Source organism: Dipodomys merriami, unplaced genomic scaffold, assembly GCF_024711535.1.
Source record: "Dipodomys merriami isolate MVZ:Mamm:240054 unplaced genomic scaffold, mDipMer1.0.p SCAF_1, whole genome shotgun sequence".
NCBI lineage: Eukaryota > Metazoa > Chordata > Mammalia > Rodentia > Heteromyidae > Dipodomys > Dipodomys merriami.
The window spans coordinates 115,657,071-115,729,159 of record NW_027202270.1 but is presented as its reverse complement, the minus strand read 5'-3'; the positions used below and the strand labels follow the sequence as shown (position 1 = coordinate 115,729,159).

Below are 72,089 nucleotides of genomic sequence, written 5' to 3'. Positions count from 1 at the left end.
ACCTTGTTGGTGGCAGCTCACATAGCCATTCTCTTAGGCTGACTTTGAAATATTGCCTATAGCATTCCCCATAGTCATTACACACTGCTGGCATTTCTGCCTCTCTGGATTCTCCACTGCAGCTGTAGCTGCCCTCACTCCCACAACTCCACATAGGGTCCTGTCAGGATTGTTTGTCAGTGTCAACCCCATGGATTTCACTCATGACCCCATAACTCTTTCCTTATGCATGCCTGCAAAACTAGCATCATATACATAATACCATGCCTGCAGTTAGGATGAGCTATCCCTGGGTCTCTTCGAACTTTACTGCAGAAGTCTTTGAGTACTTTTCAAGCTGAGCATGGGAAAAGGAATCCAGGATAAATTATTCCCTAGGTAGTTCTGAGTGAGCAGATCTGGAGATTTTTTTTTTTTGGAGGAGGGGGGAGGGTCCGGTTGTGGGGCCTGAACTCTGGGCCTGGGCACTGTCCCTCAGCTCTTCAGCTCAAGGCTAATGCTCTACCACTTGAGCCACAGCGCCACTTCTGGCTTTTTTCTTTTTGCTTATGTGGTGCTGAGGAATCGAACCCAGGGCCTTATGCATGCAAGGCAAGCGCTCTACCACTGAGCCACCTTCCCAGCCCCTGGAGATCTTTCTATCCAAGGTTTTGCCCTGGGAAGTCTTTAGGAGGAAAACAATGTTCATTTCTATACCTTTAAGCCTATGTTGAGTAATGTGACCTTACAGAGTCCTCTGTAAATGTCTTTCCTGTTGTCCTGAGGGAAAGTAGGTTTCATTTTATCAGTGTTAACCATAGTACCCACCATGGCCACACCTTTACACAGGCTACAATTTTCTTGTTCTGATTCGCATAACAAATTTGACTAGAAGCAACTAGTAATACTTCATGCCACAGCCTGAATGCTTTGCTGCCTTGAAATCTCTATGAAAGATAATTCATTTCCTCTATTATCAGGGAGTGGACAAAATACATCCACATTCTTTGGCAGGTGTAACAATGATAGCCTTTAGTCCATCTCCCAATAGAGTTCTCATTTCCATCTACCACCTCAACAGTGATGCCTTTACAATAGTAATCCTATCAGCATTCTGGTCTTCAGAGATTATAGCAGAACTACCCATTACAACATTCTAGGCTTTCTCTGGTCCACTCTTGCAAATGCTTTCAAATTTCTCTCACAGATCAGTTCCAAAAGTGTCTCAGCATTGTCAAGTATATAGTAATAGCAAAAACAGTCCTGCTTCTTGGTATTGATTCTCTATGTTACTTTTCTGTCAACTATAACAAAATTCTCAAGATAATCAGCTTTAAATAAAGAAAGTTTATTTTGGCTTACAGTTCCATAGTTCCCAGTTTAGACATTCAAGTGAAGCTATTGTATGGCAGTTGAATAGACTGCACTACACTCAGCCCAGCAAAGTCAGAAAGGGACTCATCCACTTGGCACTGGTGGTATGCTGTGGAAGGCTTGATGGTATCTAAAGTGGCCATGGGCTCAAACATGGGATGGTGAGATGCAATATAGGACAAGAATGGGAACGCAAGCGTGGAGAATGAAACTCTAGCAAAAGTTCTTAAGAGCAAGAGGAAATTGGATCAAAACTCTAATGAATTTAGGAAATAATAATTCTTAACATCCTTTGATCCCACTCTAGCTTCCACAAGAATATGGAACTCGTTATACCCACTCCGTTTCTCTAAACCAGAGTTCAAAAAGTAATATTCCTGCACTTATTTCTGTATCATAGATTTAACTTCATTTTCAACTTTTACTAAAAGTTTCACCCCTCGCACAATGAATATTACTCAAAATTGAATGCCATTTTTTAGCACTTTAAATGTTGTACTCTCCATGAAATCTTGAGAGAAGAATGTCTGCCAAATATTAAACTGTGACAAGGTGCGCCCGTGTCCATGGCAAAATGAAAAAACCAGACCCATGGAACACAGATGTCAATAGAAGGTGGTCAAATATTTCCTACGAAAAAGGCTTCTATATTCTATCCTTTTAGTATTACTGTTTCCTTTCTCTTATGAAACAATAATGTATTAAAATTACACAACCTATCTGAAGCTGAGTATTGTAAGGGCTGCACAAGGACACCTCCCTACCTCTTGGCTAAGTTTCCACCCAGTATCTGTTACCTAGGTAACTGGCAGACCTGGAAGCAGTCACCTTCCCCTCCTGCTAGGTCACATCTGGGGCCACCTCTGGTACAAGCCTCGCATCTGACCTTAGGAGGGTCCCAGAGCCTGAGGTCATGTTGGGATCTAGTGTGGCCACACCTTTCCCCCACCTGGCCACACCTCTTCCTGTCCCTGGCCTAGATAAGTCCTGGCCCAGGGGGTGGGTCCAGTGGTTCCCCCTCCCCCCTTCCTTTTTTAGCCAAGCCTCTCCACCATGCATGGCGGGGAGGAGGCAGGCAGCCGTTCGGTAAATTAACTTCTTTTCCTGCCTGAATAGCACATGGTGTTCTCTTCATTGGCTACCTAATGAAACCTATTTAATACACCTTACAAGTATAAAGAAAAGAGATTTATTTGGCGCATAGCTTTGGCCCTGGTGAGCATCCCTCTAGCTGCATTGCCACATAATGATGGCATCACAAAGGAAGAAGAAAGAGTGGGAAGAGCCGGTAATGACATCCTGTGGGCCTTGCCTCTTAAAGGTCCCATCACTTTAACATTGTTATATGGGGACTGAGCTTTCAACAAATTTTCTGCAGACAAACTACATCCAAACAATAGGAAACCATAACACAAAAATATTTCTAACACCTTTACTAGGCAAGGTTTTTAAAATAAATCAATAACTATATGTAGGAATCATTTATTTTTATCTTATATCAGGTAACAAAGTCTAAAACCAGGGAGGAATAAGAGACCATATCACGTACAAGTCAAGTGCCAGCTTTTAGCTATATTCATCCTCTAGTTGAACAAAGATCTCCCAGCCTGGGGAGTGCCTAGGAGCCACATTTGTTCCTTAGCAAACGTTAGCTAAAGGCTAAGGACATTTGGAGTTATTTCCCTATGGTCAAAACTACAAATGTCAGAGTGTAGTTTATTGGCAAAGCTTAGTTATTGTACACAAGGCAAAGAAATTCCTGAATAGTAACAGGGCCCCATATAGCTAGTTTTTCTCTCATATGCCTCACCATGTTTAGATTTTTATTTGAACAAATCAACTATAAAAAGACTTTGTTGGCAGTTGGAGATATTTGAATATAATCTGGGTATGACTTGCTATAGGAAGATGTTCATTTTATTAGGCTATTAATGGCATTATATTAAGAAAATGTTGTGTCTTAAAAAGGCAGACTGATAGCTGGGCACCAATGAGCTCACATCTGTAATCCTAGCTACTCAGGAAGCTGAGATCTGAGAATTGTGGTTTGAAGCCAGTCGGGGAAGGAAAGTCCATGAGATTCTTATCTCCAATAAATTATGCACTTAAAAAAGCCAGAAGTAGAGCTGTGGCTCAAGTGGTAAAGCACTATCCTTGAGTGAAAGAAACTCAAGGACAGTATCCAGGCCCTGAGTTCAAGCCCCAGGACTAGAAAAAATGCAGACTGATGCATTTGAGATTAAATTGATACCTAACATTGCTTTAAAATGTTTTGACAGGGGCTGGGAATGTGGCTTAGTGATAGAGTGATTGCCTTGCATGCATGAAACCCTGGGTTTCATTCCTCAGTACCACATAAATAGAAAAAGCTGGAAGTGGTGCTGTGGTTCAGGTGGTAGAGTGCTAGCATTGAGCAAAAGAAGCTCAGGGACAGTGCCTAGGCCCTGATTTCAAGCCCCAGGACTGGCAAAAAAAATGCATTGACAAAAATAAGACACACAGAGCTCCCCTATGACCCAGCAATCCCACTTCTGGGCATTTACCCAAACGATCACAAACAAGGCCATACTAAAGCTACCAGCACAACTATGTAATCACAGCATTTATTCATCAAAACTAAGATATGGAACCAACCCAGATGCTCCTCAGTAGATGAATGGATCAAGAAAATGTGATAGATATATAAATATATATATATATATATATTGGAATTCTATGTTTCCATCAGAAAGAATGACACTGCACCATTTGTTAGGAAATGGAATGACTTGGAAAAAAAATCATATTAAATGAAGTAAGCCAGGCTCAAAGAAACATAGGTCCCATGGTTTCCCTAATTTTCAATAATTAGTATACGTTTAGGATAATTTTATCAGATGAGCAAAAATGCACAAAAACTATGTACATGGTCATATGTACTATGGTCATATGACAATATATAAAGATGATGCTAAGTGATCTTATATATACATTTTTTAATTTGAGGAGGAGAAGAGAAATAACAAAATGCTGAAACAAGGATACAGTTTGACCCATTGTAACAATGAGATGTACAAGACACTATGTTGAAAATGAACTTCGGGGGAGAGGGAGGGAGGAGTTGGGGAGGTGGGGAGGGAAGGGATAATAGGGAAAAAACAAAGGAGGGGATAACAATGCTCTATAGGTAATGTACTCATTACCTTACTCATGTAACTATAACCCCTCTGTACAGTATCTTTACAATAAAAAATACTTTAAAAAAAAATAGGATGCTAAGTGAAATGAATCCCAAGATATGGACACAAGAGGTCTTTCTTTGTTGTTGTTGTTTTTAAGGTACTATATGATTTTTTTGCTTCCTTTGTATGTTCTTCCCCCTATGGTATATCCCCTATTGTCACTGTACTTGATTTTGGTACCCTGCATCTTGTATATACATTTGTCCAGTTTGGGGAAGGAGAATAATAACAAAATGTTGAAACAAGGACACAGGATGACCCATTGTCACAACAATACCCACAAGACAGTATATGGAAATGAACTTTACAACTTTGCAGGGTAGAGGGGAGTGAGGGAGGTGGAGGGACTGGATAGTGGGAGAACAACAAGGGAAGGGGTAACAATGCTCAACAAGAAATGTGCTCATTGCCTTACTCGTGTAACTGTAATCACTCTGTACAGCATCTTTACAAGAAAATAAAATTAAAAAAATAAGACAAACACAGCAAGCTGGTGAGAATATTATATCTTGATAATGACAATGTCACTCTGTTTGTACTTTGATGCATGTTTGAAACTTTTCCCAGTAAGAAGCTGGGAGGGAAGAAGATGACTACTTTTAACCACTCATAATTTTATGACTTTAAAGGAAGGGCTGAAGGAAGAAAAGAAGAAAGAAAGGGAGGGAAATAAGGAAAGAGAAGTAAAGAAAGGGGAGAGGAATGGAGGGAAAGGGAAGAGAGGGGAGGGGAGGGATTAGAAGGGAACAATTTTTACTATTTGTGAATATTACTTTTGCTTAGCTCTTGATGTGGATACACAATAACACACAACACATCAGGCAGGTATTGGTACCAACATGGTCAGCGATGGAGAACTTTTTCTCTGCCAAGGGTTACTGGTATATTATAACTTCATTTGTGGGCCATTCAAAACTATTAATACAAGCATATGTGCTGTTTAGCTGATGAAAAGCATCCATATCTGTTCAATCATGTACCAGATGATTTTGTGGGCCTTCTCTGGTCCATGAGCCAGATATTCCTACCCCTTGTACATAAAGAAAATTAGGGGGGGAGTATAGTGTATTTAGGATTCTGTAACTATCTGTGGACTCAGGCATCTGTTGGGGGCAGTCTTGGGCTGTAGGCGGGGACTACCATATGTTCATATATGATAGCCACCTTTAAATCCCTTGACTCTGTCTCAGTCAAGACTGGAACAAGAAAACTTCTCAGCAGGACTTGTGAGGACTGGTGCTGGCAACAGGGCCAGCTGCCAGCCACTCTGACTCAGGTCCTTTTCCCTGGCAGTGAGATAAAAGAACTTGCAAGGAAAGACAGACCTTCTATCAACACACCCATGAAAGGATAGGCTGAACACCATGAATCTACCCAATAGACTCTCACACATGACCAACCATGGTCAAGAGCCACTGTCCATCCCTGATGCACTTCATGAAAGGCTGCACATTCAACTGCAGGCTCTGCAGAAAGTATAGCAGATTCTTTGGGCACTTGTCCTGTGTCTTTTATCTAGGCTTCTATCCCTTACATATCCCTTTCTTCAAAGTCCATTCCTGCTCCAAAGCAGTCAACAGCTTCTGCAGGTTTATGCTTCAGCACAGCACCGTGAGTCAAGGGCTGGCTCATAGCCAGACCACAAAGGGTCAAATCATTGCCTCTGAGGAGCTGTGTGGGTTGGGACTAGTTCTGTATCTTTATTTCCTCCTTTTTAGGAACAAAGATAATTAAGGGAATGTTGAGAGTAGAATGAGCAAGTTAAAGTAAAACAATGTTTTGTTTTGTTTTTTTTTTGGAAGGAGAGGGGCAGTGCTAGAGATCTAATCCAGAGTCTCCAGAAAATAACACTAAACTAGAACTTTACCACCATGGTCAAGAGCTACTCCCCAGGCTGCATTAGCATTATTATTCCCATTACCCACATTTTTATTTAGTTTCATCCTAAATAACCTATTTTATACTGATCACCAACACAGGCAGATCATCATATCCTTTAACATTTGCCTATCCTGAGTCTTTTCTGGCACATTCTTTCTCCTTTTTGTCTGTAAATCCTCCCCCCCTTTCAGGATTCCAATGAAGCCTTAACTTCCTCCCAAGATGTGACTTCAGAAGTCTCCTACATCTCTTCCTTCTAACTTCTACAGAAGGTGGGCCAGTGGTGTAATGGATAACACATCTGACTACAGATCATAAAATTCTAACTTCTACAGAACTTAACTGGATCTACAATCACCTAAACCTTTTCAAGAAATGAGTAAGTCAAAGTCTCATCAGGAAATAAGGCAGTAACACTTCAAAAAGAGATCTAAAGAAACTACTCATACAGAGGTCGGTAGAGTTAAGAGAACCAAATAGCCATGGCCAGGGACCCAGGAACTAGAAATGTATGTCACACCAGACTGAGGGAAAAGGTGAAAAAGCAGTCACTGGGAACCAGTGCAAGCTAGACGGAAGGTCACCCAAGTTGTGGCCTTAAAGTAGAGAAACATAACTACTGCCAGTGGAGATAGTGGGTGAATAAATATATTAATATTTATCTCTTTCATACTTTACAGTCTCTGGAGGGTAATATTCAGTGGCCAGACACAGTAAGTCTCCTGAGAGGTACAAAAAATGATGAGGAATGAATTTGGAAGAATGATGGAGATTAACCTTCATAACCAGGCTTGCAGAAAACTAACCATCACTCAACTGGGAGCTATTTTGTATTCATCCTACAGTCTCTCACATGAGGGGTTTCACAAGAGTCAACCTGGTGCAGGTGCGTGCACGTATACACACACACACACACACACACACACACACACACACACACACAAAAGGAAGAAAAAGAGCCAACATGGTGAAATGAAAGAAGCATGGGTTTTTTAACCAGAGGCCAGGGTTAGAATCTGTATGACCTTAAGAACATATAGTAGACACTTGGCATTGGTGTACCAATCTAAGATCCTCATATATGAAAAGCTCAGAATGCTCAGAATGCATAGAGTTCAATATTCTAACGCCAGACTGACTGAGGGTGACTCTGCATCAGCTGAGCTGCATAATATGTGCGTGGGAATTTTTGTGGGTTTTATTCCATGCTTGGTCAAAACCTCATGTGATAAATCCACAGATAATTTGGGTTTTCGGTACTTTTACCTCACTGTGTTTCTGATTCTCAGATTCTTTGTAAGATGAGAACAATCAGCACTGGCCTCCTAGAGTTGTCAGAAGAATCAAGTTAGAAAAGTCCTGTTCAGTTACTCTCTGCCCAACTATTTAATATCTCCTCAATCCTGTGGCTATAGCTCATATGCTGAATGTGTATATTGTCAATGGACCGGAAATTTCTGTGAAATCAAAGGCATTGTAGGCAACTTAAGAACTTTGTATGGCCTTTGCGTTAAGCCTTCTTGTCAACTAAGAATGCAGAAAGATGTCTAAGGCTCATTGGTTCTTCAAACCATACAAATCAAAAGTAGTCCAGCAGCTGGGAGCCTGTTATAACTACAGAATCCCAGGCTCTGTATCCATGCCCTCAGACGACCTTTTAAGATCTCCCAGTGATCTAATGCACATTAAAGTTCTAGAGTCCTGTTTTAGAACTAAAGGGAACCCCAGAGGTCATCTAGATTCTTGTTAGGTTGCCTTATTTTCTAGCTAAGGAAATTGGTATCCAAAACTCATAAATTCCAAGGACACTGTGGCAGACACTGCCCACTGACTACTTTCGACTTTACAAGGTAAGAAATTCAGTGTTTTCCCAATCTCCACCACAACTACAAGTGTCTGAATGGCAGCTCTGCACATGCTAGCATACTTTCTTAAAAATCTTTTTTTGCTAGACACCAGTGGCTTACACTTGTAATCCTACCTACTCAGGAGGCTGAGATCTGAGGGTCAAGATTCAAAGCTAGGCCCAGCAAGAAAGTCTATGAGGCCCTTATCTCTACTTAACTATCCAAAACTCAGACATGAAGCTGTGGCTCAAGTGGTAGAGTATGAGCTTTGAGAAAAATAGCTCAGGGATATCACCCAGACACTGAATTCAAGCCTGAGGACTGGCACACACACAATTTTTTTTTGCTTTCTTGGTAAAGTGCTATACACAAAGCTACTACATTTCTCTATTTGTCCTGCCTAAGAAGAGACAATGAAGTCTGGGGATTTATTGCCAGAACATACCACATGAATAGTAAAATTGCCACAGGCTAAGGGTGATGAAAGACACAGGGAACTTGGTCCTATAGCATCATTCAGCTATGGCTCAATCAATGTAACAACTCCTTATTTTCAGCTTTCTTGTTTAAACAGATACAGCCCACTGCAAGGAGACACTGGTAAAATTTTCCTATTATTTGTTCACAAATCCATCCCACATAATGTCACATAACTAACAAATGACTAAGCTAATATTAGTTCTCAGGGATGCAGATAATTCTTTGCCATATCTTTCCTTAATGAAGTTAGATAAATCTTCTAGGCTCAATTTTTCAAAAGATATTAAATGCAGAAGTATCAATGTGAGGATGTATCTGTACATGAGAAGACAGTATAATATAAACTCTTGCAATGCTAAAAATAGTATCTTGAAGACATACAGAGTTTAGTGTAGATAATCTGCATGTGAGGTTTATTGTTGTTGTTTGTTGGTCATAGGGCTTGAACTCTGGGCCTGGATGCTGTCTCTGAGCTCTTCAGCTCAAGGTGAGCACTCTGCCTACCACTTGAGCCACAGTACTACTATTGGTTTTCTAGTAGTTTATTGGAGATAAGAGTTTCATGGGAATCACAATCCTCAGATCTCAGCCTCCTGAGTAGCTAGGATTATAAGAGGAGTAAGCCACTGGTGCCTGGCTTTGCATGTGAGGTTTCACTCAACTTTTAGAAGAGAGACAATGAGAAGAGCAGAGCGGCTGGGAAGGTGGCTCAGTGGTAGAGTTCTTGTCTTGCATGCATGAGGCCTTAGGTTCCATTCCTCAGCACCACATAAGCAGAAAAAGCCGGAAGTAGCTCTGTGGCTCAAGTGGTACAGCATTAGCCTTGAGCTGAAGAGCTGAGAGACAGCACCCAAACCCAGAATTCAGGCCCCTTGACTGACAAAAAAAAAAATGAGAAGAGCAGAGGAAAGGAGGAAATGCATGCAGATTTTAGTTCACCAAAGAATCTCTTCTGGCCATTTATGAACCATGCAAAATGGACATATAAAATTTAAATGAATGTCAAGTACAATTCCTGTTTAGAGATGCTACCACCAAATACCATGTTGATTCATCAATGTCTACAGATTCTAATGATCTAGATTTAGTAAGTTATGAAGATACATGTTTATCTAAACAAGATCCCAAATGTACTTTTCCCAGAAAAAAAAAACAACAAAACAAATGGACTAGAATTAGAAAAATTGCAAAGAGTTAAAGAAAGAGATGGCACATCCAGGAACTAGAAAGACTGCACCTTCCCAGAAGCTGGACAGCCCACTGAAGGATACGTGCTTCCAGAAGCACAGAAGCCTCTGAAGAGGATGGCATGGGACCAGGAGCTCATGGAAATAGAACAGACAAGTCTCCCTGCCAGCACAGAAAGGCTTCTGAAGAGCTAAGGAAGGTCTTATCTAGGCTTCTGCCAATACCATTCCATCATTTTCAAGGGAGTAAAATTTAAAGTATCAGGCACTGGACATTCATAGTAATTTTGGTTTTATAAAGCTATATTTTGCTAAGCAACTTTTAATCCTTATTCTAGCCTTGTTAAATCAACTGTCTCCTACTTTATAGATGAGGAAATTAGTAAACATAAGATCTCACACCCAGGGCTGGGAAGGTGGCTCAGTGGTAGAGCGCTTGCCTTGCATGCCTGAGGCCCTGGGTTCGATCCCTCAGCACCACATAAGAAAAAAGCCGGAAGTGGCGCTGTGGCTCAAGTGGTAGAGCACTAGCCTTGAGCTGAAGAGCTGAGGGACAGCGCCCAGGCCCAGAGTTCAGGCCCCATGACCGGACCAAAAAAAAAAAAAAGATCTCACACCCACAAGGAGAAGGAAAATCCCAGTAGTATCCTAACCTGCTCCTTTCTAACCTCACTACAACGTTCTTTCTGGGGTTTTCTAGACTTCAGCCACCCTGGTCTTGTCTCAATATTACTATTCCTTCCAACCCATTCTAACCTCTTACTCTGATCTCAGTTTAAGCTATTTGCTTAAGAAATTTTGCCTCATGCTCTACCCAAAAGTAGGTGCCCTTTGTGAGCTACCATCATGCCAGATACATTTTAGCACTTACACAATTATCACTAAACAATTAATTAATCAATTAATTAAATGGGCTATATAATGATTCATTTACTCTCTGATATTGGCACCAAGGATCTCAATGTTGTCTTGAGGATGGAAAGGCATCTTTGATTACACAATTTCCTTTAGCTTTTCCTTATAAGGAGATAATATGAGAGAAGACAATTAATTTTGCAATATAAAATCACCTTCAGGACAAATCTCCATGCTCTTAAAACCAGACTGCAGGGCTGGAAAGTTGGCTCAGTGATACAGTGCTCGCCTCACATGCATGAGGCCCTGGGTTCAATTCCTCAGCACCACATAAGCAGAAAAAAGATGGAAGTGGCGCTGTGGCTCAAGGCACAAGCCTTGAGTTGAAGAGCTAAGGGACAGCACCCAGGCCCAGAGTTCAGGCCCCACAACCGTCAAAAACAAAAACAAAAAAAAACAAAATCAGACTTCAATTCTAATCCCCTCTTCTATAGAAACTGTAGAGATATTCTTAATGTCTTTCGCCCTGAAGGCTTCACAAGGGCTTAGGCTATGTCTCATTCTTCCTTAAATCACAGCATCTAACCCAGTGTTTAGTACATGGTAAGCAATGGGATATTTGCTGAATAAATGAATGGCTATATGAATTAAGAAACAACTTAGAGCTTCCAGGTCAGTGCTTACCCACAGTGCCACTCTGCTTCCTCCTAAATAGAAAGCTACAGAAGCTGGAGCTGTAGACTCTGTCTTCTACAGGTCCTCAGTGCCCTGCCTTGCCTTGGTGAGGTCAGGGGCTTGGTTGTAAATCTGGCTTAGATAAGCAACCCACACTTTAAGGAGATTTTTTTCCTTGGCTAAGAAGGAATGTGCAGAGGTTGGGTGGACCTAACAAGTAGGGCTTCCTAGCTAATGGAAGTAAGGTACGTACCATGGGACCAGAACCCAGGGCACCCTGGTGCCTGTGGAAGTAGGCCTAGGACTCCTCTGTCAAACTAGTCTCAGAAGATAAAGAGAGGACCCAGACCCAACAGACTTAACACATGAAGAACAGAATGCTTGAAGCCCAGGTGTCCATTACTTTATCCAAGTTCTCAATATTTGCAATACCAAAGCCCTTTCCTCAAAACATCTAGAGAACTTGGTTAGAAAAACTCTGATTTCAGGCCTCCATCCTAAACCTATAGTCACAACTCCTGGGTATGACCCAAGGAATCTGTTCACCAACCAATTTCTGATGCTTGCTCAACTCCTGAGACCTTAACTCCAAATTACCTCTTAACCTAGACTGTCCAGAGGCTGAGCATCAATTTAGACCAGCCAGGCCTGTGAAGCAGAGGAATCCCATGGAATCAAATTAGAATCCAGTCAACATGGCCTTCCCACATTTTCAATGGCAGTGTAACCGTTGCCAGCCATGGCAAGTGGTTGAGAAGCTGCCCTGCAGACCTCACAAAATCTTATCCTTATCACAGTAAGAGCGAAAGGAAAGCCAAGGGGTAGGGACCTGGGTTTTGTCATTTAAAAACAAAGTTTGAAGTGTCAGATTAAGCCTGGATGACACAGGAATGCAATGGCTTTTCTATTGTTTATTTTGAGGAAAAGCAGGGACAGTTTGGCTTCCATATCTGAAATCCAAGATAGAATCACAAAGCCATTTCCCAGCTATCTTGCCACTTATACAATTCCTTCCCAGTTAACTCCATGTCTAAACCTGGCTGCCTGCTAAGGCAAAACATTCATCTGAGGGGGCCAAGCACACCCTCAGACACTTTAGATAAATCTATGACAATCAGAATCTATCCCTCTTTCTAATACCACCAAATAAAACATAATGCCCAAGATTTTTCATGATTTCAGGGTTTTCTAGAGACCATTAATGGGACTCTATCCATGAGACCCAGTTTAAGAACCATAAACAAGGAGAATTAAAGATCTGAAGTATCTAGAACATTTTGTCCACTTCTAAGGAAAGCCAAAGTGAGGATGAGTAGGATGGCAAGTATGTAAATATTCTACTTATTCATATTCTATTTGCTGGTAGAGCTTTGGCAGAGATGTAGATATATGCAATATTTAATTCCTGGTGCTTTTATTAATCTGAGGTAATTTTGTTATCACAGGGATATTAATAATTAAATATATAAAAACTTAAGATGCTCATGAAATAATCATGCCTGGTTAATTTAAAGGTATAATCATAAAGACAATTAAATATTTACTAGTCAAATTTACTTTAAAACATTTTGTATTTGTTGTGGTACAAGAACTGCTCAACTTGTGAAGAACTGTACCTTTTTTTTTAATTAAAAGCAATCCCAAGCTGAATGTTCTTTAAGAACTGGTTTTTTTTTAAATCCTTTATCTGTCTCAAGTTCATGTCTAGGATGAAGACATGATCTATTCTTTGCCCCCCATACTCTTAGGCTGGCTCTATCTCGTGTTATCCAAGCATTTAGGCATGTGGTAATATAGGTATATCTCCTGTTCTCGGTGTGTGACCATGTGCCAACTCTGCACTGAATCTCAAAAAAGGAAGGCCCTCTGAAAATGAGGCACTAGGCCTGTAGATATTTTTCTGTAAAAATGGTACCGGCTCCCTGACAAAGATTGCACTAGTACGGTTTCCTGTTGATTCTTAAACACTGCTTATCTTATATGCCACAAAGATTTCACCTGGTTGAGCTTGTGATAGCCAACCCATTAGTGTACCTCCTTAACAGTGCCTTCTACTTGAGGGATAGTTCCTCTCTTAGCATCCAGAAAGCACTTGGTTATTACAGGACAATTATGTTCGCTCCTCCAGTGATGCATATCTGTTTCAGTAATATCAAAGTCCTACTGCTCTGTTTCTGTACCTCTTTGTACATGAGGTAATTTTTTCATCTTAATGCCAAGTCATAACGTAATCTTTTTGAGAACCTTTGGAATGGCAATTGAACTCAACACCTAAAGTGCTAACTGCATGTTTAGTTCAGTGGAAGTGATGACAGTGGAACAGCTGTGATGCAGCTTTGACATTAACAACTGCATCTCCCTGAGCCTAGCTACCACCATCACTTAATCCCCAGAGACGTAGGAATGTGGAAAATGAGCATTCCGGAATCACTTAAATATGGTTTCAACTCCCTAGCCCCAATTTAATGTTCTAGCAAATCAGTGATCATAACTAAGATGAAGAGGAAGATAATTCCAACTAAAAACTGAATCATGGTAAAAATGGATTGTCTTCTCGCCTCATAAAATTTTCTCACTCTTTTCCTTGACTCTGTCTTAAAGTAAGGGACTCAGAACTGCCTTTCTTACCTACTGACAGCATAGTCTACTTCTGTACTATGACCTTCATGACAATGTTCCCACTACCTCTGTTTCCCCACACACACACCCTCAATTTGTCTTTTCTCTTCTAATATCCTGGAAGTAAAAACAAGTGACTGACTTTTATTTCACCTATCAAGCTTTGAGTTCATTATCAAATTACTTCCTCTCACTTTACCATGATTTTCACTTGTTAGCTGAGAAAGAGACTGATTTTTCAGATGATGAAGCTTGGAGAAGAAAAAAAGTGTGGGTGGGTAAACCAGTACCATCACTCAGCCTCCTAAACCTGTTTTAATCTGTGATTCCAAGGCTCCTTTGAGAACAGCTGCCCCATAAATAAACTGTTACTGAACTCTCTCAAAGGGCCTCTCATCATAAACAAGTCTTCAGGGACAGAATTTATTGTGGATTCCTAAAAGTTGAAGCCAACTTCAGTTTAGTGACTACTCAGTAAAAGATTGAGCATACAGCATACTGGGCAGTGTGCTGATTGAGACTTGGGGATGAATGCCATCGTCTTGTCCTCTAGTGATTTAGTTTGGGAGTGAGAAACGAGGCAGGGAGATAACATTTACCTTGTGATTCAGATGACAATTAAGTTTCCAAAAAATTGTTCCAGATCCCCATGTATACATAACTTATTAGGATTTATACAGTTCCTGGTCATTAGAGGAGAAATGTCTACAACTCCTAACATCTAGCCACAAAATTCATAGAGATGAGCTTTTTTCTAATTATTATTATCTTTAAGTAGTTGTACAAAGAAGTTCCCATTCTACAAAACAGCATGTGAGTACAAAGTGTCTGACAACATTGTCACCCATCCCTTCTCTCACTTTTTTTTCTGTAATTAAGATTAAGTGATTACATAAATTTCACAAATTTCACAGTATTGTGGAATAGTGATACTTAGTTAGAGTCATAAACACATTCTAATTTTCACAAGGCAAATTGTTATCATCATGGTCTATATAGTTTGTGAATTCTACGAGCTTTGACATTACAAGTTATTTTTTCCGCATCAGGTGATGTTTACATTTCTTTGCTTTTGCTTAGTGTGGGCTGTTCCCACTTATTCTGTTCCTCCTCCTGGCTTCCCTTCTGTTGCATGCATATATCTACACCATACATGGTCTAGAACCTAGAGTCATTTAGCAATGATATGACAAAATGGGTGGCTGTCTTTCATTTCTTGAGTCCTGTTTGCCATATCTTCTTGTATTTTGGCTTTAGCATCCACATATCAGGGAGACCAAGTGCCATTTGTCTCTTTGTTCTTGGCTTACTTCGCTCAAAATAATCTGCTCTAGTTCCATCCATTTCCCTACAAATGCCATTATTTTGTCCTTTCTAATGGCTGCATAATATTCCATTGTATATAGGTACCACAATTTTTGGATCCACTCATCAGTAGTGGGGCATCCGGGTTGTTTCCAAATGTTGGCTATTGTGAACAGTGCTGCAATAAACATGGAGGTGCATGTGTCTTGATATACTGGTTCCTGCTGATAGAGATGAGCTTTGTCTCACACTTAGTTTTCTTCCCAACTACAAAGTGACCAAACCAGTTTTAGGAGAAAACAATGTCCTATTGAAGGTGCTGAAGTTTCCTTGATCGAAAGCTGTGAAGATTTATTTATTTCAGTCATTGTGTGTTTTTTGGGTTTTTTGTTTTGTTTTTTTGGGTCCGGTCGTGGGGCCTGAACTCTGGGCCTGGGCACTGTCCCTCAGCTCTTCAGCTCAAGGCTAGCACTCTACCACTTGAGCCATAGCGCCACTTCCGGCTTTTTTTTTCCTGCTTATGTGGTGCTGAGGAATCGAACCCAGGGCCTCATGCATGCAAGGCAAGAGCTCTACCGCTGAGCCACCTTCCCAGCCCATTCAGTGTGTTTACTTGTAGAATTATATGTACATTCTAACTACCACAAATGAGGGAAACCATGCATCCTATATTTCTTTGGCTCTGGCTTACTTACTTCGCTTAATATAATATTTTGCAAGTCTTTTCATTTCCTTACAAATGGTACGGTATCATTCTTTTTGATAGATGAGTGGAATTCCATTGTGCATATATACCACATTTTCTTGATCCATTTGTCCACTGAAGGACATGATTAATTTTATATAGGACCTAGTCATTAGCATACAGAGGCCAGAGGCTATGCATAAGACTGGTGGACAAAGGCTCAACAGCTATGGACAGATGATCATACAAAATAATATTCTATGAAATGAACTCCAGGAAAAGGAAACAAGAGACATTCTTTAGTTGCCATTGCAGCTATTTTTTGTTTTCTTTTCCTTTGTCTTGTTTGTTTGTAGTGAGGAAGGTAAGGAAGAGTACATAAATGGAACAAGGATGAACAAATACAGCAGTGATACTCACCAGACACTATGTGGAAAAGGAACTAGATATCTTATGGGGATGGAAGGGAAAGAATCGGAGTAACAATGGAAGAGGACACATAGTTCAACAATAATCATACTGATTGTACCTGATTCGTGTAACTATATTCCCTCTGTATATCAACTATACAAATACAATAAAAATAAATTTTAAAAAGCTGTGAAGAAACTCCTCAACCTGAAAAATGATGTTTTGATTTCCATGCAGGATTTATGATGAGTATTTCCCAAAATGTGTACAAGCCAAGAGGTCTATTCAAGTTACCCAAGGCCCTCCTCGCTGGGCTTTTTACCTGGAGTAAGTTCTTCCCACTGGATCCGGGACTGCTCTTGCCAAAAAGGCAAGTAGCCCCTGGGAGAAATGCTGGAGGACCCCTTCAATCTTTCACTCCCTTGTGAAGGAAAGCTCCTCTAAAAAGAGGTCATGGGACCTCACCCTGCCATGGAAATCTCTAATGAGGCTATAGGAGCAAGGAGTTTCTGGCATTTATGAGTTGGCTGATGGTTGGGGATTTTCCAATTTCTTCCTATTCTGAAAGAGAAAGCTTTTTTTTTTTTTTTATTTTTAGTCAATATTTTGGAGTGTCACTGAAACACTTGGGATGGAATCAGATAGAATAGAATAGAAACAGAGCTTTGTCATGGTGGAGCCAAAGTCTCTGTATCACCTAAGGACATAGACAGCCTGAATTCTTGCACACATTAACTTGAGACGAATATGAAACTTTTTTCCCCCTCCAAATCCTGTCTTGGAAAAGAGGATAGAGTTCGGATCTTGGCTTTTCTTTCTGACCCTTGGGCCTAAAGTCACAAAGGTTCTGTTGAAACTCTGAAGTTGCATCCCTTTTCTCATTTGTTATTCCTCTCCTTTGCATGGTAGTGCTTAAGCGACACTGAGAGGGAGGCTGGGACATGGTCTCGTTTGGAATACTGATACCAACAGTAACAGTAATAATATACAGCACTTTTTAGTACAAAGAGATTTTCATTTCTGTTTTTTTATTTTGTTTTTTTGTTGTTGGTGGTGGTGATGGGGCTTGAACTCTGGACTTGGGCACTGTCCCTCAGCTCTTTAACTCAAGGCGAGTGCTCTACCACTTGAGCCACAACACCACTAGATTTTCATTTCTGATGTTACCTAGATCTTTGTCTGATCCTCCCTCAACAATTCCATAACCCAGTGTATCAGTCAGGGTCACAGCAGGAATCAAATGGCACATTCAAAGTGTTTATTTGATAATTAATGATTGGACTATTTTGAGAGCCTGGCCAATCACAGAACAACACAGAAACTACACCAATTCGTTTAATAGAATGAATTAAATCTAAAAAATCAGTTAAGTGGGCTGGGAAGGTAGCTCAGTGGTAGAGAGCTTGCCTTGCATGCTTGAGGCCCTGGGTTCGATTCCTCAGCACCACATACGCAGAAAAAAAAAAGCCGGAAGTGGCACTGTGGCTCAAGTGGTAGAGTGCTAGCTTTGAGCAGAAGAGCTAAGGGATAGTGCCCAGGCCCAGAGTTCAGGCCCCACAACCTGACCAAAAAAAAAAAAAAAAAGAATCAGTTAAGTGAAGCAAGTCAGGCCCAGAGAGACAAAAGACACATGTTTTATATGTGGTCGCTAGATTTAACCTACAAACTTATAAGTAAATATGTTAGGTGCTATGCAAGTTATACAAACATATTAACTGAAATATGGTAGATTCGAGGGAGATCTCAAATATGGTAATTCTTTAGAAATGCAAAGTCAAAATTCAGCAAATAAACACCAACAAGTGACTTCTCGCAAGGGGTAGGGTGGAGTTAATGAGAAAAGGGTAGGCAAATGATAAGGAGAAGGTATTCAAGAATGCAGTCAAAAATCTTAATGTATATCTTACAAATTAAGAAGAGTGAGAAAAGGGGTAGATAGGGGAGGGATGGGCAAGAATGTTGAAAGAGGTGATATTGATCAAGATATTCATAAATATTCATAAATAGCTTTGTTGAATGGTAATTCCTCTATACAACTACTTAAAGATAATTTTAAAACTTAAAAAAAATTTTTTAAAAATAATCAGTTTAAAAGAGTTTGTGATCTTTAAATGAGAAATCAAAAAAATCAAATTAGTAAAAAAATTGGTGGTCACTGGGGACTAAAGGCTAGAAATGGAAGCTATTGAAGTATTCAGAGTTTTACTAGCTGAAAAGGTGCTGCTCATGCCTGTAATCCTAGCTACGCAGGAGGCTGAGATCTAAGGATTGCAGTTCAAAACTAGCCTGTGAGACTAGGAAAGCCTGTGAGACTCATCTCCAATTAACCACCAAAAAGCCAGAAGTGGAGCTGTGGCTCAAGTGGTAAAGCACAAAAGCTCAAGGACAGCATCTAGACCCTGAGTTCAAGCCCTAAAAATGGCACCACAAAAATAACAGAAAAAGAAAAAAGACCCAGGCGCTGATGGCTCACGCCTATAATCCTAGCTACTCAGGAGGCTGAGATCTGAGGATCACAGTTCAAAACCAGTCTGGGTAGGAAAGTCTGTGAGACTGTTATCTCCAATAAACCACCAGAAAACCAGAAGTGGCTTAAGTGGAGAACACTCGCCTTGAGCTGAAGAGCTCAGGGACAGCACCCAGGCCCAGAGTTCAAGGAAAGATTCTGGAGATGAGGTTCACACCACTTAATTTTACTGAATGATGAGGTTAAAACAGTGCATTTTGTTATGCGGTTTATATCATAGTAAAAAGGAGAAAAGGAATCTGAACCCAGGAAAAAAAAATTTTTTTAAACTACCAAACTAAAAACATATAATAGTAACTAGAAAACAAAACAAAACTACCTGTAGGGTGGGATGCTGCCCAGAAGCCTAAAGGAAACCACAGACCAGGATTTCAGGCCTCTGTAGGAGAGTTGATGCCAGCTGCTACCAGTGCCAAGGACGGATCTGGGAGAACCAGAAGGATACTGGGGTAGAACCCTCTGCTGCTACAGGGCAAAGCTGATGCTAGGGGGAAGCTACTAAGAAGAGCTGCCCTCCTCCCACCTCCAGCCTTGCAGGCTCATTGCAGCATCTGCATTGGCAGACCACCTAGCAATCTGCTAACAAACAGGTTGGGGTCATCATTTGCAAAGATAACAGGCCTATACAAATTGCAGGGCAGAGCTGGGTAGTTCAAAAGCTGAACAATACCAGCTTATCAAGGAGCACAGAAGTCTGGATGGTAGCATACATCTGCAATCTCAGCTACTAGGGAAGCAGTGATCAAGATGCAGTTTGACGCCAACCTGAGCAAAAAGTTAATCAGACTTCATCTCAACCAGCACAAGCCAGGTATGGTGGTATGTTTCTGTAATCCAAGCTACGCAGGAGGTGTAAGCAGAACCACAGTCCAGGCTAGCACCCAGACAAAAACACAAGAGCCTATCTGAAAGATAACTAAAGAGAAGATGGGTGTAAGTGGGGGGAATTATCTATGAAAATGGCTCTAGTGGTAGAGTACCTGCTTTCCAAGTGTAAGGCCCTGAGTTCAAACCACAGCACACTCCTCTGAAACACTATTAGTAATAATATGAACACAGAAAATATGAGGAAGGAAATGTTAAGACAGCCAGCCACTGAGAATGGCAAGATGTAATCAACACCCAGAAGCCTAAGGAGGGAACATCACTGGGGCCACAGCTACATGTCCTCAAGACTGTGGCCATCTGCATAAATCATGGCCAAGCAAGATGGAAATGGCAGGGGTGGGGAACAAACCCCAACCATGCTCTCCTCCCACAAGCTAATTTGAAACTCCTACAGCTTGGCCAAGCCAAATTTATGATCAACATTTATTTAATAAGCATAGAAGGTACTCTATACCTCTATATGCATTTTCATTGCTCCAATGACAATAACAAAATTGAAATCACCCAAGTTAATGTACAGTAGATCACTCTTACTCCAAGTTTTGGCCAATAATTTGGCATGAGAAGTATGCTTTTATTTTTTATTTATTTTTATTTATTTATTTAGTCTATTGTGGGGCTTGAACTCTGGGCCTGGGCACTGTCCCTCAGCTCTTCAGCTCAAGCCTAGTGCTCTACCACTCTGAGCCACAGCACCACTTCCCATTTTCTGGTGGTTTATTGGAGATAAGAGCCTCACACACCTCCCTGACCAGGCTGGCTCTGAACTGCAATCATCAGATCTCAACCTCCTAAGTAACACCAGTGCCAGGCATGCTTTTATTTTAAGCATGAGAAATTGGTGATTCTGTTTTTGTATGCCTCTAAAATGTTCCTAACTTATTTTCACAAATACATGACATATAAAGAGAGGATAAAATGTTTACTACCACTTTTTCCTGCAATTGTTGAGAACTTACATTGGCTTCAGCCTCCTCCTATGAAATGGGAATAGTGATGATCCATCTCTCATGAGATTACAGCAAAGATAAAATAAGAAAAAAATTGGTGAGAACATATAGAACAAGGTTTATTTCTGACTACCTTCAGCATGTGGCATGATATTAATGGAATATATATATATATATATATATATATATATATATATATATACGGAATTATAGCTGCACTACTCTAAATCTGTACTACTTGAAAGTGCACATGACATGGACCAGTGAACACATGAGGTTGATCCATAAACACTACTTTATGAGCACCAATTAGAAAATAAGCTGGACAGGAATTTTGAAGACAAAGCCTGTCCAGCAGTGCCAAACTTAAGGTTACTCTTTTCAGAAATAAGATAGAGAAGTACAGAGAGAAACAAGAAGACACAAAGAAAAGACCCATAGGAACCTGATGGGAGGGGGAGATTTCACTTAAAGGAAAATTGCTTCACAGGATGGGCTATTGAGTAACAAAAGGCCAAAAGGCTTAAGAGAAGAGAGAGTATATTCTCCAAGCCATTGAGGTGAAGTAAGTTTGCTAACCTTTTCAATTGCGGTTTCCTATTTATAAAACTAAAACTAATGTTTTCAAATGCCAAGTTTCAAAGACCCCAATTGCTAGTAAGAAATACTTTAAAGAAATGAGAGGAAGCATCTATCGGTTCAAACATAAAATGTGTTTGGAGATTGTCAGTTTTGTGCTAATCATTCAAGAAAGGTAAAACAATATAATTATCTCTCTGTGTTTAGGGAAATAAGCAGGACTTGTCCTGTTTGTGTCAGTCCAGTGGCTATCATCTTGGCTGCACCCAGATGTGCCACAGTACTTGCGTTTATGAGTTTTATAAACCCAAGGAACTGGAGAACAGCATAGAGAGCTTTGTGAGCTCTACAGTGACTTCTACAAATGTAATCCAGAGTAAAATGGGGATTGCAGGGGACGAGGGAGGAGAAAATGAGTTGCTATGTAGTGGGTATAAAGTTTTAGTTATATTGGATATGTACATTCTGGAGCCCTGATGTACAACATAGTGTCTACTATAAAAAAAATTCTGTATTATACACTTAAAATTTTGTTAAAAGGGTGGATCTAATGTTAACTGTGCTTACTACAATGAAAACAGAATAAACAAAAGGTTAAGGACAGAGATCAGGACATGGGGTGGGCAGTGAGGTGATGGGTAGACAAGAATGGTCTTTCTGAGAAGATAACAGAAGCATGCAGAAGGAGCAGGTTGACAAGCAAGGTCTTCTAGGAAGCAGAAGGCATTCACAGGGACTGTATAAAAATAGATTTAATTAACACTAGCAAACCCAGGTTACCAAAGGTATGGGTGAGGGAGCCATGGCCCCCCTTCCCTGAAGGAGAAAAGGGAAGAGCTACAACCAAAAGATGGAGGGGGTTCTTGTTAAGAGCTGAGGCCTTTGGTAAAAGAATGTCCCCCAACTCCAGGTAACTAGCCAGGAAGAGCAGGGGCAGGCAACAAAATAACTATCTCTTCTCCCCCTACCCAATCTCTCTCTCTCTCTGATCTGCCAGTGCCTCCATTGCCAATTCCAACAGAAAGCCAAGAGGCAAGAGTGCTCAGTGATAAAGTACTGACCACCACCTACTGGCACACAGAACAGGTGGGAAAGGGTAGAAATGGGATCTGGAAGGACAAAAGGAAGGCACTGGCATCAACAGCAAGTACAAAGACTTGAGGAGGGATATCACAGCACTTGTTCAAGGAAAGGAAGGACCATTATTCTGGAATTTCACAAGGAATAAGGGCAGAGAGGATAGGATGGCAAGACCAGATCAGAAGGGGTGCTGTAGGCCACAGTAAGCAGCTGTTATTTCATTCCATGCAATGAGATGCTCTTACAAGGTTGGAATGGAAGATCTGGTTAGATCTTCTAAGTGTTGCTGGCCTGCTACATGGAAGGTGCACCATAGGAGCAGTAAACAGAGAGGGAGGAAGCAACCTATCCAGGATGCAATGAACGCATCCCATCTGTGAGAAATCAATATGCAGAAATGAGATTTCCATTTTGTTCACTTTTTCTCACTTGTTTCTCCATAATAAAGAGGCCAAAGGGGCAAAAATCACTTTTAGACTACTACAGTTTAAATTTGCCTCTTGAGTTAAACATGTGTAGTCTCTAGATTTTGGTTCCACTCTGCTCCTAGGACAGAGTAGCAGGGGTTAAGAAATGTATATGACCTTGCAGATTTAGGCAAAAAGACTGCTCAAAAGTATTCAGGGTTCTCTGGTTCTGCTGGCTCCCAGTGTCTCTACCCTCTTTGTAATCATTCCTCATTGGTATCATCAGAGGAGGTGGCTGTGGCTATACGTGGTGTACATTTGGTCTATCCTCCCTCTCCTCTCAGTGGGGTCCTGGTGATCCCAACTGCCTTGCTCACTTAGCTCTCAGTGGCTTTTCAGCATCTCACATCCCTCTATGTCCCCATCTCAACAGGCCCTCATAGGCCCTGCTGGCTCTCAATACTGCTTGGGAGATACTAATGAGAGTCACATTCCTTGACCACATCTCTAAGATTTATTACAACTGGTCATCTCCAGGTTAGCCAAGAAGGTTCCTTAGGGAGCTTCTGAGTGACCTCTTTCTGATGTCTCAGACTAGAACTTTTCCTACAGGTATATAGCAGGTTCCTCTCTCTCTCCAGGCTGCAATCTAGAGAGAAGATTAGAATACATAAATGACTAGCTATCATCTCTGTCTGTCTGTCTTTTCTCAGTCTTCCAACTCCAGAAATCTATTCAGACTGGAGATCAGGCTTCATTATCATAGCCCTTATCTTTTGAAGCCCAGCCTTACCACTGAGCATTAATATAATAAACATTCTATATGTTATGGAAGAAATTTATAATCTTACATGCTAATCCTTGCCATATAAATAAAACTAAAATCATTTATAAAAGCATTTATCTCCCTACAAAGACAGCTTCCTGTCTTTTTGTAAAATCCATTCTAAATAGCAGAAACCAAATCTTAATTTTCTTTTGGCTTACATTCTTTTATGCCATCTTGGAGGCAGCCATATTCAGAAAAAAGAAAAAAGAAAAGAAAAGCACATTACATTTATCCAAAATGGTCACATCATTATACTTGTTAGGAAACCATTTGAATATTCTGGGTCAGAGAAGAGTAGCTTGCTCTCCATAGAAGAAAAGTAGAGAATAAGGAGGAAAAGGAGGTAGGTTTGGGGAATATTTCATGGATAGAACTCACAAAGTTGGCTAAATGATGGGGGGGCTGGAGAAAATGTAAGAACCAAGAATAACATCTAAGTAACAGATGGACAGATGATGGCCCATTTTAGTAGAATGGGGAATCCTAGGTAGGAAATAAGTTTAGCGTGGAAAAAAAGCAAGATTCTTGGTTTGTTTTGTTTCTCTGTTTTTGTGCTCATAGTAAGGCTTGAGCTCAGAACCTGAACACTAAGGATCCTCTTTTTAACCTAGATGGAGACATCCAAGTAGTAATATCAAGTAGATCACTCAGAAGGTCAGAGATAGAATAAAACTGTGGGAGTCAGCAGCATACAGATGGGGTCTGAAAGCCCAACACATAGAAAGCTTCAGTCTAGGCAGATAATGTACCAGGGCTGACAGTTTCCACAGGCTAACCCAAGTAAGGATAACACAGAAAAGTCCCAACCCAAGAGAATCAATCTCTCTCTCTCTCTCTCTCTCTCTCTCTCTCTCTCTCTCTCTCTCTCTCTCTCTCTCTCTCTCTCTCTCTCTCTCTCTCTCTCTCTCTCTGTCACACACACACACACACACACACACACACACACACACACACAATCCCAACCACATTGTAAACTTAACTCACAGCAAGCTCTCGGGCAGAATATTTAAGATCTAGGCATGGACACCACAAATCAGCTTGAATTCAGTAATATCCCCAGAGAAGAGAAGAAATATACATTTTGGAACCAGGACATCACTACTCTTTGGACTTTTATTCCTGATAGAGTTACAGGTACTTATTTGGGAACAACCAAAATGATGAAAATTCTCGTAAACATAAGACTAACAATAAACAAGGCATCATTTAACAATTCAGACTTAATTATCAAAGGGCCTTGTGATACAGTGACTTTTCAACATGCCTATAATGTGGGCTCTCTAGCTACTCAAAATTACCTTGTGTTTAGTTTTTGACCATATACTTATCATTGTGGGGGAGAGAGGATAGAAATTGGGAGAAAGAATTGTAATCAGCCTCTCTACCTTAATGGCAGGTGAAGGTGGAGAGCAAGGTAGAGGGGTGAGGTGAGGAAGTGAAAAGACTTACTCAAAGAAACAGCCCCACCTGCTGAAGCTGATTTCTTTTTTGGGTGAAGGACTCCTCCTTCACCCAAAAGATTTGAGTTGTTTTTCAGGATTTACTACTTCTTAACAGCTATAGCCTTCTTGCTCCCTCTAGTGGCCAATAGTATGGTTAACATGCTTATAAAAGAACGTAAGTCAGAATTAAGACAAAAATAAAGCAAAAACTGAAAATTCCTCTATAACTTCCAACATACTATGAAATTTGAAACCCAAGATTAGTCAAGGTTGTTTCATAAATAAAGCCAAATCTTTTCGAGACTGACCTCAAGATGCTACATGTAGCATTCACTTCTATTAATCTGTATCTCTGACCAAACCATTGCCTATTCTTCACATTCCTCTTCACATTAGTATAAAATCATTTGAGAAGGACAATGTCTGGGACGTTTCAGTTTTTCTAAACTGGTGGCAGGATATTATTTTTTCCAGACAACTCTGTTCTCTACATACAGGTGCACAAGAAAGATAAAGTACCTCATACCTCTAATGAGTCTAGTCTGGCAGTAATCACAGAAATACAATTTGACGATCTAGATCCATCAGCTGAATTACAGAAGCAAGTCCAGGAACCAAGGACAATAAACTTTAATAAAGCCAGGGCTCTTGAGGCCATTCTTCAAGCTTTCAATACAGTGGTTCCAAAGTAGCACTGAGACTAATTTTAGGATACTTCATTTCAGCCTAATGATTTTACAATAGAACAGACACTGATAACATTTGGACAGAAGGAGTAATGTCTCTTAGCTGTGGGTTCAATTTGGGTAGCTGTGTTTTATAAATACATAGCCAGAAGGCAAATTTCTCTAGCTTTCAAGATTACTGCTGCAATAATTAACTATTCTTTTAGAAGAACAAACACCAACACAGAACATTATTTGAAGCCACAGGCAATGAACAGCTAGTATAAATTCATCCAGTGTTTTCCATGTACTCTGAAAAAAGCACAACATGACAAAGTCAAATGGAACAAACAATAACTATATATACATAGTTATTGTTATTCCATATATACATATATATCAGTTATATACATATACATATACACAACTCTTTGGGTTTTACTTCTCTGTATGGTAGCCATAATAGAATAGTTCTTTCCTTCCTATCTATTTCATGTGGCTATATTATTCATGTATAACACAGATGGATAATGCTGGGCACCAGTGGCTCATGCCTATAATCCTATTGAGGAATCTGAGATCTGAAGATTGTGATCCAAAGCCAACGCCAGTGGGAGTATCTGCAAAGACTCTTATCTACAATCAACCACCAAAAAGTCAGAATTGGAACTGTGGCTCCAGTTGGCAGAGTTCTAGCCTTGAGCAAATAACCTGAGGGACAGTGCTCAGACTCTGAGTTAAGCCCCAGGACTGGCACACAAAAAAAGATAGATAGATAGATAGATAGATAGATAGATAGATAGATAGATAGATAGATAGATAGATAGATTTAATAGTGATTCCACATAATTTAATATATGATAGAAGTGACATCTCGAGACACTGGAGCTAAGGTGGACTTTTTACAAAGGGAGTCAGAACAAGTGAGAGGCCACTGGAGAAAAAGAAAATTAGACACATGTGCTTCATGCCACAAAAAATTCCAAGAGGGACTAGAAAGGTGGCTCAGTGGTAGAGTGCTTGCCTTGCATTCATGAGGCCCTGGGTTCGATACCTCAGTAACACATAAATAGAAAAAGCCAGAAGTGGCGCTATGGCTCAAGTGGTAGAGTGCTAGCCTTGAGCTGAAGAGTTGAGGGACAGCGCCCAGGCCTAGAGTTCAGGCCCATGACCAACAGAAAAAAAAAAAAAAATCCAAGAGGTTTAAGTGCAACTATACAACAAAAAGTGCTACAAAATAAAGGAGTAAATTGCTCTTTGGTATCAGTGTAGATCAAAGACTTAAAGTAGAAAAGCAATAAAAGATTGATAACTTGATTATATAAGAAATAAAATATAATGCAGACAAAGAATACTCACTTTAAATAACGGCAAAAGAGGGGCTGGGAATGTGTCTCAGAGACAGTGCCCAGGCCCTGAGATCAAGCCCCAGGACTGGCAATAATAAGAAGAAGAAGAATAGCAAAAGACAACAAAAAGAGGTAATTATTAGTATCAGATAGATCCTTAATATATAAGGTCCTTTTGATCAGCAGTTCACTAGAAAATATGTCAATGGCTCTTAAGTATATGAAAAACAGTATAGAAATACATAAATGAAAGCCAACAAGATAACATTTCCTGTCTATCAGATTGACACACATTAGAAAATCATCAGACAAACTCCTGTAAAGTCAGTCTATGCCATAACCTACCATAAAATAAAACATAGCCTATTTGTCTTTTTAGCAGATCTAGGGAAAACAGGAATGACAATTTCTATATATGCTATTTCTATTTAAAAAGATTAAAAATAACTTTCAAGCCATGAAATGATAATGGCATATGCACTATGTGCTGTTCAAAGGCATCAAGATCATAAAACACAAAGGAAGATCAAATATAAGCAGAGACACACAGACTAAAAGCCATGTGGGGTTCTGGTTAGATCCTAGACTAGAAAGCTATTAGTGGAAAGCTTAAAATTTGAATAAACTTTGTAGGGCAGTTACAGTACAATGTCAATGCTGAATAAATGCTAATATGAGAGAAAACCAGGTTACTGGAATATGGGAACTGGGTATTCTTTTAACAGGTCCTTACTGTAAGGCTGTACATATTTCAAAATAAAATGACTCCATAGGGTAAATATTTCTATTTGTCACATTTCTGAAGGGAGAGGTCATGTGAAATACTCTTTTGCTATTAATCAAGTTAAGCTCTGTATACACTGATATATAATTTCTGTATGAAGAATGTTGGATACTGGCCCCACAATCTCAGCAGAATAGTTTATTTATAATACCAGAAAATTAAACATAGCCTATTTGTTTATCAGATCTGAGAAAAATATGAATTAAAATGTGCTATTCATGCTATTTCTATTTTCAGAGATAGAACCAAAATTCTCAAGTCATTAAGTAGGAGCTCATAATTGAGCTGGGTCCTATTAAATTCACATCAAAAAAAGCCAATTGATAAGAATATCCCCTTTTTGTTCATGGGTTAAGAACACTGGTATAAATATAGAGAATAAAAAAGAAAATAAATTAAAAAGAGAAAAGGAAGGAAGGAAGGAAGGAAGGAAGGAAGGAAGGAAGGAAGGAAGGAAGGAAGGAAGGAAGGAAGGAAGGGAGGGAGGGAGGGAGGGAGGGAGGGAGGGAGGGAGGGAGGGAGGGAGGGAGGGAATAAGGGAGGGAGGGAGAGAAAGAATATTCCCCTCCCCCTAAATATTACCAATCATCACTTGGGGGCTGGTGGTTTTCAGTTGTAATCCCTAGCCACTCAGGAGGCTGAGATCTGAGGATCACTATTCAAAGTCAGCCCAAGCAGAAAAGTCCCAGAGAAAATCTTATCTCCAAGTAAACCACTCAAAAAACAAAAGGGCACTGGCTTAAGTGGTAAGCAGTAGCCTTGAACACAATACCCAGGCCCTGAGTTCAAGCCCCACAACCAAAGATTACCAATCATCCACAAGAATAAATAATTCAATTCAGTCTCCTTGATCTCTCACTCTAGTTTAAATGGGTTCAGTTGCAAATAAACGACTTTGGGGAAAGAGTCTGTAGGAGAAAGTTAAGGGAGTCTCAAGCTAAGGAAAGAATATATAAGCTTATCCTAAGGGATAGATCAAAAACACCTAAAGAAATAAATACCAGTTGGTGGGAGTATTTTACTAAATTCACAAAATAGTCATGAAGAGAATTTTATTCCATGACCAATTTACTAAAAATTGTAAGCTAATCCTTAAGAGCATAGTCAAGAGGGTATTCTGCTATCACAGAGAGAGAGAATTCAAAGATTACTCAACTTGAGCTTTCTTTTGCCATATGGAAAACAAGATTGCCAGAGGCCTATATCAGCACTGGCCAAAGACCTCTCGTGTACAGGAGCTCTTAAAGAATAGTCAGCAACAGGGGCTGGGAAGGTGGCTCCGTGGTAGAGCGCTTGCCTTGTATACATGAGGCCCTGGGTTTGATTCCTCAGCACCACATAAGCAAAATGAAAAAAGCCAGAAGTGGCACTGTGGCTCAAGTGGTAGAGCGCTAGCCTTGAGCTGAAGAGCTGAGGGACAGCGCCCAGGCCCAGAGTTCAGGCCCCATTAACAGAACCAAAAAAAAAAAAGAAGAAGAAGAATAGTCAGCAACAAAGAGGAAATAAAATGAAAGCATTTGGATCTAAAAGAAAAAAGGAGGCATTACATAAAAGGCAAGTCCTACAGTTTTACTTTTTTCCAAAGAGAGATTCCCATGTAAACTATCAGATAAAAAGTATTTGGTCTATTTTTTTTTTTGGAGAGAGAAAATTCAAAACTTGATTTTTTCAATAACAAAAATAAATCTAAGCCCATTGCTACTTAATTTTCAACAAAACAGTACCCTAACAATTTATACCACTTATAGTCACATTGTTTTTATATTTTACACAGATTTTTGCTGCTACTTTTATCTATCTATAATTCTTTTTCTCTTCTTGTGCTGGTAGAGTGAGATTGAGGACATTGTACATGAGTGGCAAGTGTTCCACCTCTGAGCTACCAATTTTGTTCCTTGTAAAGTTTTTTCATAACCATTTCCCTGAAGAAAGGTAAACAGGAATTATGAAGTAAGACTATGGTAAGCTATACTTGAGTAAGGCCAAGATCATCACATACAGTTACATAGTTTGTATACTGAACAAATGTATCTGGGCAAAGGCAACCCAGGGACCTAGGAGCAGTTGGCCAGAACAGTACATAAATAAAAATATATCTGTAAAACTTTGCCTAATTTCAGAAGGCCCAAGCCCTATGAGACTGAGTTTTCATTTTATCATATTGACTGGGACTTTCTCAGAATCAGTCCTATGTGAAGCATACAACCAATTCAAAATGTCCCTTTTTCCAAGATAAAGAAAAATTTATTTCTACCAACTTAATTATATTGTCCTCCATAAAACATTTTTTTCACTTAAGTATGATCTTAAGTGGCTAGGTGTCAAACATTTTCTCGGCAATTTCTCTCTGCCCCATGAAAAGAACATTCTCTATCCTTCACAATTTTAAAAGTCAACATTTTTTTCACCCTCTTGGAATTTGATAGTGGCATTATTTTAGAGAGTATATTCAGAAGTAAAAGTCCCACATCTACAACTTTATATTTATTTCAGAGCACTTTTAATTTTCACTACAATGAGTAGAAATTATGACTGAAATGGTGTAGAGATGCACATCCTCAGCTGCCAAGCTCCAGGGCCTTAGTAATAAAATTTAATAGGAAGGAGAGGAACAAAAGCATCCTATTTCACTTCAGGATACAGCTACCTTTGTGAACTCAATTCCTTATTTGTGAATTCCTCATCTTTGTGCTTCAGTATTAAGAGGGCCTCAGATAATACTTGAATTATCATCTACAAAAAAAATTAACTTTCTCAAAACACTACTAAGGTACTAAAAAAGAGGTTTTGAAATCTAAACAAATGATACCTAAAGAATACTTCAATCTCAAGCATTTTAGTCACTCCTGAGATAGATACCTAACAGTCCTGAATCATTTTTTTAAAATCTCTTTAAACACATGACAAGGCATTTGAGGCCTCCTTAGAGGCAAGAATAAAAAATTTAAAAAAAACAAACAAACAACTTTTAATCCAGTGAAGTAGCTAAGACCAAGGGCTAACAACTGGCTCCTGGTAGAGAGGGTCTGTTAGTTTGCTGGTCTTTACACAAACAGAGGCACTGGAGAAAAACCCAAGAAACAACAATGAGAGGTTAGATGAAAACCACTTACATTCCCACAGTGATAAGAAGGGATAACAATGGCTCTTAATAAGGAATGTGCCGGCCGGGCGCCTTCACACCTATAATCCTAGCTACTCAGGAGGCTGAGATCTGAGGATCGCAGTTCAAAGCCAGCCCAGGCAAGAAAGTCTGGGAGACTCTTATCTCCAATAAACCACTAGAAAACTGTAAGTGGTGCTATGTCAAGCAGTGCTCGCCTGAGCTGAAGAGTGCAGGGACAGCGCCCACTCCAAGTTCAAGCCCCAAGGTCAACAACAAAATATAATAAAAATAATAATAAAGAATGTGTCCATTTCACCTAGATGCTGGGAAAAGAAAAATAAATTCTTTCTTTCCTCTGTAGATTTTTATCCACAATCTGACCCTGAACAAAGACAAAAGTCTTACTATCCTAGAGTATTAAAATTTCAAGATGGGGACTTAAAGTACCTCTATGTAACTGGTAGAAATAAATGCAAATCCTAGAGGAACAACTCTGAAAGCCTGGCCTCCAAGAATGTATCCATAAGTAAATAAGAGCCTCAGCTCCAAAGCCCTCCTACCCAAGAGGAAACCACTGTGACTGACACTCAGTAGAACACAAACCACCATAACAGATTCATAATAACCAAATGCAGAAAAGCACAATATATAAGGGATCGTACAGAATGTGTTTATATATGAACAGGCAGATTTCCTAAAAATGTAAAATGTATACATGAATTTGGAAACCCAATGAAGAGATTAAACAAAGCACTGCATATAATTGAGAATTTAAAAATGTGAAGATAGGTCTAATTATTCAAAATGAAGCAAAGAGTAATAAGGAACAACATAAAAGGGATTTAATTAGAAATTGAGGACAGAAGGAGAATTTTTATCATAAAGAGCATCAGAAGACTCCAATAAATATAAGGAAGAAATAATATGCCAAGATATGATTAAAAACTTTCCAAAATTGGTAAAAGACAAAAAACTCCATCAGAATAAAGTATCTTCAAGAATCCTAAGAAGCACTCTCTACCAATCAAAATGAAAAGGAAAATGCATATATAAAAATCAGGATACCTGAAAACACAAAATACAATAATAGAAATTCCAAATTTATAAGTAACCACAATAAATGTGAAAGGATTAATGTCTTCTGTAAAAGAAAACACTTGTCATCCTAAGACCTGTACTAGCTTTGTGAATTGTCACTGGGACCTAGATACAAGTCACTCATTTACCTATCACCATGGCTGTTTTTATGTTATAACATGGAGTTGAGATCTTCAGCATCTCATTCTGGACTTTCTTAATGATCACAAATATTTTGCCTATTTTTACACTGAAGATCTTAACAAGCTTTGAATGTTGTGATTCAACTTCCAGGAGTCACTAGAAACCAATGGCTTATAACCATCTTTTTACTTTCAGCAAAACCATCTTAATTTGTAAGGGCAATAGCTATAGCAACTAAACTAGATCTGCAGACCTAGTTTTAAGGTCACCTTTAAAGTTAGTGGTGTTTAATATTGTAGAATCTTGATTGTTGGAATATTGTTGGAATATTGTTGGAATGAGAAGTCCTCACAAGAAGTCCTAGGTCACCTCCTAGGAAGTCCCATACAGTGTTGTCATACATTAGATGCAGCTGCTCTTCTTCCATTATCTGGAAAAAGAGAGAAGCTGGTGACTTTGACTAATATTCAGATATGATCTATACTACAAATTGATTAGAAAAAAACAAAATTATTGACCCAATAAACAAGTTTATTGGGTCAAATGTCAGAATGGATACATTATATCAGATCACACTTCACTTTCAGAATAGGACAGAAGGCAAAATTTGCCTACATAGCTGAAGCTGTTACACTCACCAGAGCTTACTGGTTAGTTTACAAAAATTGGAGTTATATATACAGTCATAGCAGATATCCTTGGGATCTTTCTCTCAGCAAGAAATCAACCAAAATCAGTTACCAGATTAAAGAACATATATATGCCCTAATATTTCCTAAGGGAGTGGTTATTATAAAAGTCACAATGCATCCTGAAAAGGATATATAAATAGTCATCAAGGGGCTGGGAAGATGGCTCAGTGGTAGTGTGCTTGCCTCACGTGCATGAGGCCCTTGATTCGATTGTTCAGTACCACATAAGCAGAAAAAGCTGAAGTGGTGCTATGGCTCAAGTGGTAGAGTACTAACCTTGAGCTGAAGAGCTGAATGACAACACCTAGACCTAGAGTTCAAGCCCCACAACCAACCAAAAAAAAAAAATTCTCATCAAAATGTCCTAGCTGATTGCTGTGTAAGACAACATCCTGCTAAGATTCTAACACCCATAAAATCCTGAGATATACAAAAGGCTATTATTGTACAATGTCAGCAATTAGATCTGGATTCAGAAAAGACATTTGGAAGAAGTTTGGATACAAATTGTATGAGGATAACCTGAGACTCAGCATGAATGGACCACTATGGAAGTTTTACATTAAATTATCACAGTAAGGAAAAATTAGCATTGTACTTAATGAACATTTGTGGAAAAATTTTACTGAAATTGCTAGTGGTGCCATCAATGCACATACCATGTCAATTGCATGCCCTTGGCTAAGTTCTAAAGACTGAACGTAGACAAAAGCCCAAAATTCAGGTTTTCTTTGTACATTTTCAAATAGGTTCTATATTAAGTATACCCTGCAATGAGGTTTTGGTATGTCTTGGTTATTTTTATTATTATTATTCTCAGCATAGATTGAAGCCTTTTCCTTGCCAGGAAGCTACAATTCCATGGTAGAAAAAATTTTACCTGATATTACATCGGCATTCTGGGGAATTACAACCTCATTTTCTAGTAACAGAGGCACCAATTTTATCTGGTGCTTTTGCAACACCCAGATCAGAAAGTGTGCTGTCCATATTGCCTTTTATTAAATCGACAATCCCACCCTAAAACTCAGCAAATCTCTCAGAGATTCTCAATATCTTTGGTCAAAGATATTCCCTTTGGGCTTAATGACTACCCTCGGATATACAGCAACACTTAACAAGGTCATAAAGGATAACAAAATTAGTGCCAGCATTAGAAGTAAGGTAGTAGAACTGCCATGTGACAGATCTCTAAAGCCAATAGTCCTTGTAGACCAAAGACTTTAATTCTGTTTAACAATGTGAACAGGTCATATTTAACACATATTTGATGAATAACACAGCTTAGCTGCCTATGTATGCCATAATTTCTCTAAAACTCATATCCAAAGGTAGGAATAAAACATTTTATACAGTTTGTATATCCTCAAATTAAAAATGAGCTTGAAAGTTGAGACCATTTAATATCCTAAACTCATTTATAAACACTGAACTGAAAAATACTTACAAGTAATATAGTACTATAACTTATAATTTAGGTTCCCCAGCAATAAGATATCAAAGTATGAACATATCAATAAGAGAAGTTTTAAAATCACAACAAAAAAACTCTAGGTCAGTTTGCAAAAACCATACTTCAAAATTACTCAGGGCACCGGTGGCTCACACATGTAATCCTAGCTATTCAGAAGGCTGAGATCTGAGGATCACAGTTCAAAGCCAGCCCAGGCAAGAACATCCATGAGACTCTTATCTCCAATTAACCACCAAAAAACTGGAAGTGGCACTGTGGCTCAAGTGGTAGAGCTCTCACCTTGAGCTGAAGAGCTCAGGGACATTGCCCAGGCCCAGAGTTCAAACCCCACAACTAAAAAAAAAAAACAAAAAAACAAAAAAAAACTTATTTAAGTTATAGCTGGATACCTGTAGCTCACACTTGTAATTCTAGCTACTCAGGAGGCTAAGATCTGAGAATCATGGTTCAAAGCCAGCCTGGGCAGGAAAGTCCTTGTGAGACTTATCTCCAATTAACCACTCAAAAACCAGAAGTGGCACTGTGGCTCAAAGTGATGAGCACTAGCCTTGAGCAAAAAGAGCTCAGGGACAGTGCCTAGGCCTTAAGTTCAAGCCCCAAGACCAAATAAATAAATAAATAAATCATGTATTCAGTATACATTATGTGGAAAATGAACTATGCAATTTGTGAGCAGGGACAGAAGAGGGAAAGGGAAGAAAAGGGAAAGAAGGGTGACTTTGTCCAAAAGAGAAATGTATGCATTCTAAATTGTGAAATGGTAACCCCTCTGTATAACACCTTAAGAATAAGAAATAAAATTATATTTTTAAAAAATCTGTTTATGCTGGGCGCCAGTGGCTCACGCCTGTAATCCTAGCTACTCAGGAGGTTGAGGTCTGAGGATCATGGTTCAAAGCCAGCCAGGGCAGGAAAGTCTGTGAAACTCTTATCTCCAATAAACCACTAGAAAACTGAGACTCTTATCTCCAATAAGCCACTAGAAAACCAGAAGTGGCCCTCTGGCTCAAGTGGTAGAGCGCTAGCCTTGAGCTGAAGAGCTGAGGGACAGAGCCCAGGCCCAGGTTCAAGCCCTACTACCAACAACAACAACAACAAAAAATCTGTTTAACTAAACTTTCAAATCTAAATATATAAAAGGACTTTAAAAGTTGAACAAGATTTCTGTGGCTCAAAGTCTGATTTTACACTGAACATCTACATCTAAACCCAACACACTATACATATTGAGTTTCTGGTATTTTTAGCTCTAGAACATTTTTTAAATAATGTAATAAATTACAAGCAATAAATAATAGTTCCCCTAAACTGTACTCATTTAACCTTTTATTATCCAGAGTTTGGAGCATGTCTAATTTGGCCTGCTAGTTTCAACCACATATTTAAACTTTTCTCCTTGAGATGTCACTGGAAGTAAACTGTGGTTTGAAGATAATATTTAGACCATCAAACAGACATGGGTAAACTAAATTGATGCCATTGCTCACAATGCTTACACTTTAGTTTCAAGTAACAGGAAAGCCTTGCTCAAAATGGTTGCAGTAAGAAATTACCTCAAATAAGATGCTCACAGGTCAGGTCCTGACACTCTTGGCTCTGCTCTCCTGCATAGTGGCTTCATCCCCATTCTGAGGGATAATCACAAAATTTCGTCACATTCAGTAGAGAATTGCCCATTCTTTGAGCTCATTTTAAATTAGTCTCCAACATGTCCTTGGTGAAATTACACAGGAAGTTCATTGACCATACCATTGAATCAAGCTAGCATGAATATTAATACTCAACCTCAGTAGGCAAGGATGAAGTCACTGTAGATGCAGGGAGAGGGAGACTTAAAATTTGGCTTCTACTGTGAAGGAGTATAAGGCCACAAATGTTTACTATGGAAGGACAAGATTATCCCTTCTCTTTTTCCTTCACTGTCATAGTCAACTGAGGACAGGAATTATGGCCATGTAACTCATTTTTACAAACATGCGAATCAATATACAAAAGTCTGTGGCACACTACTCTTATGAGATTATCAAGTCTCAAGGAATCAGTGTTTGTGTTGAAAGTAACCACCAGGAGATGGTTCGTGCCTGTAATTCTAGCTACTTTCAGAGGCTGAGGTATGAGGATCCTGGTTTGATGCCAACCTAAGCAAATCCAAGAGACTCTTACCCCCAATTAACCTGGAAAAAAAAGTCAGAATTGGCGGTTTGGCTCAAGTGATAGTGTCAGCCTTGAGCAAAAAAGCTAAGCAAAAAATGCAAAGCCTTGAGGTTAAGCCCCCGTATTGTTCCCACACATGAAAAAAAAAAAAACCCACCTCAGAAATCATTTTATAAATAAAGATCACAGATGACACTGTTGCTTCTTGGCACACCGACACACAAAAAACTGTTACACAATAGGATTTTTAACCACTACAGAATCTTAATTTTTCAAGATAGAAAGCTGAACTGCAATATTATGAAAAGTGGCTAAAAGTAGCACCACACACTATAGTTTGTGGGAAGGGAACTAGACATGTAAAGACTTTAAAAGAATTTTGAGCTAAGTCTTAAAATGAAAATAAACTTTCATGAAACAGCTGATTATATTTGTGTTTGGGGGAATACAAGGTGGGGCAGGTGATTTACTTCTACCAAAACAGATATACATTGTTCTGGGGAAGTTGCAGACATCAGTTTAAATTTCTTTTTTTTCCTTTTTCTTTGCTGGGCCCGGGGCTTGACTTCAGGTCTGGGCACTGTCCTTGAGCTTCTTTGGCTCAAGGCTAGCCCTCTACCACTTAGGCAACAGCACCACTTTTCTAACTTTTTCTGAGTAGCTTATTGAAGATAAGATTCTCCTGGATTTTCCTGCCTGGTCTGGCTTCCAGTTGCAATCCTCAGATGTCAAGCCTCCTGAGTAGCCAGGATTACAGGATTACAGGTGCCACTGGCACCAGGCTTTAGTTTTTTAACCCAGGTAACAAGAAGTAAATGTAATCTTCCTAAGTGTATATTCCAACTACTACTATTAACCTACCAGGTGTGTTACTGACACTATTAAAAATATTCAGGCTGTTTAGGTTATACTCAAATAGAAGTATATTTTCACAAATTTGACATGACTCAATTATATTGTTTTAGATAAATCTCTAACATTATTCAATCTTAATTTTTCAAGATAGAAAGCTAATTGTGATATCACTAAGTAACACTACAAACAGGTGATTGAGCAAAAAGGAGATACAAGTTTAATTCATTATTGGTGATAATACTGGCATGATCATCATTTGTAGTAAATACATAAAAACTATTTTTTTTAAAGAAACATCAAGGTTGGAGCTCTGTCACTTAGTGGTAGGGTGCTTGTTCAGTATGGATGAGGCTGAGTTTGATTCCTAGCACCACCAGAAGTTTCAAATACAAAAGCAGCCACTTACACAATAACCTATCTTTTTTTTTTTTTTTGTCGGTCATGGGGCTTGAACTCTGGGCTTGGGCACTATCCCTGCGCTCTTCAATTCAAGGCAAGTGCTCTACTGCTTGAGCCACAGCACTACTTCCGGTTTTCTAGTGGTTTATCGGAGATAAGTCTCACAGACTTTTCTGCTCGGGCTGGCTTTGAACCGTGACCTTCAGATCTCAGCCTCCTCAGTAGCTAGGATTACAGGTGTGAGCCACCAGCATCCTGCTAATAACCTATCTCTTATCTGCAAGTATGTCCAACGTAAAAATCTCCCTTTAAATAGTCACCATCACTCACCAAATATCAAATATTCATAAAAACAAGACCCAAATCAAAAGAAATTTATTGCAAAAACTATCTTATAAACGATAGCATTGAATTAGGGTGTCCTACTAAACCGTAAATTGAATTAAAATTGTTCAAAAATGTTTACTGATACCTTCTAAGCTTTTGAAAGCATCGTTTACCTTAACTGCTTTCTTTATGCAGTAACATCAAAGGTGCAAAATACTGATTATGTTAGTTCTGAATAGATATAACCATTTCCATTCAGGAGAGTATTTGTTGCCTTCCTGATAGGAGTAATATTTTTGTAAGACCAAAATAGATGAGTGAATTTTCTGTACTCATACTGGAAAAAAGGACATAATTTGGAGGCAGAATTGAATTTTTCAGTATAGCTCTTAAAATTGTTCTGAAAGATATTCACAGTTCTAAGGACTAAATGAACCAATAAGGAAAAACAACAAAACTCTAACAGTAACTCTTAGTACATAGGAACTATGATTTTTCTAGTCTGTGAAAAATTAATACATGGTAGAAGACAGCATTCTCCACTGAAGACCACTTTTTACTTCAGTGAAATTGATTAGGAGGGTGGACAGGCCAAAAGGACAGTATGTTACTGGGAATGCATAGAACTCATCCCAAAATCATTTGTAAATAATCCTAGTTTTTCTAAGCCTTTTGTCTCAAGATAAAAGAAAGCATTTGTCTATAATGAACTGAAGATGTTTATGGAAATTTCAAGACTGTACCTGCTCAGTACATTTTTTGTAGTATATTCTAATCAAAAACCTGATAATAACAAATTTACTAAAACACTAAAATAAAATGTTGGACTAATGAGCATTGTTTTTCCATAATCATGTCACATGTCAGAAAACTTGTGTATGTGTGCCAGGGCCCAAACACTGTCCCTGAGCTTTTCTACCACTTAAGCCATAGCTCCACTTCTGGCTTTTTGAGTAATTTATTGGAGGTAAGATTTTCTAAGACTTTCCTGCCTGGGTTGCCTTCAACACAATCCTCAGGTATGTCCCCAGAGAAGCTAGAATACCAAACATACTTTAAAATACACAATCTGAAGTTATATTTGTCTTCATTATCAGAGAAGAGCTTTCTAAGGCATCAGATTATACATCCAAACTTACCAATGGTAGAATATTTAATATTCTAAAGAAAAGGTATTAAAGAAAACTTGTACATTATGTACTGAAAAATCTAATGAATTTATTGGGAGGAGAACATTACAAAAATCACCTATTACACAATGATTAACTTATTCTGAATGTACTGTATGGTTTCCTCCTTCTTTGAGGCTAGTATAGTTCTCCATTACATCTTTCCCTGTCTGTAAGGTTAAAAACTGTTACCCAGTTTGCTGAATTCCTCTTGTGAATACAACAGCAGTCAATAACAATAAAATAGCAAATTTGTCTTTCAAAAACAAGAATGTCAATTTTAAAACAGTAAGTAAGTATATATTGAATAGATCAATTAAGGACTTTGTGTATGAAGACACACTGAAAACACAGATGCTTGTTTCCTGAGTAGAATGCAAACTTCATTTTATATCAAAGTAAGCTTTAAACTTCCAAAAACACAGATTTTCCACATCAAATAAAAAATTAGGAGTGTACATCTGCACATTAAACAAAAAGTTAAGAAAAAAATGAAAAGACTCAATGTTATGTAAAATCCGAAATGGAGAGCCAAAATTTTATATCAATAAATAGCTCGATTTGATGGTTCATTCAGTAAACTTCAACTTGAAACTTAAAAAGTACTGCTTACCAACAAATATTAAGTGCTACTCTTCACATCATCCAATTTTTTAAATGTAACCATGAAAAATACCACACACACACACACACACACACACACACACACACACACACACACACACACACACACACACACACACACACACACACACACACACACACAGAATGAGGGCAATCAATCTTCATAGGTTCAAAAGAGCATGATGGACTTTAAAAAAACCATCTATTAAATCAGTAGCATGTAATATCATGTGTAGAAAAGAAAACTGTAATTAAAACAAGGTAGTCTTTATTAGTTCCATTATCTAAAACCAAGAAGAAATTTTGAACTATACTTCTAAAAGATCAGTTATCAAACACACAGTTCTTGAGACAATGGGCAGAATTCCCATTTATGGGAAATGTTCTTTTTTTCACACAGTGAAACTGAGAAAAATTGGATCAAATGAGAAATCTTTTTCTCTAAAGTAATTTTAAATGTCCCAATAATGAAAGTCTTCAGAAATAGAATTTTCCATCTCATATTTGAAACAATTAATAAATATACACAAATCTTATTGCTTGGCACCAGATTTTCCAAAACTAAATGTTTAATCCACTGTTATGTAATATTCTTAAATCATATTCCAACTTTTATATCCACTTTATTTTCTGAATGAAAACTGTTCAATCTAGACTGAGCCCCGCATATACAAGCAAGTCACAGTTTTCAAAACAAATGATCAATCTTTCATCAAAATCCTATGAAGTGTTACATATAAAAATGAACTAGGATTTATCTGTGGCCAAAGAAGAACCCACAGAACGTTGTCTTATGGCATTCTGTGCAAAGTCTTTGTTTGTTTCTTCTTTATTTTCCACTTCTTCTTCTGAAACATCTTCTTCATCAGCCTCTTGTTCCTCCACTACTTTTTTCAAAGGTTGGGAAAATTCTGGTAATGGTTTTCCTTAAAAAAAAAAAAAAACCACAAATGTGTTTTTGTTGATGTATTAGATCTGTTTCCTAATAAAATCAAGACATAATGATTCATATGCCCAGTAAGTCTTTGAACATCCATTTGGATTTTAAAAAGGAATAAATAATTAAAGGAAAAAAAGTGGATATTATGTTTCAAACTAGATAAGACACATTTTATAAAAAGAAAAATTAGTTGAAGATCTATTTTACAAATTTTTACACATCAATTTACTAAAGAATCTATTTACTAAGAATTAATGAATTATCATTAATGCTGTGAATGAAAAGCATTCTGCACTAAATAGATTTCATATTAATTTGCAATTAATCTTTTAGCCTGTAAATATACTAACACTTCAACACTAGACTGTTTGGGTTCCTAGGAAAACAACCATAAATGTAGTTACTTACATTCTTGTCTATAAGTTTCCTAGTCTCATAAGTGTGCTTTTCTTTCCTCATCCTAATCTATATAATTTTATTAGGGTATTAATTATAAACAATGAATGTATAAACATTAGGAGAACACACATGTAAACCCTATGCTCTTTGCTGGGCCAGTTTCTAGTTAACCTAAATTTGGACCATGCTATGTTATTAAGAAACAGGAGATGGAACTGGACCAAAAAGCTTTATTGCAGTCAATGATCCCAGAATGCTGTAAATCCCAGAAACCCAAGAGTCAGGGTGTGTGGGAGGAATTAATAAGAACAAACTATAGGAAGCACTCCCAGTCTTTGATAACCTATTTTGTGGTGTGTCTCGTATCCCTCTTTATGTTAGGTTCATAGAACTTGGCCTGAACTCTATTTCATGTGAATACTCTGGTTTACAACAGTAATTTCCCATCAGGAGTGGTTTTATCCCCCAACCAACACTTAACAATATCTAAAGACATCTTTAGCAGTCACATATGAGCAGAATGATACTGCTGGCAACTAGTGGAACACTCAACAATGTAAAACACGAGCTGGGCGCCAGTGGCTCACACCTGTAATCCTAGCTACTCAGGAGGCTGAGATCTGAGGATAGCGGTTCAAAGCCAGCACTGGCAGGAAAGACAGTGAGACTCCTATCTCCAATAAACCGCTAGAAAACCGGAAGTGGCACTGTAGCTCAAGCAGTAGAGCGCTTGCCTTGAGCTGAAGAGCTGAGGGACAGCACCCAGGCCCAGAGTTCAAGCTCCATGACTGACAAAAAAACAAGTAAAAGAACAGTCTATCACTAGTAAAATTAAGGTCAAAAAAAGGGGCAATTGTGTCAAGGTTGAGAAACTGATTTACAGTAACTGTTCAAGGAAGTAGCCTTTAGACAAATAACAAATGCTTCTAATTATATTACACTCATTTTGTAGCACGGCCAATCCTAATGAAGTACGGGAATTGCTTTTCCCAATATCCTAGCCCAAAAAAAAAAAAAAAAACTGACGTAATAAATAGTATTCAGTGACCATTTTACTACTGAATTCCTTCAAAAGCAGAATGCATTCAATTTTTTAAAATTTTAACTCAGTTATTTTAATATGAATCCTTGAATAACAGGAAATTTTCAAGTAATGGTATCAATGTTATTATCTACAAGCTATTTATATTAAAAGTTATTCACACTGTACAAATAAAGGAACAATGTTCCAAAAACCACTGGGTACCATTCTCACGTGAAGTATCTATTTCCTCCCCCTTCCTTTATGCCATAGCTGAGAGATGGTAAAAAAAACACTTGCTTAAGTGTGTGGCTGTCTTTATACAACTTAATGAGACTTATAAATTTAAAAAAAAAATTAGGGTTGTGAATATAGCTCAGGCCTAGCATGTACAAAGCCCACATTTAATCCCCTGCACCATAAAGGAAAAGAAAATTAAATATACTTACTTGAAGAGTATGGCTGTGGTTTGCGCCTTTTTGAAGGACAAAGGCAATCTGCTACAAATATCATACACTGCAAAAATAAACAGAAATGTAAATGTACAACATTGGATACAGCCAATCACCAGGGGCTCAAGCCTATAATCCTAAAAGAGGATGAAATCTGAGAACTGAAGTTCGAAGGCAGTCCAGGCAGGAAAGTCCATGAAACTTGTACTTCCAATTAACCACCAAAATGCCAGATGTGGAGCTGTGACTCAAGTGGTGGTAGAGCACTAGCCTTGAGCACAACACCAAGGCCCTGAACAACAACAAAAATATATGGATACAATCTACCTATATTATTACATTGAATTTTTCTTCCTAGTACTCTAAAATTAAGTACTTACAAGTCCTAATAATAGTCCTGAAAGGAGAGTCACTAAAGCAAAAACTGTGTATGAGCCCCAAACTGGTAATCCAAGGTCTTCAATAAAATAGTTGTGGCAAGTCTGAAATCAAAAGAAAACAGAAACTCAAAATATGTTCATTAAAATAAAGTTAACAGTGTTAAAATGCTTAAGAGATGAAATAGTTAAATCCATACCCTGATGTACATAGACAGCCGGAAAAGTGCTGACATACTACTCATCCTAAAATAAAAAGAGATTGAAAAGCTAAGTAAGATACATAATTTTCCAATGTCTATATCTATGTATTCTATTTCCTGCTCTATAATTTTCCCAACATGACAGATTTTGTTGCTAGCTTTAATCAAGACTATGATATAATACTGACTGCATGCCTCTAATAAGGCTTGCTCATGAAAACTAAGTTCTTGAATTGCTTCCACCATCTGGTCTCATAAATAAAACATATGATGGTTTCTTTTCCTTTCCCCCTATTGCTTTGGCATTCTTTTTAACTTTAATCTGATGACTTTGCAATAACTGAGAAACAAACTACAAGCTCTATGAAATCAGTTGGTAATAGCAATATTACTTGAAATCCTCCAAAAACTGAGCAAAGAAGGGAGCTTAAGGAACAAGTTGTTGACCTTCCCAATTAAGAATTATCTCCTGATGGGACTGGGAAGGCCACTCAATGGTAGAGTGCTTGCATGCATGAGGCCCTGGGTTCTATTCCTCAGCACTACATAAACAGAAAAAGCTGGAAGTGATGCTGTAGCTCAAGTGGTAGAGTGCTGCATGAAGTTGAAGAGCTGAGGGACAGCGCCCAGGCCCAGAGTTCAAGCCCCACAATGGACAAAAAAAAAAAAAAGAATTAACTCCTGGGGTGCCAGTGGCTCATATCTGTAGCCAAACTACTTAGGAGGATGATATCTGATGATCATAATTCAAAAGCAGCCCATGTAGGAAAGTCTGTGAGATTCCTATCTCCAATAAACTGCCAAAAAATAGCCAGAAGCAGAACTGTGGCTCAAGTTGAAGATGAGTGCCAGTGGCTCATGCCTGTAATCCTAACTACTCAGGAGGCTGAGATCTGAGGATAGAGGTTCAAATCCAGCCCAGGCAGGAAAGTCCTAAAGACTCTTATCTCCAATTAATTACCAAAAAGCTAGAAGTGGGTGGAGCTGTGGCTCAAGTGGTAGGTAGAGTCCTGGCCTTGAACAGAAAAAGTTCAGGAACAGCTCTCAGCCCCCGGACTAGCACCAAAAAAAAAAAAGGGAAATTACCTTTTGAGCTAAGGCAGAGCACTTATCTAATATATTTAGTATATTAAAAGCCTTAGGTTTGGTCTTTAGCATCCCCTCTCTTTTTTCTATTGGGTTGGGCATTGATGGCTCACACCTATAATCCTGGATACTCCAGAGGCTGAAGCCTGAGAATAAGGAATTAAAGCCAGAGCCAGGGCAGACAAATCATTAAGACTCTTATAGCCAATGAAGCAGCCAAAAAACTGGAATGCCAGCTGTGACAAAAAAAAAAAAAGTGTTAAGAGTTCCAGCTGTGACAAAAAAGAGAGGCAAGGGCCTGAACTCAATTCCTAATACTGGCAAAAAAAAAAAAAAAAAAAATTTTTTTTGGGGGGGGGTCCAGTCGTGGGGTCTGAACTCTGAGCCTGGGCGCTGTCCCTCAGCTCTTCAGCTCAAAGCAAGCACTCTCCCACTTGAGCCACAGCACCACTTCCGGCTTTTTTCTTTTTGCTTATGTGGTGCTGAGGAATCGAACCCAGGGCCTCAGGCATGTAAGGCAAGTGTTCTACCACTGAGCCACCTTCCCAGCCCATCACAAAACAAATGTTAAAGTAAATTGTAATTTTCAATAGTATTAGTTTATTATCTTTCAGTGATACACAAATGATTGTAGAAATAAATGCTAAGTCACTACATAAGTAAAAATAAGTTTTTTTAAATGCTCATGTAAACTATACCTGCACTTGGTTGTGAAAAGATTAATTTTCACTTATATAGTGAATAAGTTTTGGAGTTTCTAACCATTTCTCCTCTACCAAGTATAAGTAGTATTACCAGTAGGTTTTTCTATGTAAGAGCCAATTGCCAATCACAGTGGGTGACTCTGCTGAGCTGACACTGGAGTGCTCCTTATTTAGTTTACCTATTATGAAAGGATTAAGCTTCTGCTCTGAGGAAATGTTAAGATTCACTTATTATATTTTAAAGAACAAAAATATGTTGTTTTTTAAGTCCAACACAGAAAAGTACTTTAATCATGATGCTTCTGTTTTTTAAAAGTCAAGTGAGAATAGTAATAAGAAACTAAAATGTGGACCAGTGTGTAACCTCAGTGTGAATGTACTAATTAAACTATGTAAGGAATATGAAGTTCTGTAATTGGACATGGGAGGCTTAGTGGGTGAGTTTTGACAGCACAGGCTTTGTCAGTCACAAATAGACAAGATACTTATATTTTTACTTTAAAATACCACATAGGGATAATTTTTCCCACACTCCTAGAATCCAAAACTTTTTTTGTTTTTACTTTATATTTATATGCTCTCCATCTTTCAAGGGCCAAGTATAGTGAGGAGTAGGAATAATTAAGTTACACCAGGATGAGACCTCAGCAAAATTCAACAGTCCCTTAACTCTCAACCAGGTAGGTCTTATATGCCAACTGAGTAGCAGGAAACATGCTGGCCATTCCCAATCCTAACCTATCTGTAGGCTTAGTGTTCAATCATGCCATTAGTCACTGTTCAGACAGACTATTAATATAAGTAATCAAACAGGTGGAATAACTAACCAAACATAACTCAATCATTCTACTTAAGAACTGAAGTCTAGGGCTGGGAAGGTGGCTCAGTGGTAGAGTGCATGCCTTGCAAGCATGAGGCCCTGGGTTCGATTCCTCAGCACCACATAAACAGAAAAAGCCGGAAGTGGCACTGTGGCTCCAGTGGTAGAGCACTAGCCTTGAGCTGAAGAGCTGAGGGACAGCACCCAGACCCAGAGTTCAGGCCCCATGACCGGCAAAAAAAAAAAAAAAAAAAAAAAAAAAAAGAACTGAAGTCTAAAGATAGTATGGACAGGGAAATTTTTAGACTCAATAAAAGTATTACCCACTACTTTGTTCAGTGTCTAGAAAATTAAGTTCATAATGTCCCTAATTCCTTAAAAGGGATTTTATAGACTGCTGCATCCTAGCTTAACAAACATAAAAGTATAAAAGCCTTAGTATTAAAGAGACCCAGAAACAACTTAGAACCCATACTTTATTAACATGAGATATGATTACCTGTTTTAATTAATTCTGAAGTAAATTTTTTAAAAAAATACATCATACTTACAGAACAGAACCTGGACCAAACCATGAAGAAACAGGTTCAATATTCTTCCACTCCTTCTCACTTATAAAGTTTATGAAGTCCTTCTTAGTTCTTGGACCCTGATAGCGCCTAAATTCACCATCTTTACAACTATAGAAGATCAGAATGAAATGTTAACATGTTTGCTATTTCTTCACCTCATTTTAAAGCCCAAGAATATGTTATGTACTGCTACCATCTTGACCCAAAGTATAAACAATCAAAAGCCTGATTGTACTGCTATCCCTTCAATAATTAAACCGATATAGTAAATCTCTCAAACCTTAGTGTAATAGCATACTAATGGTATTACTATTTGAAAAGCTATAGTTCCTGACAATTATGAACCACTTTTAAGCTGAAAGTTAAACTTTTAAAGTACTTTTCTGGTACTTACAGTTATAATCCCATCATCTCAGCTATCCTACTTTAAACTGCCAGCCACCTGGTACCATGTTTCCCTCCCACAGATTTCAGTCTATCTAGTCAATCAACTCTGCATTCTTTCCTCCATCCATTGCCTCCTTTCCTTTTTCAGTGTATGAGTTCTGTCACAGTTACAAATGCTTGTTAGCTCCTACATCTGCAAGCATACAAAGTCAACACCTCCCTACTCTGTATAGCTGAGTAGGAGATCCTGTATCCATTTAGAAAAACACAAGGAAACCTCTATTCAAAACCAAACATTTAGCCAGGCTGGTGGCTCACACCTATTATCCTAGCTACTGTGGAGGCTAAGATCTGAGGATCACAGTTCGAAGCCAGCCTGGGCAGGAAAGTCCGTAAGACTCTTATCTCCAATTAATCACAGAAAAAGTCAGAAGTGGTGTGCACTGTGGCTCAAGTGGTAGAACACTAGCCTTGAGCAAAAGAGTCCAAGAACAGTGCCCAGGCCCAGAGTTCAAGCCCTAGGACTGGCCAAAAAAAAAAAAAAAAAATTGAGGAGTGTTGAGCTGTTCACTGATGGATGACTAAGATTTCAAATGGGAGAAATTTTAAGAAAAAAGGCAAGATTTAAAAAAAGACTTGAGCTGGGTGCAGATGGCTTATGCCTATACTTCTAGCTACTCAGGAGGCTGGGATCTGAGGATCACAGTTCAAAGCCAGCCCGGGCAGGAAAGTCTGTAAGACTCTTATCTCCAATAAACCACCAGAAAACCAGAAATGGTGCTGTGGCTCAAGTTGGCAGAGTGCTAGCCTGGAACTAAAGAGCTGAGAGACAGTGCCCAGGCCCAGAGTTCAAGCCCCACAACTGACAAAAAAAAAAAAAGACTTGAAAATAGAAAGGGCAAGAAGCTACAGACAAGTTCAGAGGCATTAAGCAATGAAATAGGAAGACTGAATCTAACCACAAAAGGGATATATAGGGAAAAGGACTGAGTGAAAGGGAGAAGAACCTTAAGTAAACAAAAGACAGAAATTTAAAAACTTAGAACCAGAAAATGAATTTAAAAAGTGGAAAAGGGCTGGAAGTAGGGCAAGTATGTGTGTGGCAGTCTCAAGACCCTGAGTTTATTAAACCAAAACACTACTTAAAAAACAAACAAACAAACAAAAATCCAGGTACCAGTGGCTCACACTGCAATCCTAGCTACTCAGGAGGCTGAGATCTGAGGAGCACAATTTGAAGCCAGCCTAGGCAAGAAAGTCCATGACTCTTATCTCTACTTAACCACCCCCCCCCAAAAAAAAAAAAAAAGTGGAAGTGGAGCTGTGGCTCACGTGACAAGAGTGCTAAAGCTCAGGGATAGTACTCAGTACCTCAAGCCTCAACACACACACACACACACACACACACACACACACAATACCTCAAGCCTCAACACAAACACACAAACACACACACACACACACAGTACCTCAAGCCTCAACACACACACACAGTACCTCAAGCCTCAACACACACACACACACACACACACACACACACACACACGAAACTCAGGGATAGTACCCAGTACCTCAAGCCCCAGCACACACACACACACACACACACACACACACACACACACACACACACACACACACGAAACTCAGGAATAGTACCCAGTACCTCAAGCCCCAGCACACTCACACACACACACACACACACACACACACACACACACACACACACGAAACTCAGGGATAGTACCCAGTACCTCAAGCCTCAACACACACACACACACACACACACACACACACACAAACACACACACAAACACACACACACACACACACACACACACACACACAGGAAAGCAAGATATAGATGTAACCAAAAGCTGACTTGGTCTTATAACTTTAAATGAGAAGGGCTTTCTGGTATTAAGCCAACCAGCTACTTAGGTTAAGGTACAGAAGAGGAAGAAAGATTTGAGAGTTCCTATCTCCAGTGTAGAAGATTAAGACCAATTAAATGAGTGTTGATGCTATCGGTATTACCATATAATCTTGTTCATTCTAACTTCACAACTGAATCTCCACTAGTCCCAAATACAACAGCACCTTCTTAACCACTTTTTGGAAGCACCTACTGCATTTCTACTGTTTATGATGAACCTGTTCTCAGAATGGAATGCTTACCCTAAACTCCTGAATTATCTACTTCTAAGACTTTACTTAAACCCCATGTTCTCCAGGAACTGCACCAGTTCAAAGTTTTTTCTCCTCTTCACTCAGTACTACTGGACTCACTACCACCCTGGGCTCACAGACTGAACTATACGTAATGGGATCACACCATTTCACATGAGTATCAACTTCCAAACCACTGCATATCTCTAACAGAGAAGGCAACTGACAAAAAATATATGTTTGCGAAACACACGTTTGCCCCATCATGCAGGTTTCGTATACCCTCTGACCTGGGCATTACTCACCCCTGAAAAGGTACCCACCGGGCTGGGAAGGTGGCTCAGTGGTAAGAATGCTTGCCTTGCATGCATGAGGCCCTGGGTTTGATTCCTCAGCACCACATAAGCAGAAAACGCCGGAAGTGGCACTGTGCCTCAAGTGGTAGAACGCTAACCTTGAGCTGAAGAGCTCAGGGATGGCGCCCAGACCCAGAGTTCAGGCCACACGACCGACAAAAAAAAAAAAAGGTACCAACCACTGAGAGCGAAACAAGCTTTCTAAGACTATTACTAAAATTACTTGAGCTCTTCAACATGACTTGCTATTCCAATTGTATTGTGCTGTATCCTTTCCCATAACTGAATCTTCAAATACTTACTGATAAATACTGGGAAGTGCAGTTATGATAAATCGTCCACTCAGTCCTACAAATGAATACACAGCAGATTTTATATGGATCAATCATTGACTACTTAAAAGTTGATTTTTGAATTATTAAAATGCTAACTAGAACATGAAAATAGCTAAAAGAGTTGGACCTTATAACAGTGAAAATACAAACTATACACTTAAAGCAACTTTAAAAAACATACCACCACATATATATTAATTACTAAGTTTGTGCAACTAAACTATTGAAGACATCTTTAGATACATATAAGCACTTGATTAATTATATTACTGTGTGGCACTGATGACAGAGGATTAATTTCTTGGAACCTCAGCAAAATGGAGATAGCTCACAAAGTTAAGGATTAAATTAAATAACTGCAAATGTTGCAAGAGGTAAGTGTTTAATAAATAGTAGTTATTATTACCATTTGGGACAAGGCAGTGAGGAACCAAGGTTAACTACAACCAAGAACAAAACTGACTGGTCTGAGAAAGAAATAGCCTTAAAGGCAAAATCTACCACTTAAGCAAGGGACCACATCAAGAGTTTAATTGACTCAACAATCCTAACATTTTTATAATTAAGACCATATAAGATCTTGCTAAAAAAAAAAAAAAAAGAATACAAATCAAGACAACTTTGAGATTCCACCTCACCCCAGTTAGAATGGCTAGAATCAAGAAATCTATTAACAACAGACATTGAAGGGGATGTGGCCAAAAGGGAATCCTACTGTATTGTTGGTGGGAATGTAAACTTGTTCAACCACTTTGGAAAGCAGTATGGAGGTTCCTCAAAAGACTACACATAGAGCTCCCCTATGACCCAGCAATCCCACTTTTGGGCATTTACCCAAACAATCACAAACAAGGCCATACTCAAGCTACCAGCACAACTATGTTTATCACAGCATTGTTTACCATAGCTAAGATATGGAACCAACACAGATGCTCCTCAGTAGATGAATGGATCAAGAAAATGTGGTGTGTGTATATATATATATATATATATATATATATATATATATATATATATGCACACATCTATCTATCTATCTATCTATCTATCTATCTATCTATCTATCTATACATACATACATACATACATACAATGGAATTCTATGCCTCCAACAGAAAGAATAACACCGCCCCATTTGTTAGGAAATGGAAAGACTTTGGAAAAAATTATATTAAGTGAAGTAAGCCAGGCCCAAAGAAACATAGGTCCCATGGTTTCCCTTATTTGCAATAACTAGTATATGTCTAGGACAAGCAGAAAAGGACAAAAGCTATGTACATATGACCATATAAGATGATGTTAAGTGAAATGAACCCCAAGATAAGGACACAAGAGGATTTATCTTTGTTGCTGTTGTTTTTAATGTGCTTATAATGTACCATGTGATTTTTTTGTTACTTTTGTATGTTCTTCCCCCATGGTATAACCCCTGTTTTCACTGCATTTGATTCCTGAATCTTGTATATACATTTTTCTAACTTGGGAAGGGGAAGGGAAATAAGAAAATGCTGAAATAAGGATACAGGTTGACCCATTTTAACAATGAGATATACAAGACACTATGTTGAAAAGGAACTTAACAACTCGGGGGTTGGGGAGGCTGGGAGGGAAGTGATGGTAAGGGAAAAGCAAAGGAGGAGGTAACAATGCTCGATAGGAAATGTACTCATTACCTTATTCATGTAACTGTAACTCCTCTTGTGTATTTTTACAATAAAAAATATATATCAAAAAAAAAAAAAAGATGATGCTAAGTGAAATGAACTCCAAGACATAGAAACAAGAGGTTTTTCTTTATTGTTGTTGTTTTTAATGTACTCTGTGATTTGTTTTTTCTTTTGTTTTTTTCCCAAAGGTTTATCCCCTGTTGTCACTATATTTGATTTTGGTGCCCTGGGTACTGTATAAATGTTTATCTGAATTAGGGAAGGTGAACAACAAAATGGTGAGACAAATGACAAAGGGTAAACTAAGCCAACAGCAATACTCACAAGACAATATGTTGGAAATGAACTGTGCAACTTGCGGGGGGGGGGGGGGGCAGAGGAAAAGTGAGAGAAAAATGAGGGGGTAACAAGTTCTACAAGAAATGTACTCACTATCTTATGGATGTAACTATAACCATCTTGTATATCACCTAGACAATAAAGTTAACCTTTTTTTGAAAAAGAGCCTTAAACATCTTCAAATCATAGATATTAAATCTGATATTCATAGTCGAAGATTCAGATCTCCTCATTATAGAATGTGATGCTGACTCTACAAGGTAACTCAACCACATATACCTTATTCTGAAAATGTGTAGACAGAAATGATGCGTTAGTGAAAGTCCACTTGAACCACAGTGTTCTAGGACTTCTCAAAAGTATCTTACAAGTTAGTCTGGAGCCAGGAACACACACAAAAAAAAATTACATGGGCAAGAATGGGGGTAGGGTAATATTTCCACAGTCCCTTAGAGCAACACATACAAGAAAAGAGCAGTATACATTACTAAAGAATTTGCCTTTAGCAGGCAATGCACTCTGGGTGTCCATCAGCAATTTGACAGGTCAAGTGGGCTTATCTAATTGCATTATAACCTTAAATAGCTACAGACTATTATGTTTACAAAACATAATGTAAGTGTATGCACTGTGGAAAAAAATACAAAGAGAACTGGCAAGAAAGCAGAATCAACCAGATTTACAGTACCTGTTTGTTCTGTGACATCTACTTTTCCAACATTAACCTCAAGATCTTCTCCCCATTCAGCAAAACTTTCCCATTCTGGTTGAAGATTTTGACAAGCAGGACACCACGGAGCATAACTAAGAAATATAGTTATTTTAAAAAAAGTTAAATACTCTAATGTTCATGTAACTTAGGATAAAATATAAAGTAGTACGAGAATATTGTAAACAATGTATGGAGAACTTTTTACTTAAATGTATTGAAAATAACGGCAGTTAATTTTATGTAGATGAAAGAAAGTTATAAGTATAGTTTAACAATCTGGATATCAAGATAATAATGCTAACTAAAAAAAGTAGCTTAGAGAAAATTTAAGATATAAGGTTTTCCACATGAAAAACAAATCTTTCAGGACTGGGAAGGTGGCTCAGTGATAGAGCACTTGCCTTGCATGCCTGAGGCCATGGGTTCGATTCCTCAGCACCACATAAGCAAAAAGAATAAAAAGCCGGAAGTGGTGCTGTGGCTCAAGTGGTAGAGTGCTAGCTTGAGCTGAAGAGCTGAGGGACAGCGCCCAGGCCCAGAGTTCAGGCCCCACGACCAGACCCAAAAAAAACAACAGATCTTTCAAAACCTTTGGATTTTTCTATTAAGATACAGAAACCAAGAAACTCAAGGCTCTTTTAGAAATCACCTACTTTATTTTTTATTTTGTATGTGTGTTCTAATACTTTGAGGGCTTGAACTTAGGGCCCTGCACTCTCAGTGAGTTCTTTCTATTAATGGCTGGACCTCTATCTTTAGTCACATCTCTAGTTTTGGTTTTTGCTGGTCAATTGGAAGGTAAGAGTCTCCATGGTTTGCCTACAGAACTGGTGCTAAATCACAATCCTCATATTTCAGCCTGCTGAGTAGCTAGGCTGATAAGCATTAAGCCATCAGCACTGGCTGTTAGTTTTATTTTTCTACTTCCATCACAAATGCAAAGTACTCAAAAAACATAAGGTGCCATGGGTTTTGATAATTAAGAAAACACAATCTTCAACTTAAAGCTATCATACTTCTGGGAAAGAATGACAAGAGAAAGTTGACCTATGATGAAGGTCTACTCATATATAGAACAGCTAAAAATGTACAATTTTTTTGTTTGTCATGGGGCCTGAACTCTGGGCCTGGCACTGTCCCTCAGCTCTTTAGCTCAAGGCTAGCACTCTACCACTTGAGCCACAACACCACTTCTGGTTCTGTGGTGGTTAATTGGAGATAAAAGTCTCACAGACTTTCCTCCCTGTGCTAGCTTTGAGCCACAATCCTCAGATCTCAGCCTCCTGTGTAGCTAAGATTGCAGGCATGAGCCACCAGCACCTGGCAAATGTAACAATATTACTTCATATATTATGTAACAATATTACTTCATAACCTAACCCCCAAATGAAACTTTGGACCAGTTTCTAAGACCCTGAGTTAAAAAATTCTATGTCCAACCATATTAGCATTCTAATTATGTCTCTGAAATTTGTTATCTTCCCAGGTCCTAATTTCTAATTTGGATTTTTCCACTTTATTTTGTATTCTCTTATAATTTGCATAGCATATATAAAAGAAGACAAGTTTGTATTTCAAGCCAAATTCCTTAACAGTAAGTTGAATAACAATGAAAACATCTCTCTAATAAAACTAATCAGAAATAGATTCTTCTGAAATAATTCATTTGTAATTTTTTTTGGGGGGGGGGTCCAGTCGTGGGGCCTGAACTCTGAGCCTGGGCGCTGTCCCTCAACTCTTCAGCTCAAGGCTAGCGCTCTACCACTTGAGCCACAGTGCCACTTCCGGCTTTTTTCTTTTTGCTTATGTGGTGCTGAGGAATCGAACCCAGGGCCTTGAGCATGCAAGGCAAGCGCTCTACCACTGAGCCACCTTCCCAGCCCTCATTTGTAATTTAAAACAGATGATTAGATATCCTTTCTTTTCAAGTTGTTTCTTATGCTTTGAAAACTTCTTTAAAAGTCAGAATCTGTAGGCAAGGAAAAAGAAAAACATTCTGGATTACAATTTCAGGTTAGATGTTAATTTGGATTATCCAGTACTTTGTTTGTTTTACTCCCCTTAGTACATGAATGCTGCTTTTACTCTGACCAAAAGAACTTAAAATGAATAATATTTCTCTGTATTTATATTTAAATTAAGTCATGAGTGCTTAACATATTGTTTATAACTACATGCTTTATGGGAAAAATCTAAATATAAGTAACAAGAATGACTGAAAAAATGCTGTCTCTGCCTGGCACTGATGGCTCATGACTAATCCTGGCCACTCAGGAGGCTGAGATCTGAGGATCACGGTTCAAAGACAGGCAGGAAGCTCCCTGAGAATCTATCTCCAATTAACCATAAGAAAACTGGAAGTGGAAATCAGAAAATGGAAGTGGAGCTGTGGTTGAAAGTGGTAGAGTCCTAGCCTTGAGTGAAAGAGCTCAGGGACAGTGCCCAGGCCCTAAATTCAAGCCCAATGACCAAAGGGGGGAAAAAATACTATCACTGATTTTTATTTCCTCTTCCCTGCCCCTTCAACACAACATGTAAATTCATTTCAGAGTTGCAGACCATATGCATAATAAGCATTTTCTTCTATCTTACCCTCCATAAATATGCTCTAAGTGTGTGGGGGGTCGGGAGTGCTTTTAACTATTCAGGAGTTCTCATTCAGTCCTCTGGGTTCTTCCTTGGGGAATGTCTACTTACGATTGCCCAACTATACCTATAATACAAGAAAATACCTAAGCCTTGTTAAAGGGTGTGATATATCACGCAATAACTACATGCTTACAGTATAAGCCTAAAGTATAGAAATATCTGAATATGTCAGTTAAGTATTTAGACATCTATTTCTCTCATCTGTAAAAAGGAGGAAATTACTACACAGGAAGAATTTGTAGGACATGTAATAAGCTTGGCAGTGTCCGGTACACAGTTAGTAGCCAATACTGGTGTTTTGTTGTTGTTTTTTACTATATCCTCTATTAGTTTCCCCTCATATCAACACTATTTTCACTACCATCACTAGCTTATTATCTAAAACAAAAGCAGATTATTTCCTATCACAGCAGAAAGACAAAGTAGGATCATCACACAAGACACATGCTTTTTTTGGGGGGATAATAAACGATGACCTGGTGCTCTTAAAAAGCTTATCATAATTATGCTAGTATATTAATCTCTTAATACAGTATCACTTGCAAAGGCCCACGGGTCACAATTCAAAGCATTCTCTACATTGCAAAAGACACACACTCAAGGAAAACCGGGATGAGGAATGAAAGAGAAAGGGAGCAAGTAACGGGGAGGAAACGAGGAAACAAAACATTCAAAAGTAGCCCGATTTCAGCCAGGCACAAACAATGTTCTTATAAAAGTACCTACTTCATAAAAATACACAACTAGCCCCAAATGCTAACTCGGCAAACAGACCCAACCTACTTCCTAGGGAGAGACCAAAGGCGAGGAAAGGCTGTGCTACCCGGGCTCTCCTGAAGAGTCTGGCGGATATTTAAGTCTACAAACCCATCCGCTTCAAGATCACCCCAAAACAAACCAATTACATATAATACGGTCAAGGGGGGTAACGGGCCCCCACCCACCCCCACCCACCCACCTCATCTCACCCCACGCTCAAGGCCACGAAGGAGGAAAGTTCGAGGCTTGGAGGCGCCTCGACACTCCCGCGGGGACTTGGCAGGTGGATGCCACCGGGGAGCAGGGGGGACCCCGTGGAGGTGGGGACTGGGGTGCCGGGGCGCCCGCTCCGTGACAGGACGAGCGGGGTCCGGGGGTGGCGGCTTGAGCAAGGGGAAGGTGGGCAAGGCCGAGCGCAGGTGCGCAGGCCCACGGCCCGGAGCCCGGCCCCGCGGAGCCCGGCCCGCGCCGACCGCGGCCACCCCGCACTCACAATTCTATCATCCACTCGCCTTCCAGCAACTCCGTCCAGTTCTCGTCCGTGATGACGCGCACGTCGCTCCGCCGTCCGTCAGCCCGCGGAGCCCCACAACACAAAAGCACCGAGACGACCAGGGGAACCACGAGACGCCCCGAGAGCGACATGTCGCCTGCTCGCCCACCCCTCAGCCCGCGCGGCAGCCCCACCTCCCCGCACAAGCTCCCGCTTCCGGCCTCGTTCGCCGCTCTGCGCATGCTCCTAGGGAGCAGACTCAGTGCGCATGTCTGGGCCTTGGATTCAGTGGCTGCGGGCGTGGAGAGAGAAGCGCGCCGTTTGGTTCGGCTCAGCACACAAAAGCTGTCTCTGGCCTCCGTCGGTGGAGCGGAGCCACGCGATCCAATGAAAAGTGAGAAAGGGGGCGTGGTGAAGAAAGTGGGCGGGACTTTGAGGAAGTGTCTCTCCGAATACGGCTCCGCCTGTATTTTGGCGCCAAACGCTTGGCGTTTAAACTGACACCCGCGCCAGTGGGTACTATAGTTATACTAAAGCAGTTTGCTAGAGCCTTCAGAAGACATATTTGAAAAACTCTTCAATAAATTTGGTGGAAAGCCGTGCTTCCGTGGCTCACGATTGTAATCCCAGCAAGGCCAGAGCCTGAGATCTGAGGATGCCAGTGCGCAGGCTGAGAGACTCTGATCTCCCATTAACCACCAAAAGGCCCAGAAGCAGAGACATCTAAGGGACAGCATCCAGTTCTGGAGGCCCAGCCCAAGAACCACACCAAAACAACAAAACAGTGAATGGATTGTTGATGGTTATTAAGCCGAACGATGAATGAATGGTTCCTCTCGGAGGGTGTATAGAAGTTGCACCGAGAATTTTCCTTTCCCGGTCGTGGGGCTTGAACTCTGGGCCTGGGCGCTGTCCCTCAGCTCTTCAGCTCAAGGCCAGCGCTCTACCACTTGAGCCACAGCGCCACTTCCGGCTTTTTCTGCTTATGTGGACACTAAGCCACATTCTCAGCCCCCAGATTTCTTGACTGGTTGTCTCTCCTTGATTTCCAGACATTGTCATGTCCTAGGATGCCATACTGGTCTCCTGTTTCTCTTCCTATCACCATAAGGGATTTATTGGGAGAAGGACCTGTGTAAAATCAGAATTAAAAGTTAGGAGCGGGCAGGGGATCATTCAGACTAAATTATCAGTCTGACACCTGTGGAACAAGAAAGAGGCTGAGAAGAGCTTAGATTGCTGTCCTTATTAAGTCATACCAGACTAACTAGGAGTCAAAATTGCCCATTGGAGGAATCCCATATCAGGTAGAAAAATCTGGCACTCATACATCTGTCGCTTCGCCATTGGCTTGAAGGGAAGGCAGCAGCTGGGGGGAAAGACTATGGCTTCAGCATTGACAATGGCAGCTTTGGATGACAGCAAGTTCCTGGCAGTCCTGAGTAGTGCCTCTCCATGACCATCACATAGGATATTACAGGATATCATATGTACTAATACATATTTGATAAATGACTAGAGGAATAAGGTTAGGAGGCAATGCAGGGCACTAGAAATATGATGAGGATCCGATATATGATTTTTAACTTTCTAGTAAACTTTCAAAAGTAAAATTTTTTTAATATTTTAAAACAATATGCTGGAAAAGATCCATCTAGCAATAACAAACTGTAAAGTTTAGTATTTCCAGTTACTCAGAGAGCTGTTACTAAAATTCACATACATACTATGGAGAAAAGCCTCAGAAAAAATTCCAGAAACTAGAAGCCCGGCACTGGTGGCTCACGCCTGTAATCCTAGCTACTCAGGAGGCTGAGATCTGAGGATCGCGGTTCAAAGCCAGCCCAGGCAGGAAAGACCGTGAGACTCCTATCTCCAATAAACCACCAGAAAACCGGAAGTGGCGCTGTGGCTCAAGTGGTAGAGCGCTCGCCTTGAGCTGAAGAGCTGAGGGACAGCGCCCAGGCCCAGAGTTCAAGCCCCACGACCGACAAAAAAAAAAAAAAAATTCCAGAAACTAGAGGTAAGAGTGTATAATGGTTAGCTTGTGGGAGGGCAGATCTGTGTCCCGCCACTGGCTAGAAAGATGACCATGGCAGTTTTCCCTTTTCAGAGGATCATCAGTTACAACAACTACAGGCCATAGTGTCCTAGCAATATCCCCTATATCTGGCCCCCTATGACAGATACTAACCTTTTATTTTCTGGAGAAGTCTCTTAAGAAGAAAGTAGGGGTTAGCAGGAGAGGCCATGGTGTTTACCGCAGCTAGGAGTTTCTAGAGATGGTTCCAGAAGGCATCTATTTAGCAACCATCTGGAAAGTATGTTAGTATTTTAACTGGTGTAATTTGACTGCCACATGGTGACCAAATACTTTATACTAGGCTAGGATTATTCAGCTTCCTCTGATAATTGAAATATTAAATGAAAGATTATTAGACTTTGCCAGAGAACCATTTAGACATCCAGGTACAGAGAACAAAGAAAGGTTTATTGCTGGGAAGACTCTTTCTCACAAGGGAGAAGTGAGAAGAAGCACCTGCTATTGTCTGAGGTGACCTATATAACCTAGGAGGTTTGGGAGGAGCTAGAAGGCACTAGTAGGTGGAGACCCTGGTGTGGATGTGTGGGCCAAGGGCTTCATCATGGCGGATTTATGGCTGCTATCCAAATAGTAGATAAGGGTCCTGCAGCTGCCCAGACCTGAAGGCCACTCTAAGGGGCTCTTGTTGCCTTATATGGTGATAGCTGCCCCAGAGAAGTGCCACCCCAAGGTAAAGGGGGTTGGAAGTATTTACTGCCTTTACTACAGGGGCCTAGTGTTTAGGACAAGAAACTGCTTATGACTTAACTTCACTAGCTTCTTACCATGAAAGCTCTCAAGGAATTGATATTAAATTTGAATTACTCAAACTAGACGGATTCTCTCCTTAATTGCTCTCAAATCCCTATCTTTATTCTACTGCTAGGTCACATCCCGGGCCACTTCTGGTCACTTGCCTCCCATCTGACCTTAGGAGGGTCACAGACCCTGAGGTCACATCTGGATCCAGTGTGGCCACACCTTTCCCCCATCTGGCCACACCTCTTCTTGTCCCTGGCCTAGATAAGTTCTGGACAGGGGTGGGTTGCCCCTTCCTTTTCTGCCATGCCTCTCCACTATGCACGGCGGGGGCAGCAGTTCGGCATAGAAATTTCATTTCCTGCCTGAATAGCGCGTGGTGTTCTCTTCATCGGCTACCTAATGAAACCTACCTATTTAATATACCTTACAGTAAGGGTGGTTGGGACCTGAATATTCTCAGTCTGTGCACCTGAGGGAAGGCTTTTCATCCTGTGTGTGAGGTTACATACACCAGCAATTTGGACTCTGCAAGTAGATTTGAAGCCTTCACGTTCTATTGAGGTACTCCATCTCTTGATTGGAATCTGAGGAGGATGCCCTGTGTTCTTGTTTCCGCCCTCTAAAGCAGAGCTTTCTCCCAAAATGAGCTATAGGAAAAGGAAGACAAGAGTTTGTGGTAGCTCAGATAGCACAGATTCTCATTGTTCTTTCTAAAGCTTAGTAGGTTTCTTAGGAAAAAGTTTAAAAGCCATCTGTAAGCATCATGCCCACCTTTGGTCCTCAGCTCCCCCCAGACCTAAGCTTCTCCCAGCCCTAGAGTTCCCGCCATACAGCTGGTCCCTCCCTCTCTCCACCCAGACCCACCTGAGCTCCCATCTACCTCACTTCCTACCCCCAGACCTTGCTGCTACCTAGAGAGTGGAGAGTGCCATGTGCTTGCTCTCCAGGGAAAATATGACTCCTCTAATAAACCTTGTAATAATCTTTCTCCTGAGTCTGCCTGCCTCCGTGTGGTCCCCTGGGATGAATGTTAGGGATCCTTTCAGTCATCATTTTTATATAACCTAGGGCATTTCCAGAAATTTTATGATTGTTTTGGTTTCCTATGGTGTTACAGAGTGAATTGTATCCCCTTAAATTCATATGTTGACATCCTAACCTTTGGTGACTTAGAACATGACTATATTTTGAAATGGGGTCTTTAGCAAGGCAGTTAAATCTATTGTGAGGAGCCTTAATCCCCTCTGAGGCTCCTCATACAAGGAGGTGGGGCACAGCGTCCAAGCCTTAGGAGACAGATTGGGAGGATTACAGTTCCAAGCACACATTTTTGTAAGGTGAATCATCCCAGAAGAAGCCACATTTTGAAGGTTGGAATATTGGAGTCTTTATTATACAGTTAGCAGGCTGCAGGCAACCAGTTGTTAGAAAGGCCTGCAGCCCCCAAATACACATAACAGCTAGGAAACAGGCTAGAGAGAAAGAAAGAACAAAAACAATACCAACAAACTAATTCAGCTCCAATAGAGAGCTGAATTGGGACAACATGATGACCAGAAATGAACCAGGAGACAGGAGACAGGACATGATCACAAAGACACGTGTGGCATGGTGTTATGGCAGGTAGGCTGGTCCGGGCCTAAATAGGGCCTGAGCAGGGGAAATTCCCAGTCCCAGGCATTGGACTGACAGATTCAGTAACTTATCAGCCAAGTGCCTCCAGGATTACAGGCACCCCCATCACCTGGGAGACAGGTGATGGGTGGGGGCATTTCCTTCCCCAGCAAGAAGACAAGATGCCAGACCCTACCATCCACCATGTGGGCAATATGGCGCTGGCCAGACTTGACCTCCTTACTTCATTATGAGCAAAAACTTAGCAAGACCCCCCCCCCCCCAATAAGCTGGGCATTGTTGCATATGCCTGTGGTTCCAATTATGTGGAGGCATAGATAGAAGAAGCCCACCTCAGGGAGAGAGATGGGGGGGGGGAGGCTATCTGAAAAATAACTAGAACTAAAAAAGCTGGAAGTGTAGTAGAATGCCTACCTAGCAAGGATGAAGCCCTGACTCTGGTATCACCTACAGAAAAAGTAAAAGAGAAAATTATAACACAGATAAACAAAATGCATGTCTTCTCCCGGTCAGAACTCTGAAAGGAGAGGGTCATCTATAAGCCAACAAAAGAGGTCATAAAAGGAACTAAGACTTCTAGCCTCCAAAACTGTGAGGGATTTATTCCACTGTTTAAAAGCCACCCACCCAGACTTGGGTACTTTGTTCTGACATCCTGGAAAACTAAAACAACCAGTTATGCTTGTTTTGCTGAGTGAGCACTGAGGCCTCAGAGGGATTAACACTACCATTTGAAAGTCCAACTCAAGCCATCATAGTGTCCCAGGAGTGAGTAGAGAAGCTGGCAGCCAGGGAATTGAGGCCTATACAACTTATATTTGGTAGGATAAACTGATAAACCAAAACTTACATGACAAATGGTCTACAAAAAAATGAGGAAGTAAGGACTAAAGAATGAGGAAATAAGGATTGAGCACTAAAATTTTGACATTCTGACCTTACAGGAAACAAAAAGGAACTCCACCAATAACAGCTGTTTCAAGGATTCTAATTCTCTTTATTTAACCCTAGGCCAGTCTCTGTAATCGGAAAGGTAGAGCCAGATGACTGAGGCAAGCTGAAGTCCTGCCTTCTCATGGCATATCTCTGCCACATGCTCTCTTTCTCTGACATTTTTTAATAATAAACTTTCCTATCACTTTACTATGTTGGAGTCTTGCCAGACACAAAGACAACAGTCAACTTAGTTGTCATAAAGTTCTTATAACGTGAGATTTATTACATCATGTAAAGTCTCCCCAGCTACTCAGTCTATTTTCTACTGAAAACTGAAAACCATTACCAATGAAAGCTATTCAATGAATAATATACTCTCTATTATTTCAACATAAATCATTTATAAATAAATAAATATAAATAAATATTTATAAATTATTTTATTTGCTCCCCCAACCCTAGATTGACCTGAACATTGATCCTCCTATTTAATTTTTCCATTGTAAACTGGAAGGGTAGCTCAGTGGTAGAGTGCTTGCTTTGCATGCCTGAGGCCCTGGGTTCGATTTTGCAGCACCACATAAGCAAGAAAAAGCCAGAATTGGCAGTGTAGCTCAAGTGGTAGAGAACTACCCTTGAGGTGAAGAGCTCAGGGACAGAGCCCAGGCCCAGAGTTCAGGCCCATGACTGACATTAAAAAAAAAAAAAAAAAAGAACCATTGTAGCTGAGCTGACAAGTGTGTGCCACCAGTCTCAGGGCTTTTGTTGTTGTTTTGATTTTTTTTCTCTGAGATGGAGGGTTTGTAAAGATTTTTACCTGGTCTGATCTGCAACCATGATCCTCTCTCTCTCTACCTTCTAAGGAGCTAAGATTATAGGCATGAGCCACTGGTTCCTGGCTTAGTCGTATTTTTTGCCCTCCCTTTTTATACTCTTTCATAAAGTTGTGCTGGTTTCTTACAGTATAAGCCCCTTTGACTCTGTCCTTCACTCCAACTACCCTGTTCCATCTCCATATAACTACCTATTTCATCTTCAGATATTACCTAAATATTTCTTTCTTCAGGAACTCTATTCTGAGCCAAATTTGGGAGATAAATTTTGTTTTGTGGTACCCACTACACATAGAATTCTAACCTCACACTTATCATAGTCTCATAATATATTTGCCTGCTTTCTGGTATGTTCCCTACACATAATAATTCTAGATTGTAACTAAGTATATCATATTCATCATTGTTTCTTTGGTATCAAAAAGTCATTGGTATTAGCAAATTCTGTAAGTCAGTTAAATATTCAGTTCAAAGCTTAAGAGGTATTTCTCTAAATTCCTTAAAGACAGAGGTTTTATGTGTTTAACTCAATAGACATCACATCAATGCACATGTGCTGTATACATTTGTATATACTCATACATACATATTCAATATAATAAAAATTTTCTATATCTTTACAACATAAACATAAATAACAAGAATAAATTATACTTGTCTTTTTTACCTTAAAAAATAAAAACAAAGGTTTTAGTTATTACTCAAGCAGTAGAGCACTTGCCTAGCAAGCATAAGGCCCTGATTTCAAACCCTAGTATTACAAACACACACAAAAATTAAATATAATCAGTATGGGGAAATTGATGGATATGGGGCCAAAAGCTGTACTGAATGAAGTACAGACCCAGAAAGACAAAGGGTACATGCTTCTTTCATACACTCTACCATGTAAACACACATAGAGGCATATATGTGTACATATGTGTGTATGTGCATATAGACAGTGTGTGTGTGTGTGTGTGTGTGTGTGTGTGTATCCTGTCTGAAGTATACAGGAGTGAAATTCCATGCTGTAAACCTTTTGAACAATTAACGGTTTGACAAAATGAGTATCAGGAAGCTAAGACAAGTTTTGGATGGAGGGGGACTACTGGAAGGGGAATAAATGAATGGAAAAGGAAACTGAACAAATACAGTCATAATATTCAACGTACATATGTGAAAAAGAAAGTGGGAAACTTGATGTGTTTAGTGTGGGAAGGGGTAGGTGAGATGGGGAGGAATAATGGATGGGGTGATTCTGATCAAGATGTGCTATACACACAAACTGTAACCCTTTTCTACAACATTTGTAGTATTTTTTTTTTAATTTTGGATGGTCATGGGGCCTGAACTCTGGGCCTGGGCGCTGTCCCTCAGCTCTTCAGCTCAAGGCTAGCACTCTACCACTTGAGCCACAGCACCACTTCTGGCTTTTTCTGCTTATGTGGTGCTGAGGAATCGAACCCAGGCCTCATGCATGCAAGGCAAGCACTCTACCACTAAGCCACCTTCCCAGCCCCAACATTTATAGATTAAAAAAATTAATTTAAAAATTAACCGTCTTTTTAAAAAAATGGGAATCACTATCTTTATTTTTAATGAGAAATAAACAAAGAGCAATGCAATCGTCTCTCAATGTCTTCAGGCCACTTGTTCCAGGACTCCAAGAAATGCCAAAATCCTTGGATGTTCAAGTCCTGTATATAAGATGGCATATTACTTGCATCTGCTCTTTGCCCATTCTCCTATATATTGATTCATCTCTAGATTGTTTATAATATATAACACAATAAAAAAACTATGTAAACAGTTGAAGAGTAATAACCAGAAGAAAATTTGCACTTGTTTTATGCAGGTGCAATTTTTCAGATATGTTTAATCTATAGTTGGTTACACATATAGATGTGGACCTGTGGATTGAGAGGGCTGGCTGCAGTTGCAATCACCATGGTAGTTAAACATGGCTGCCAGCCTGATAAATCTGAACACTCTTGGAAATAATTTGACAAAATGTTGTAAGAATAAGAAATATGTTAGCCTGGTGCCAGTGGCTCATGCGTGTAATCCTAGCTACTCAGGGTGGCTGAGATCTGAGGATTGTGGTTCAAAACCAGCCTGGGCAGGAAAGTCATGAAACTCTTATCTCCAATAAAAAAAAAAAAAAAAACACTAGAAAACCAGAAGTGGTGCTGTGGCTCAAGAGGTAGAGCACTAGCCTTGAGCTGAGGAGTTGAGAGACAGCGCCCAGGCCCAGAGTTCAAGCCCCACAACCGACAAACAAACAAACAAACAAAAAAAAAGGAAATATGGCCATACAACCTAGAACCTCACTCCATGTATTTTGTTAAAAGGAATGAACAGAATAGTTAGACTTTTTCTGCCATTAAATGTTAAAAGAGCTTACATGTTTACAATTACAGATTAATTATAGATAGTGTAATGACCTGTATCAACTTTATAGTCAAAGGAAAAAAAGTTTGTATATCAATGTTTGCAAAAACAATCCTTTCATATTGCCTATTAGTGTCTGAGAAGAGTAGCTCTAGAATAGAAACACAGGACTACATCATCACAGCAGGACATAGCTCCTTAGACAATTACATGGTTTTTTAGGCCAAAATTAAGAAGATTAATATTCTCCTGTCTCAGCTAGATGCAGAAAGGCAAAAATAAAGGTTATTGTAAATTTATTTAGAATTTATTTAAAAATTTAAAAATTGTTATTTAAATTTAAAAATTTAAATTTGTTTAAAATTTATCTATAAAGGCTCTTATTAAACAGTTCACACTAGCCTTGTTCACACATAAAATCTTTTAATCATGATAGAGAAGAATCTAAATATCCAAGGATATTCTATCATGTTAAATCCCTAGATTAGAGTTAATAATCCAAGATTTGACCCTGATTATAACTAGTTAATTATGTAACTAATATAGTTATTTGGCAAGTGGCAAAGGATTTGTGATTCAAGATTAGTTTAGTATATAGGTTATTGTAATTGTCCAAAGGCAGAAAGAAAACTGAAGTTATAAACACCAAATCTAAATTCTGAAGTTCAATCAGTTTCAGAAGAAGAGATGTTTTTGCTCTTAGCATTAAAATCTCTTTTCTTTTTTGGTCTGAGATTGGGACTCGAACTCAACACTTGCCACTTTTGCTCATTGGCTAGCACTCTACCAACTGAACCATGCTTCCAAACCCAGTATTAAAACCTCTTGATACTAGTAGCAACTCTTCCTAGGCAGATGGTTCAAGGCATAGAAGGGGATTATAAATGATACAGAGCCAGGGAATGAACTGCTTGAATTAGAACAGCAGATAACCAGATACTTCTGGTTATGAAGAATGCTATTTCCCTGCCTACGAAGATATACAGCTAAATAAGATATAATATACATTTTTATCTATGTTTCATTTTAATTATACGAAAGGGAAAATTTTGTGTGTATACATTGATATGCCACACATATTATTTATCTCTCTAAAATTCAATAAGTATAGAAAGATGACCACTTATCTAAAAAAAGTAAAGACACACTTTAGATTTTTAATATTTCCATTCTGTATATTTACTCTGTAGAGACTTTTGATGGCTCACAATACTCCTTGAGATGAAGTCAATTCATTACATTCCAGGTCTTTGTGAATTTAGCCCCTACCTACCTTTCCACTTACTCCCTTTACCTTGTATCCTATAGTGTCAGACATTGGGCTACTTGAAGGTTTCAGAATCTATTAGTTTATAGCCTTTGCCAGGATGGTTAGTTTCATGAGCCAACATGTCTGGGTCATAGGATGCCAATATATTTGGTCAAACATTCTGAGTATTTTGCAAGAGTGTTTTAAGTGGTATCAATTGTGAGATCAAATCCAGGGCTTTGCACAAGCACTGTATCACTGTGCTAAAACCTCATCACTGAGATTAATTTTAAATAAGTAAACTAAGTAAAACAGATTGCCTTTCATAGTGTTGATAGACCTTGTCAGGTTAGTTGAAGGCCCATAAAGAATAGAAATGCTGACCTGCCCCAGATGAAGAAAAAATTCCTTATGCCTAATGACCTTCCAAGAAGAACACAGCTTTTATTTCTTGGCATTGGACTTGAATAATGACCCCTTTTTCCAGGACTCAAGCCTGCCAGGCTGCATATTGAAACTACACCATCATTTCCCTGGTTATTAGGTCTTTGACTCAGACTGAAAGTAAATGATCCGTTCTCCTAAGCGTAAGACTCACCTTGCAGATCTTGGAACACACTAGCTGTTGTGATCATATGAACCAATTTGTTATAATATGCCTTTCTGTGTCTCTGTCTGTCTCATCTCTCCCTCCATTGCTGTATCTGTCTGTCTGTCTGTCTGTCTATCCATTTACCTAACTCTGTCTCCATTTAAACCCTTCTCTTTCTTACTGGTTCTGTTTCTTGGAGAACCTTGACTTATACATCTTCCTTGACATCCAATATTCCTCTCTATAGATGTCTATCTCACTTCTTTTACCTGTAGGATTTATACAATTTTTTATTTTTATTTTTTGCCAGCCCTAGGACTTAAATTCCGGGCCTGGGCCCTGTCCCTCAGCCTCTTTGTACTCAAAGCTAGCACTCTACCACTTGCGCCATAGCACCACTTCCAGTTTTTTTTTTCTTTCCCATTTATGTTTATTTATTAAAACAAAATAAACATAGTTCTTTCATTATTATTTCATTATAAACTTATAAACTTATCAAAATAAATAAATACAAATCCATGTTGAAGACAAAAGTAGTACATAACATAGATAATTAGAAGAATATGTCTGGGGCCCAAAGTCATTAAAGGTGGAGCTGCTTTGCAGAAAATCTTTTTCCTTTTCCCTGTTTCTTTACTCATGGTGCCAGGTTACTGCAAAGTGCAAGGTTTTCCAAAATCGAAGGCCCCGGAGGGTTAGCACCGATTGGTTGTTTTTAATGATAAACTTGAAATGAAATGTCAGTTTAAACCTCTTCCTTTTTTTTTACATTTAATTTTATTTTATTTGTGAACATACTGTACAGAGGGGTTACAATTACATGGGCAGGATAATGCGTACATTTCTTACCAAGCATTGCACCCTCCTCCTTTGGTTTACCCTTCACATCCCTTCACTTCCAGTTTTTTTTCTGAGTAGTTTATTGGAGATAAGAATCTCACAGACTTTTTTGCCTAGACTGGCTTCAAACTGCAATCCTCAGATCTCAGCTTCCTGAATAACTAGGATTACAGGTGAACCACCAGCACCCAGCTGACTTCAACACTTTTTGTGCACACTTGCACAAACACACACACATATTTACACACACACACACACACACACACACACACACACACACACACAAGTAAACATAGGCTTTCTCTGCCAGTTAAGAAACAAATATAAGGACCTACATTTTTTTTTTGGGGGGGGGTCCGGTCGTGGGGCCTGAACTCTGGGCCTGGGCGCTGTCCCTCAGCTCTTCAGCTCAAGGCTAGCGCTCTACCACTTGAGCCACAACACCACTTCTGGCTTTTTTCTTTTTGCTTATGTGGTGCTGAGGAATGGAACCCAGGGCCTTAGGCATGCAAGGCAAGCACTCTACCACTGAGCCACCTTCTCAGCCCCAGGACCTACATTTTTAAAATCAAGATTTGTTTTGTTTATATTTTCAAGGCATAAAAGATAAAATCCTGCCAGGAGCCAGTGGCTCACACCTATAATCCTAGCTACTCAGAAGGCTGAGATCTGAGGATCATGGTTCAAAGCCAGCCCAGGTAGGAAAGTCCATGAGACTATCTCCAATAAAACCACTCAGAAAACCAGAAGCAACTCTGTGGCTCAAGTGGTAGAGTGCTTGCCTTGAGCTGAAGAGCTAAGGAATAATGCCCAGGCCCAGAGTTCAAGCCCCACAACTGACAAGAAAAAACAAAAAAAAGATAAAATCCTTACAGCTGTATTTCACCTCTGCCATGAAGAAATTTAACTGTGACCGCAAAGCTATAAAACTTCCTCGTGAATCTGCCCAGATGCTGTTGGCAGGCAAATATTCATAGAATCAATACAGTATGATGGGGAAAAACAGTAATGGGATTTCAGAAACTGGAATTCAAATATTTTTATCTTATACATATTTCTTCTTTTGAAACATTCTGTAACATAAGTTCTTGGCTTAAAATCATAGTTTTGTTTTTTCAGTTTTTGTTTTTTTGTTTTTCTTGACTGGTAATAAGAAGCCACTAGGTGGCAGAGGATGTTTCTTTTGATTACCACTAGAAAATACTTTTTAAAGAATGAGATAGGAAGTGTGTAGAAAACAATCAGATAGATAGATAGATAGATAGATAGATAGATAGATAGATAGATAGATAGATAGATGTTAATAGGTTGCACCAGTATTCCACAGCCCTGTTATGAGTAATCATACAACTATTGTAATAGTGATAAACAATGAATAGCAAAACTACAAACATTTATTTAGTGTTTGTTATATGCCAGGCCCCTGAAAATGCAGGGCCTACACCTAACCCAGTTTATTTCTCACAGCAGCCTGGTGAGGTAAACACTGAGGAGGAAGGAGGCTGAATCTTGAGGAAGTTAATCACTGTACAAAGGCAAGTAGCACAGGATGGGTTCAAACGAGGTCTTTTGGTCTTCAGAGCCTGAGGGATTGCAATCTCACCCCACTGGCACCAGGAGAATTTTTTCTTTGGAAGGCTGAATCACGTTATGATGGACTTAGGGTTAAGCATGCATTAGCTTTAGATGTATTCCTATATTTTCAGTGTTAGGCTACAGTTTGTGAGCTTAATAAGTTTGGTAGTATTTTGCAGGTGGTTAGGCCAAGTGCTGATGTTTGTTTTCTAATCATTGGGTTTAACCCATTCCCTTAGATTCTCCTTTCATTGTGTCAGTGTGCCTACAAGAGGTAACTCATCAATGAAAGTCAATTTTTCCCATAAACCTTTCTGTAGCTCTCAAATTTGTTGTCCCTGCAGTAGAATGGGCAAAAAATAACATGGCTAGTGCTAATGTGCAAGTGTGAAAATAAAATGAAATCAGATAAGAGATGTTAAGAATCATTTTCCCAAGTTCATTATGCCCATCTTCAGAAAACACATTTTGTATCAGCACCTCAAACTGTCAGAAACCATCCATGACAACATAAAAGGCATTTTCTTTATTTTCTAAGTAGCCCTCAATGACTGAAAGATTTTTGGAAAAGTGGCAGTAAGTAACATTTACAAATGTGAAGCTGAGTAGGATCATTTAGAAATCCAAAGGAACTACAGCTCCCTTTTTTGTTTTCCCTGAATTGTATATGTATTATTCTGAGATAAAATGAAACATCATACATGTTATATACTTATTCATGCCTTTCTCCTTTTCTTTGAACTTGTATAATCTTTTGTTTCTTGCTAAAAGTAGCTGCATTTTAGTCACCCAGTAACAAGAACCATCACTGTTGAAAATACTAGTTTAACTTTTAACAAAAAGGGGGCAGCCTTGGCAAAGGCATAAAGGATAAAAGATTTCATATTGTATAAAATATCCCCTTCTCCACTGTTCTAGAGTGTAAGTAAGGCTAGTTGCTATGACGATCAGCTCTCAAAATGTTAGTGACTTGACACAATACAAGTGTATTATTTGTTCTCCTGCAAAACCTAAGAATGTTCTATCTTGGAGATCAACTTTCAGTGTGGTCATTCAGGAAGACTTCTATGTGAGGCTCTATCTTCTACTAGTATTTCAGTCTTTTCTGCTGTATCTTCTGTATTCAGAGACTATGAAGATAAGAAGCATCACACAGAACATTTCCATGACAATTACGGAATTGGTTAGTATGGTTCTGCCTATTGAAGTTGTCATAATGCAGTTGTTTTGTTGAACATGTAGCAGTCCTTGCCAAGCTCATTGCAGAAGTTCTATGAATTAAGTTACTTTCATCAACTCTTTTTGTGTGTGTGTATATGTGTGTGCCAGTACTGGGAGTTGAAAGGACCTTGTGATCTTATTTGACTTTTCCACTCAAGTATAGGATTCTACCAATTGAGAAACACTTCTACTTCCAACCTTTTGCTGATTAACTGGACATAAGAGTCTCTCAGATTTGGCTGTTCAGGCTGCTTTAAACCTTGATCCGTAGATCTCAGCCTCCTGACTATCTAGGATTACAAGTGTGAGCCTCCAGCACTCAAACCCAGCACTAGTAGAAATCAATTGGGTTCAAGCCATATCTGTGCCATGCTCCATATGCAATATTTGATCGTTGGAGAAAAAAACCAACAGTCCACCCATTCCACAGTGGATCCATTCTAATAGTCTCCAGTGGATGCCTGAAGCTACAGGCCATGCTGAACTCTATACACACCATGTTTTTCTTTTTCTGAACATATATACACAATGTTAATACCTTTTATATCTTATATAAGCTTTTTATCATTCACTATAAACATAACTTTTTCAGTTTGGGATGTAATGATAAAACTAGCATAGATTTCTTTTTCCTTTACTACAATTTCACCTATAGATTCATCTTTACTGACCTTAGCAACCTCCCCAAATGATATATTTTTTTCTTTGAGAATATTCAATTTTTCATTTCAAGGAAGGACTTTGTGGATTATCATGGACATATAAAATTGGGGTCTTGGGGCCATTACTAAGTAGAATAAGCATTACTTGAACCTAATGGCAATAGCACAACATTTTATCTGAAAAACAAAAGGGCTACTTAGTGACTAAGGGGTGGGTCTGTATACAAGGTAGATAATAATAGACATAGGGATTATTCACCATACCAGGCATGAAAGAGTGAGACAACATGAGATTTCAACATGATAATCAGAATGAAGTGCAATTTAAGACTTAATGAATGTGTGTGTGTGTGTGTGTGTGTGTGTGTGTGTGTGTGTGTGCGCGCGCATGCACACGTGAGCTTGTGTCCACGTGATGATACTGGGGCTTTCACTTACTGGGGCTTGAACTCAGGGCCTAGATGCTGACCCTGAGCTTTTACCATTCTACCATTTTAGCCACATCTCTAGTTCCAGCTTTTTGGTGGTTAATTAGAGATAAAAACCTAACCAACTTTCCTGCCTGGGCTGGCTTCGAACTGTGATAATTAGATCTCAGCCTCCTGAGTAGCTTAGATTACGGATGTAAGCTGTAGGGGCCCAGCATGTTTATTTTTAAAGCCTGTTTAATAGTTTTGGACCACACTTGACTACTGGTAACTAAAACTGCAAAATATGAAGCCATGAATAAGCTGTGGGGTTCATTTTAATAAGATTTTACACTGAGAGAGGTGTGGGTCTTGAATGTTACTTGGTTCTGGGAAGCTTTCAAGTAGATACAAGCATGAAAAAGGAAAAACAGACATGAAGTA

The 72,089-nt window shown here is 39.3% G+C and overlaps 1 protein-coding gene and 1 non-coding gene across 2 annotated transcripts; both read right to left on the bottom strand.

The window, feature by feature from the left end:
- Positions 1-40,643: 40,643 nt before the first annotated feature.
- On the bottom strand, positions 40,644-56,704 carry Tmx1 (thioredoxin related transmembrane protein 1). The gene is made up of 8 exons (XM_070028168.1): positions 56,478-56,704; positions 52,553-52,668; positions 49,826-49,871; positions 46,594-46,722; positions 43,430-43,475; positions 43,233-43,334; positions 42,850-42,916; positions 40,644-40,966 (listed from the first exon to the last, which is right to left on the bottom strand). The coding sequence occupies exons 1-8, from the start codon at positions 56,627-56,629 to the stop codon at positions 40,788-40,790; spliced, it is 837 nt and encodes a 278-aa protein (XP_069884269.1). The 5' UTR covers positions 56,630-56,704; the 3' UTR covers positions 40,644-40,787.
- LOC138835094 (small nucleolar RNA SNORA70) lies at positions 52,296-52,434 on the bottom strand. The gene has a single exon (XR_011374431.1). It is a non-coding gene; the product is annotated as a small nucleolar RNA SNORA70 (small nucleolar RNA).
- Positions 56,705-72,089: the final 15,385 nt, after the last annotated feature.

Excerpts from the sequence above, each read along its gene's own strand:
- Tmx1 (XM_070028168.1), bottom strand. The coding sequence starts at position 56,629 with ATGTCGCTCTCGGGGCGTCTCGTGGTTCCCCTGGTCGTCTCGGTGCTT. Across the intron at positions 52,669-56,477 it reads GGCGAGTGGATGATAGAATT|TTATGCTCCGTGGTGTCCTG; the intron begins GTGAGTGCGGGG and ends TATATTTCTTAG. Across the intron at positions 49,872-52,552 it reads AGATGTCACAGAACAAACAG|GACTGAGTGGACGATTTATC; the intron begins GTACTGTAAATC and ends ATTCATTTGTAG.